Raw genomic sequence first — 72,089 nt, forward strand, 5'->3', positions numbered from 1 at the left:
CCATCTGGGGGTAAAAGTACTTATTTTATAAGCTTTGCTATTTCTTAGGAAAAAAATATGTTAATAGATGTTCTGTCACCAAAGTGCCTTAGAATATTGGTGCAAATGTTATTTGTCAACATTTATCATTATTTTAATAGACTGTATTAGTCGGGATTCTCCAAAGGGACAAAACTAATAGGATAGATGTATATATGAAGGGGAGTTTATTAAGGAGTATTGACTTACACAATTACAAGATGAAGTCCCACAATAGGTCTGCAAACAGGAAGCCAGTCCAAGTCCCAATACCTCAAAAGTAGGGAAGCCAATAATGTAGCCTTCAGTCTGCGACTGAAGGCCCCAGAGCCCCTGGCAAATCACTGGTGTAAGTCCAAGTGTCCAAAAGCTGAAGAACTTGGAGTCTGATGTTCCAGGGCAGGAAGCCTCCAGCATGGGAGAAAGATGGAGGCCAGAAGACTCAGCAGGTCTGTTCTTTCCATGCCTGCTTTCACACTGGCAGCTGATAAGATGGTGCCCACCCAGGCTGAGGGTGGGTCTGCCTCTCCCAGTCCACTGACACAAATGTTAATCTCCTTTGGCAACACCCTCACAAACACATCCAGTAACAATACTTTGCATCCTTTAATCCAATCAAGTTGACACTCAATATTAACCATCACAACTTTGTCAGCTTGAACCCATCCACATCTCCTGAAATCATACATAATCTTCAAATAAAGACAATAATAAGGTCATAATTACACCTAATACAGTACAGCTATCCTTTGTACAACTGGAAGTGTACCAATCCCCAACCCAAATGCTATTACATAAAGTTAGCAACACTTAAATGTTGATATGAAGTAAACAAATCTGACATCACATGATAAAGCAAAAAGAAAGGAAATAAAATGAATATATTTTCTTAGTACAAGTGTATATATGTGAAAACATGTTCTCAACAAAATAAAGAGGGAATACTCATGACAATTACAGTCCTCATTTCTGCAACTTGTCACATGGCTGAAGCTGCTATTGATGACTACCTTATTCCACTACCCCCATTCCTTATTCTCTTTGCCTTCAGCAAGAACTTCAGCAGGTCGTGGTTTCTTACCTGGTGGAGTGACCCAAACCTTCATTCCTGAAGTGTCTGGGCCATTTGCAGTCCTGCCAGGATTGGGCTGTTGTAGTTTCCCACTGACATTAATCATAGGTCGTGGCAATACTAAGAGATACTCCAAGGGATCTCCTGTGTTCCTCGCCTACTCTCCCTTACCTCCATTGTGGAGTAGTAGACTGATTTCATCTTGATAGTCCTGGTCAATCACCCTGGCCAATCTGTAACTCCCTTCTTAGCCTGTTGTATTAGTCTGTTGTTATGCTGCTAATAAAGACATACCTGAGACTGGGTAAGTCATAAAGGAAAGAGGTTTAATGAACTCACAATTCCACATGGTTGGGGAGGCTTCACAATCATGGTGGAAAGCAAAGGAGAAGCAAAGGCATGCTTTACCTGGTGGCAGGCAAGAGAACTTGTGCAGGGAAACTCCCATTTATAAAGCCATCAGATCTCATGAGACGTATTCACTACCATGAGAACAGTAGGGGGAAACCCCCCTCATGATTCAATTATCTCCACCTGGCTCTGCCCTTGGCATGTGGGGATTATTACAATTCAAGGTGAGATTTGGGTTAAGACACAGCCAAATCATATCATAGACCATACGGTTATATTTCATTCTTTACATCTATATTTCTTGGTGTGACTAAGCTAGAAGTTGCAAGAGTTTTATCAAAGGATATATCAGTTATTCTTAACATAAATATCAAAATAATTTAGACTGCAAGTTCCCACCCTTGCCCAGTCACACTTGCTTCTAGTGCTGATGACCCACTTTATAACTTTTAAATGGGTTAGAAAATCACTGTAAGGTTGGCTAATTTAGTATCCACTTTGAGATCTTTGTGAAACTACATCTAGAAACATGTTGATGACTTTCATTATGACTTCTAATTATTAGATGAGGATTTTGTTGCTTTGACTTAAGCAGTTTGTTATGGCTGGAGCACAGCATAAGAGCGATTGAACTATGCAGCACAGCAGCAATCATGGTTGAAAAGGTAGAGAGGAGCTTCTTCATGAAAGCTCACTTAAAAGAGCTCACATGGTATCATAGGCACTGGGAACCCTTGAATGGTTGGGAACAGAAAAATTGATATCTTTGAGAAATGTAAATGCAGGGGGAACAAAGTAGATGGACTATAAGAACATTGATCTGAATCAGCGGACTCTGAGTCTGGATTAAGGGACATAGAGTATAATGAGTAGGCTACTGAATAATGGAGATAAATGACACTAAAGAACATTGCAACTAAGAAATGACAGTAGCCACAGGAGGTAGGTAATTCACTGATGGGTTACCAAGGTGTAGACGACCTGCTTAAATGTTTAAGATTTGTCTTAATTGTATTGATTGGGTGATTCCATAATGTTGATTCTGTTAATCAAAATAGAGGCTCTAGAAGGTAAAGCAGATTTTTGTTGGGGGCGGTGGGAGGAGATAGGGAAGATGATGAATGGAGTTTTGGAAACACTGAGGTTAAAGTGCCTATGGAGAAAACCAAAAGCTGGATATATTAATTTAGAGCTGAGAAAACAGTGTAAATATAAAGCACAGTAATACTGTGTTGCCGAAATGTAAGCCATACACTTAAGAAGAGGTTCTTTTTAAACCAAAGTCAAATGTAGGTTGTTTTATTGTAAATATCATCAAAATCCACAACAGCAGAAACATATTAATCAATTTGAAATTTAAAAATCCTTTAGAACTTGAGAAAGAGTATTAGAAATGCATTTATATCACATAGAAAGTCAGTAGCAAATACAAACTAGACAAGCAGGACATAGTTCTTTTCTGGCATGCCTGAATAATAAAAATATTTATCAATTAAAATGTCAATATCTGTCTTCCTGGAACAACTCTAAACCTGAGTCAACAAACATTCTTTTGGGATTGGTTCTGATTGGTGTATGAAGAGAAATACAGCATTTTGTTTTTTATTTTGTTTATCTAATCACAGGGAAGGATAAACAAAGGGCAAAAGTGACAGAAAAAATGAGATGTCCTTGAATTTTTTTAGTGGTTGCTGCTGCATTTCATGTTTCATTTTTGTTAGATCATATACATTAGAAAAGAACGATAAAGTTTAGAGAAGAAATATGTACGTACATAGTATTAGAAATAATTTTCTTGTATTGACTCATTTAATATGGTTGTACTTATATTCAACCAGAAGGCCAACTCTTTTGCTATAAGGTTCTCACACTGCTAACAAGAAATGGCTTGTTTTCTAGTTGCAGGTCATGAACAGCACACAGTGTCCCTTCTAGGCACACTGGATTATTGATCACTGTGCAGACGCAGGCTAATCAGAATTGCACCTGAAATCACTTGTGCAATTAGTGATGCAAGAGTGATCACAGGAATCAAGACCGGGAGCCAAGGGAAAGAAAAACAGGTGCACAAAGAAGCAGTTCAGATGGGAGACCGGGAAAGCTAAGGGGAAAACTGGGAAACAGAGTCTGGAAAACTCACAGTTTGACTGATACCCAGGGGTAAGAGATGGGACTTTGATAGGAGTGGTGCCTATGAATTAGGGAAGGAAGGAAGAGGTGAGATCCTAATGTTGGTAAAAGTATAGAGACAAAGGGAGCCAACTAAGTGGCTAGAAAATAGAAATGGAAAGTAAAAATGAGACTTAATTCTTTAGTCAGGGAAGCAAAGCCACCAGGAAAACTTGAGAAAGAGTAAGAGAAAGAGAGGGAGAAAATATGAGATAATATTTTGATATTTTGATATACTAGAGAACAAAAGATTATTCCCTAGTATAAAAAGAACAAAGTAAGAAATACGATCTATTGGATTCCTATTCACAATGAAAATTAACAAACAGTAATTTGTCTCTTAGGCAATGCTACTGGAAGTTACTTATGTAGTTGCCTTATTGTTCATTTAATTTCAGTTTGAGGGTATTTTACCCTTTTCTTTTCCCTCCTTCTGCGTGGTCACTCTGCTGTTCAAAGAGTAAGCACCATTTGTTTAGGTAAAGCAATTGGTGTTGCAAATCCTTCCGATATACTATCTCAGAGGGCTGCAAAATGACTAACTGTACAAGGAACACAAAATTTTAGGTTGGCCATTCTTGTGTATAGGGGTAACCTAAAGCTAGTAATTATACCCCACAAAAGAAAATAAATTCTTATGACCTCTTTGATCCCACCTGAAATATCTCATAATAAACAATCAAATAAATAATAAGCAAACAAAAGTAAACAGCAGCCTCCCCCAGTTGCAGGGACCTAAAATATTTCCTAATCTGAATTTCCTCTCAGGGCAGGAAACTCTTCCACAGGCTTCCTTGCAGCCTTCTGCGCCAGAGTGTGTTCCACTGACTTTGGTTGTCCATCTCTCTACAAGAAGGTAACATTCTGAAACTTAGTTTAAATACTACTAGGCCTTAGAATCTTTTGTAGGTAGTTGCTGAAACTTGAAGTTGAATAACACTTTGAAGTACTATGTTACGTTGCATTATGAAAACCTTCATTTTGTAGCTGTCTCTTGATCTGCCCAACATGTCAAACAAATATAGAAGAAACAGAATCTGCAATACCTAAGGGAAAAAAAGGAATCATTAGTCTATTTCCTCTTTAGATGTTTTTGAAATTGTAAAATAAAGCAACTTTTCATTTGGGTTCAGAAAGAGTTAGTATCTACTAAGAAAATAATGTAATACTTACCACAGCTTGTCAATGTAAACATGGTATCATCAAAAGCAGATATTAGAGATTAGGCATATTAGAAGTATGCCTAATATTTTCATTTTAAGAAACTAAAATAATTGTAAAGATTTAAAAAATCTACTACAAAAACTACTTGTTAACTGAATAAATGTATGCATCTGGAATCTGTATTGAACTAATACATTATTTCTTAGAGGCAAAATAACTTAAGAAATTATTTTAAATGCAATTTCATAACTCAAATTCTAAAATTTGAATGTGGGTAAAACTTTAATAAATCACAAGTGTGCTATGCTTTCTTTATACACAAGAACACAGACTGCAACATCATGGCAAAAGCAATAACTAGCTTATCCGAAGACTGGTTTTTTTTTTTTTTTTTTTTTTTTTGAGACGGAGTCTCGCTCTGTCGCCCAGGCTGGAGTGCAGTGGCCGGATCTCAGCTCACTGCAAGCTCCGCCTCCCGGGTTTACGCCATTCTCCTGCCTCAGCCTCCCGAGTAGCTGGGACTACAGGCGCCCGCCACGTCGCCCGGCTGGTTTTTTGTATTTTTTTAGTAGAGACGGGGTTTCACCGTGTTAGCCAGGATGGTCTCGATCTCCTGACCTCGTGATCCGCCCGTCTCGGCCTCCCAAAGTGCTGGGATTACAGGCTTGAGCCACCGCGCCCGGCCCCGAAGACTGGTTTTTATTGTAACTAACCATATCTTCGAAATCTCTTGCAGCTATGAAATACGATCTGCCTTATATCATTGTTCATAAGAGTAATACGACATCATTGTAACTTTCAGAGCATACTCACTTTCAGGAACAATTTCAATCCTTGTATGATTACTAACCAGGCATACCCTTAAAGATTTATATTATGAAAGCAGGTGGAGAGCAGAAATGATCTCCACTCACCCTTAGTGGCTGAGGGATAGAGAAAGGCTGTAGTGAGGGATGTAGTTATAACTGAGGCAATTATAACCAATATTTGAATTATGTTATTTTAACACTCCTGTCAGAGGTTTGAAAGCAGTCACCCCTCAGCCCAAATCCAAGATCCACCACTGCTGCAGTCAGACATAATATATGTTTAGCAGCAAGGGTTCAATGATTAGCATCAGTAATTTTTTTTTTTTTTTTTTTTTTTTTTTGAGACAGGGTCTTGTTCTGTTGCCCAGGCTGGAGTGCAGAGACCTGATCTTGGCTCACTGCAACCTCTGTCTCCCAGGTTCAAGTGATTCTCCTGCCTCAGCCTCCCAAGTAGCTGGGATTACAGGCACGCACCACCATGCCTGGCTAATTTTTGTATTTTTAGTAGAGACGGGGTTTCATCATGTTGGTCAGGCTGGTCTTGAACTCCTGACCTTGTGATCCGCCCGCCTTGGCCTCCCAAAGTGCTGGGACTACAGGCGTGAGCCACTGCGCCCAGCCAACATCAGTAATTTATCTGCAAGTTCCAAAGATGTACAAGCTCCCAGTAATGCTGAAAAGTGGAGGCCTGATGGGGTTGCTAGTGCTCTGCCCAATATATTTCTGTGATGTTCACTTTTTTCAATGAATGACTTATTAAAACTGTCTCATCAGGGTGACAGAATAGATCACTCACGAACTCTCATGGATTCTGCCTTATGGAATGATTGGATAATAATCATTAAACATAAACTTTCAAATTTTTCTGTAACTAATCAGTCTCATAATCTGAAAAATTCTGCATTTAAAAAAATTATATATATGTTGGAACAAATTATAATGAGAAATGACATGATTGCTCTAATATGTAACTTAGCTTGGGTCTATTTTGATTCAGAAAATATGCTGATTTCTAAACCAAAAGTTTTAGAACATAGGTTTGAATATAGTTTTATAACATGGTAAAAATTCTTAACCAGCTATTTTAGTTTGGTTGGTGGTCCATTTAAAAAGTTGTCATTCAGGCCGGTCATGGTGGCTCACGCCTGTAATCCCAGCACTTTGGGAGGCCGAGGAGGGCGGATCACGAGGTCAGGAGATCGAGACCACCCTGGCTAACACGGTGAAACCCTGTATCTACTGAAAATACAAAAACAAAAAATTAGCCGAGTGTGGTGGTGGGCCTCTGTAGTCCCAGGTACTCAGGAGGCTGAGGCAGGAGAATGGTGTGAATCTGGGAGGCGGAGCTTGCAGTGAGCCAAGATCACAACACTGCACTCCAGCCTGGGAGACAGAGTGAGACTCCATCTCAAAAAAAAAAAAAAAAGTTGTCATTCAATAAAAAAGCATGTTTGGTATTTGCCTAAGCCTCTCAATTCTAGTGGGTGTTTTGCTAGAATTTTGTAGATGGTAAGGGGCATATTAAGTCACAAACAATACTAATGCTCAGTTTCAATATATTTTAAAACAAAGAAAAACTTTTGATAATCATTGAGCAGATATTACAATACACAAATTAAGAAAACTTTATAGTTATGAAATGTAAATTTGGAACAAGAAGACATTTCTGCAGGAGTCCAGTCTCCTAAGCTTTGTGTTTATCTCATTTTTAAAGTAATTAATCTTGGTAAATTATTACTTTACCTTATGTTTTAAGATACATATGTAACATATATTTTTTACTAAGGTCCCTCTTTCTTTTTCAAATACTAATATGTTTAACAGTTCCTCTTGTAAAACACTTTTTTTGTTCATCATTTGGTTAAAGGACAAAAACTATTACTGCTAAAGTGGTTTGAGTATATTGTAACTCTAAAATATTCAAATAATCTCCTTAATATTTATCTCGAGGCTCTAAACACAAATTTATGACTTACCACAAACATTACTTCCCATTTTGACATGGGCGTAACCATCTACTCCCCATGAACTTCCCCAAGAATTCCGCACAATCCAATATGGAGTGCTTCCTACAATGAAACATAAATGGTAACAAATCCTGAAAACTCAACTTTGTTTTGAATGTTTAAGTTTCTTTATTTTAAGTTGGATTTTTGATAAGGATAGCAGCTCTGAGAAGAATATTAAAAATGTAACGTAATGTAATGTAACTTAAACTACTTTATTTTAACTAAGTAAACCTGAGCAGTACTTAGGGACACACTCCAATCAGTAGAAATATATGTTTGAATTCACTTCCCTTTATACAGGGACTGCATAAAATGAAAACAAACACCAATTTCCAAGGAATGAGAAAAAGAAACAAAGAACTGATACATACATATGATAAAATAATATGCACTTACCTTTTCCCAACAATTATTCTAAATATTCCAGAGAGTTTTATACTGATAAAAATTATCATCATTTTAACAAGATATCCACCCAAAAATTGACAGGTGGAATCTGACAAGACATTTATATTGGGAACAGGTCCCCCAAATCTGGCCATAAACTGGCCCCAAAACTGGCCATAAACAAAATCTCTGCAGCACTGTGACATGTTCGTGATGGCCATGATGCCCACGCTGGAAGGTTGTGGGTTTACCGGAATGAGGGCAAGGAAAACCTGGCCGAACCCAGGGCAGGAAACTGCTTAAAGGCATTCTTAAACCACAATAATAGCATGAGCAATCTGTTCCTTAAGGACATGCTCCTGCTGCAGATAACTAGCCGGACCCATCCCTTTATTTCAGCCCATGCCTTTATTTCCCATAAGGAATACTTTTAGTTAACCTATAATCTACAGAAACAATCCTTATCATTGGCTTGCAGTCAATAAATATGTGGGTAAAGCTCTGTTCAGGGCTCTCAGCTCTGAAGGCTCTGAGACCCCTGATTTCCCACTCCACACCCTATATTTTGTGTGTGTGTCTTTAATTCCTCTAGTGCCACTGGGTTAGGGTCTCCACGACCAAGCTGGGCTTGGCACATTTACACCTATAAGATTGTTGAGAAGTTGTGAAGGTCTTATGAGGACTTAGCCATAGCAGAACCAAATTTCAATGTTCTACAGGATGGTGATCATGTTGCAGTCAGCATCCAAGCTGGAAAGCAATCAACTGAGTCTTTTCAGCACTTACCTGTTTTATCAAACCCAGTTACGAGAACTGCATGATTTGCTTCTCCACTAGAGCAGTGATGCTGTATAATGCCTCCCAGATAATCTTGCCAGCTCACTGCATCTACTATGACTACCAAAGGGCCAAAGGTAAGAAGTGCTTTTGCCATTTCATCTTCTTGGTTACTACCAAAAGAGGAAATATTTGGTTAGAAAATTTAGTTTTTAAGGTAAAAATAACAATGATCTATACAATCTGTGTATGATTCTGAGTAGGTTTGGTTGCCGTTACAAAGGACCTAAACAATGGAAGCTAAGTTGGAGAGATTGGTAGTCTATGGTTGGGATAGGGTTACAGGATATCAAGAACCCAAGCTCTTTCTCTATCATTGTGTTGCTATTCAAAGGTCTCCATTTTCAGGGTCCATTCATGGTCCAAGATGGCTGCCGGGACTCCAGCCATTTAACCCATATTTAAGACAGTAGAAAGGAGAAGTGGTACATCTCTGTTGAAAACACTTCCCAGAAATAACATGCAACACTTCCACATATATCTTCACGGATTTCATTGGCCAGAACTCAGTCATATGACTAAGTCTAGCTTAAAAGAAGATGGGGAATGAGTTCTGTAGCTGGCTGGAAAGTCAGTGAAGATATAGGGCTTCTTTTATTAAGGAAAGTGGAAAGACTGGATATTTGGAGATATCTTGCCATCTCTGCCACACCGTGAGAATCAAGAGACTAACTTAAGTTAGTCACTTTCAAATATAGAAATTATAGGGAAGGGCTACCCAAAAGTGGCTAATATAATTATACAATAGTAGAAATGTTAAACAAATATTTTAAAAAGACAAGAAATGTTAGGATGTCAGAAGAACTAGGTGTTAGACTGTGAAGACTGCAAAATACACAATTATTGCTTTCACACATGGACATAAAGTCTCATATTATACAACATTTGTCCTTCATCGATCTTACAAGTGAGTGATCAAATAATTATTGACATTTTTCAAAGGACAGCTTTCTGGGTGAAGGATACTGAAACAAGATCGTAATAGTTCAAGCCAGTAAGATAGCATTTTGTAGTTTAGTGCTACAGCAAGCCAGGGGTGGATTAGTGGCTTGAAAGAGTAAATAATCTTTCATGATGACCAGCTGGAGACCAGTTTCTAGAGAGGGAATATTTTGTCCACAGAGGAACAAAAAGTTGACTGCATAATAATGGAATTTACTGAAATAGAAACTATATACTCATTTTATACATTTATTCATGTTACCTATTAACATGAATATCTGCTTTTTGAGATAAGCAGACATTTCTAATTTTTGCTACTGTAAAACAGTTCATATTAACTAAGATGATCCTGAGACAGGCAAAATTGTGAAGTTTTTAAAAGGGTCATGATAGGTTATAGGTTTTTAATTATCCCACACCTGGGTTCAAATTCCAACTATACACTGCAGCCCTTCAACCTACCGTGCAGAATCAATATAAGGATAAAATTATGGGATATAATTTTGCAAGACATGAATTATGTAGCATGCCCAGCATATAAGTTATACTCCAAGTTTACAATAAGGATTATTTATTTCCCTCATTTCTAACTTATCTAATAACTGATTTTGTTCCCCATAGGATTTAGTGTATAAAGTATATCTTATTGTATAAAAATTCTTTGAGTATTTCCTGATTTAAACATGATATATATATAATAATCTCTCTATCAACCGGAACACAGCTGTCTCTACCAATTTGAGATAACAAAGGATTACTGGAAGTTCATCTCATCAAAGATCAAGTTTCAGGGACATCAGGAGAAAAGCAGAAAGATAAAGAAGAAGGAATATTTTTAGAATGCAAAGGGTAACTGACATTACAGAATCAAAGAAACAGTTTAGTAATAATCCCTGATTTGGGTTAGAGCTGAAGAAAAGATATCAAAGATTAGAAGTAAGATATAGAATGACAAGCCTCTGTCATAAGCAGAGGAAAATGTTCCATTTGGCCCCAGAATTGAGTGGCATTGCTACCATTTGTCTTTCAGAAAGATGTCAGTTTTTAGAGAGTTCAAATATGCTCCAGATAGCATTTTAATTTTCATTATTAACCCAATATAGAACTACTATCAACATGTACATTGTTGATAATGGCTATATTATCAAACATTGATTCCATGAGTTTACTATTCATTTCAGATTAATTTCCAAAACCTACAGTCTTCAAAGAATTTTCCTAAATTTTATTGTCATCAAGATGCGGCAATGAAGGCAAGTTTGACCTGTTACCGATACTTCATGATGTAGGTTTCCATCTCATCTTCCCTAGAATTCAGTGCGTTATACTGTGTCTGAATTTTTCTGACTGTTGTTATATGTAGTAGGTTCCTATAGGTTTTGTTTATTTACATAGTCATTCTCATATTCTAGTTTGAGTTCTGAAATTTCTGGGGTCTGATAAAAATTCATGCAGAACCCTGGGGGATCATTTTGCTTTAAAATTAGATTATATTTTTATGTTTCAGAGGATTTTTTTCCCTTCTTAGATGTGTTCAGGTTCTGTACAATATTTTAAAGAGTGTTTGGCTGAAAACCTAAGACCTCATGACCTTACCAATAGTGTTGGGAGTAAAAGCACAAGCTTTGGAGTTGAACAGATACGAGTTTTAATCCGACTCCACAGTTTACGAGCTGTATGGCCCTCCGGGAGTCTCAGGAATCCACCTTATATGGAAATAATATTATTGAAGTACAAAGGACCACGTCTTGTGCCCAGTTAGAGCAAATGCTTTGGAAGACCTTCCTACATCCTCAGGCTGTCACCAATGCAATGCATATTCACCCAACTTGCAACAATGAGATCCTGCAGCCCTTTCGCTGAGCTGTTTTCCTCCTAGAGTCCGGAAAGCAAGTCTAGTCCCCATCTCTATCCCTAGCTGCACCCTCAACTAATGAACCAGGGAAGACAACAATCATCAACTTGGGTGGGATGGCACTGAGTGTACATTTTACCCTGGCCACCAGAGTTCTCCAGCAGGACTAAGCACGAGGTTAGCCACAGCACTAACTGGCTTAATCAAGAAACCCTGCTGCCCTGGTTCTCTCATTTCCCCACCCCACTACCAGTCTTTCCTGGGATCACTTCCTAGGTGTTCCAACTGAACTCTTGCTGTTTCCTTCTAAATCTGTTCCTGTCTTAGACTTTCAAGTTTCATTAATGGTAATTCTATTTTTCAGTCATTCAGATCAAAAGGCCGGGAATCCTCCTAGACTCCCTTCTCTCTTATCTCCTCTCCAATAAAAAACTGTGTAGGGCTTTACCCTCTGTTTGGGGTATGAATCTATACATACCCCTCATCTCTCATCTCCAAGGCCATTCTTCTAATACCCTGCTCTAAGGCTACTGCTTGGGGACTGATATGGTTTGGCTGTGTCCCCACCCAAGTCTCAAATTGAACTGTATCTCCCAGAATTCCCATGTGTTGTGGGAGGAAGCCAGGGTGAGGTAATTCAATCATGGGGGCCAGTCTTTCCAGTGCTATTCTTGTGATAGTGAATAAGTCTCATGAGATCTGATGGTTTTATCAGGAGGGTCCGCTTTTGCTTCTTCCTCAGTTTCTCTTGCCACTGCCATGAAAGAAGTGTAAGAAGTGCCTTTCAGCTCCCACCGTGATTCTAAGACCTCCCCAGCCATGTGGAACTGTAAGTCCAATTAAATCTCTTTTTTTTCCCAGTCTCGGGTACGTCTTTATCAGCAGCATGAAAATGGACTAATACAGTAAATTGGTATTAGTAGAGTGGGGCATTGCTGGAAAGATACCCGAAAATGTGGAAGTGACTTTCGAACTGGGTAATAGGCAGAGGGCTGGAACAATTTCGAGGGCTCAGAAGAAGATAGGAAAGTGTGGGAAAGTTTGGAACTTCCTAGAGACTTGCTGAATGGCTTTGCCCAAAATGCCAATAGTGATATGAACAATAATTAGGTCCAAGCTGAGGTGGCTTCAGATGGAGATAAGAAACTTGTGGGAAATGGAGCAAAGGTGACTTTTGTTATGTTTTAGCAAATAGACTGGCAGCATTTTGCCACTGCCATAGAGATTTGTGGAACTTTGAACTTGGGAGAGATGATTTAGGGTATCTGGTGGAAGAAGTTTCTAAGCAGCAAAGCATTCAAAAGGTGACTTGGGTGCTGTTAAAAGCATTCCATTTTAAAAGGGAAACATAAAAAGAGCATAAAAGTTCAGAAAATTTGCAACCTGATGATGCAGTAGAAAAGAAAAACCCATTTTTTGAGGAGAAATTCCAGCCAGCTGCAGAAATTTGCATAAGTAGCAAGGAGCCTGATGTTAATCCCCAAGATCATGGGGAAAATGTCTTCAGGTTATGTCAGACACCTTCATGGCAGCCCCTCCCATCACAGGCCTGGAGGCCCAGGAGGAAAACGTGGTTTCATGGGCTAGGCCCAGGGTCCTCATGCTGTGTGCAGCCTAGGGACTTAGTGCCCTGTGTCCCAGATGCTCCAGCCATGGCTCAAAGGGGCCAACATAGAGCTCAGGATGTGGCCTTGGCAGCTTCCATTTGGGGTTGAGCCTGTGGGTGCACAGAAACCAGGAACTGAGATTTGGGAACCTCCACCTAGATTTCAGAAGATATACAGAAATGCCTGGATGCACAGGCAAAAGTTTGCTGCAGGAGCAGGGCCCTCATGAAAACCTCTGCTTGGGCAGTGCAGAAGAAAAACGTGGGGTGTCTGACCGCGAAAGAGTCCCACGGGAGCTGTGAGAAGAGGGCCACTGTCCTCCAGTCCCCAGAATGGTAGATCCACTGACAGCTTGCACCATGCACCTGGAAAAGCCGCAGACACTCAATGCCAGACCATGAAAGCAGCCAGGAGGGAGGCTATACCCTGCAACGCACAGAGGCAGAGCTGCCCAAGACCATGGGAACCCACATCTTGCATCAGCATGACCTGGATGTGAGATCTGGAATCAAAGGAGATCATTTTGGAACTTCAAAATTTGACTGCCTGCTGGATTTTGGCATTGCATGGGCCCTGTAACCCCTTTGTTTTGGCCAATTTCTCCCATTTGGAATGGCTATATTTACCCAATACCTGTATCCCTATTGTATCTAGGAAGTAATTAGCTTGCTTTTGATTTTACAGGCTCATAGGCAGAAGGTACTTCTCTTTTCTCAGATGACACTTTGGATTGTGGACTTTTGGGTTAATGCTGAAATGAGTTAAGACTTTGGGGGACTGTTGGGAAGGCATGGTTGGTTTTGAAGTGTGAGGACATGAGATTTGGAGGGGTCAGGGATGGAATGATATGGTTTGACTGTGCCCCCACCCAAGTCTCAACTTGAATTGTATCTCCCAGAATTCCCATATGTTGTGGAGGGACCCAGAGGGAGGTAATTGAATTCGTGGGGGCTGGTCTTTCCCATGCTATTCTCGTGACAGTGAATAAGTCTCACAAGATCTTATGGGTTTATCAGGGGATTCTGCTTTTGCTTCTTCCTCATTTCCTCTTGCTGCTACCACGTAAGAAGTGCCTTTTGCCTCCCGCCATGATTCTGAGGGCTCCTCAGCCATGTGGAACTGTAAGTCCAATTAAACCTCTTTTTCTTCCCAGTCTTGGGTATGTCTTTATCAGCAGTATGAAAACAGACTAATACAGGGACAGTATGACCTCATCTCCTACTAGTCTTGTCTTTTTTCTCCACACTGCAGCCACAGTGGCTTCATCATTGTTCTAACATGCGAGACATGTTTCTGCTTCATGATCTTTGCATTTACAGCCTCTCTGCTTGGAACAATTTTCCCCCAGATATCTGCGTGGTTAAGTCCACACACTTCTCCACGTCTTCATTTGAACATAACCTTTTCAGTGAGTGAGACCCTGCTAGGCAACCCTTTCTCAAATTGTACACTCCCCCTACCACCAGATCTTTCCTCTTCCTCCCACTGTTTTCTTTTGTTCTCTTTGGAAATTATTACAGTTAACATGCCATATGCATTTTCATTTCTCGTTGATTGTCTGTCTCAGTTACTAATGAGGACAAGGTTTTTGTCTGTTTTGTTCTTTACCAAATTCCCAGAACTTAAAAAAAAAGTCAGTAAATATCTGAATGAATACATAAATCAAAGAAAGATCTTCCTGCAGTCAAATGCTATCAGCTTAGCATTGTATTGTTAGAGTTTAATCTTCAATATAAACAAGAGACTTTGATCGGGACCTCTTCCTTCCTAATCAAAGGCCCAATGCCAATAACTCCTGCATTCTCTCTTTCCCTTAATTCAGACTAATGCCTATTATTCTTTTGCTCCTTCTTAATTTTTTTTTTTTCAATTTCCTACCATGACAAGGGATTCCCTTAATCCCTTTTAATGATATTTTGTAAATCTAGTTTTTTCTTGTATACATCCTTCCCTTATACTCTCAAGGAAGTCACAGTTTATAGGGCATACTTTCTCATTTTAGAAAGCACATTACCTTTACCCCCAAAGGAGATGTTGACCAAGGTACTCAGTGACCCTGAACATTTCATTATAAGTCCTACGTAGCCTGCCAGCTATGGAATTAAGGCTGCCTGGTACATGGTTCCTAGGGTCACCCTGAGGACTCTTGTTGCAGACCAGAGTTGTGTTGACAACCTGCCAGTTCTCTGGCACACTTATGCTCATTTAAACGGGTACATTTTGTTCAAGGATGCAATTTCACCCGTGATTTCTTTCAGATCCCCTGGGTAGATACCATCTGGATCAAGGGATTCTTTTATATTCAGGACCACTAAGTCATAGGGCATTCTGTTACCTTATCCAAATTTAATTTAGTTCCTCTGTTTTCTCTGTTTCAAAAGACTGCAAAGTTCCCATCATATATTTTCTTAATGAAGCCAGGAGTTGGTTGGGTCTCCCTTTGTCCTTTTCACCCATGAACTCTATCAAATGGTCATGATGAGTCTCCAGCCAGCTCTGTGTTTTTCATGTGTTTTTAAAGCATTTTTAATGATTGTTTCTCCCCAAACTATCCAAAGTTATCTTGCCCTTCAATCTCAACACAAGTCCTTTCCCTCAGCCTGTCTTTATCTATCCCTACATTCCCATCATGCTTATAGTGTATGCTACATAATTTATCTTCAGTAATATATGCTTCCCTCTTGTTTCTAATCTGAAGTTTTGTGTTATATTTTTCAAATGGCTGATGTCTTGAAAAATGCAAAGAACATAAATGGTATTTAAAATATGTTTCCTGATACGTAGCCTGTATGATATTAGCCGCACAAAGCAATTCTGGATGGACTCACCATTAAGATTGAAATATGCTAATGGTATTGTAACACCTAAATTTGATAAGATGAAGGTGATAAATATAAATATAAATTATGTACCAATAATTTATAAGTATAATAAAATATAAAACATAACAAATAAATATACATATAAATTATACCTTAAACAGAATTTAAATTTTTCATTTCTATTGCAATGACACTTGGAAAATTAAGTAGATTATAATTAAGAAACAACATTTACAACATTTCATTGTAATTGTTACTCTTTCTAGTAAAAAGTAGGTTTTACAACGATTAAGAGTATGCAGTGATGCCTTCAATCAAATTATTAACTAAATATTCAATAGATCATAAATTTAAAATATATAAAGAAAAACATAATACAATAAGATCTTTACCTGAAGTCATATGCAGAATAACCTTTGATTGAAAATCCAGAATGTGAACCAGAAAAGTAATGGCACAGACCATTTTGTGCTTTAAAAGGATATTCAGAATCTTTCACCAGTTTTACTTGCATCTAAAAGAAAACAATCACTGAAAATGTTTACTGTCAATTGTTTTGTAAATCAAATAGAACTTACTTCACTGTGTCAAAACAGGTTCAATTTCACACACCTCCATCATGTGCATATACTTTGCATTCTTTCACTTTTCTTTCTTGAGACAGAGTCTTGTTCTGTTGCTCAGGCTGGAGTGCAGTGGCTCAATCTTATCTCACTGCAACCTCCACCTCCTGGGCTCCGTCTCCCCAGTAGCTGTGACTACATGTATGAGGCACCACACCAGGCTAATTTTTTATATTTTTTGTAAAGACAGGGTCTCACTCTGTTGCCCAGGCTGGTCTTAAACTCCTGGACTCAACAAATCCACCTGCCTTGGCCTCCCGAAATACTGGGATTATAGGCGTGAGGCATTGTGCCCAGCCTATACTTTGGGTTTTTAATATTATAAATTAAATCTATCCAGAACAAGCACCTTGTTCTGGATAGCCTAGACATTTGGAGTCAATATCTTTCCTTCTCCCTTACTTCTCTGTATCTTACAGCATCCTTTTGTAGATCCTCCATGGATCTAATAACAGTCTTGTCATCTTTCTCCTGACAGTGCTATAGGACAGCTCACTTTCCTCCCAGTGCTTCTGGTTCTGCCAAGTCCTTCAGACTCCATTCGGTGGTTTATACACAGGCAATGGGTAAGCCAAGCATTCTTTCTATCACTTCACTTTTATGCCATTCATATAGCATGTGTCAAATACTTCATAGTTATCTGTACAAAATCCTCCCTTTTTGAATGCTAGGCTAATGAAAGGGAGGAGACTCATAATTCATTGCTGTCTACAGTGTGTACAGAGCAGCTCCTGGAATATGTGATTAAAAATGCAACCAATGGATAATGGAAGAGAATTCAGGTTTGGGGAACTCTGATGGCGTTTTACAGAACCCAATAGCACCCTTATTGGCAAATTTCATGCAGTTGATATTGGATCTGGGACACTGTCAGGGCAAGTCCTAAGAACACTGAGGGACACTGGGGTATACTGAGCAAACCCTACTGTGAGAGGCCGGGGAATGAAGGTACTGACTTGGCAACATGATCTCACCTCTCAGGCTTCATTTCTTCATCTATAAAAAGAGATACAGGCTGGGCACGGTGGCTCATGCCTGTAATCCCAGTACTTTGAGAGGCTGAGGCGGGTGGATCACAAGGTCAGGAGTTCGAGATCAGCCTGGCCAATATGATGAAACCACATCTCTACTAAAAAAACAAAACAAAACAAAACAAAACAAAACAAAACAAAACACCAAAAAAATTAGCTGAGTGTGGTAATGGGCACCTGTAGTCCTAGCTACTCAGGAGGCTGAGGCAGCAGAATTGCTTGAACCCGGGAAGCGGAGATTGCAATGAGCCAAGATTGCGCCAGTGTACTCCAGCCTGGGTGACAGAGTGAGATGCTGTCTCAAAAAAAAAAAAAAAAAAAAAGAGGTAAAAGATTAGTTAGTCTCTAATTCCCTTTTAACCTTAACATTCAGAAATTCCATGAAAATAAAAAATTCATATATTCTCAACTTTCTGGGGAATTATGAGATATTCAGATCTGCTAAAAAGCATGTATATACTAAGAAATGTCAAGAAATAAATATAAATATTTCTCTGAAGACAGATTTCAGATTTTTCCCCTTTTGATTTCTTGACAATTGCTTTGCCTAGAAATGATTCTTTTTAAATATTCTGATTAATTACTTCAAACTTTGATCATATACATTTCTGAGCATGGAAACGTTATTTAATATATGCGAACAAACTGTCTGAATTTTGAACACACAGTAAACAAGCAAAAAAGGAAATAAAGAGTTTAAAAGGCTGAGAGACTAGTTACCTTGTTTAACCAGTTCAAAGCATTGAGAGTAGAGCCTCCATTGCAGCCATAATTAGTATACGAACAGTCAATGACCTGCTGGACACTTAGGTCTTCCAGGGGCTTCCCTTTTATTGCATATGCAGATTCCACTGCCCCCACCACGCTGAAGGCCCAGCATCCTCCACACTGTTTAAAAATAGAAAAAGGAATAGTATTTATAGGGTTTAAATCAACTTACCAACATCTCTAAATATAACAAGTTATCAAATCAAGTAAGGTTTCCAGAATCTGGAAATCTACACAGTATATAGGCCTATCCTCTAGATTTTTAAATTGAAAAAAAGAGAAAACCAAAAGTCTCTTCTGAGCATCATTTAATTATTAGTTTATGTTGTCAGCATGATTACTATTCTAAATTTGGCAATGCAAGGTAAGGGTGAATTTTTAGAGACTGAGGAAATACTTGGGCTAACTGATGATCTTCTAAAAGACTATTCAGTTCACTGAATATGTGACTTCTCTTTGTAGGTGGCTTTTCTGCTGGAGAGCGTGTGCTGACTCCCACTCCATCCTTCCATCCCCCTTGCTTTTTTCAGGACACTCTGCTTCCATGGGCATATACCACTTCCATCCTAAGGGTGAGGAGGGGAAAGATGTATGTTGTGCTCATTATAGTTGATGGAGATAAGAGAATTAATAAATATTAATGAATTACTTTTTAGGCTATAAAGATACCCTATTAAGTATGCTTATAGTGGATGCACATGAAATGTCCTAAGGATATAAACCCATATTAGTCATTACTCCAGTATTGGCTGCCGATCATGCTGATAGTGGATCTATTAACTTGCTTTCACTTAACAAACTAGAACAAACGAATAAAAGAACTAATCCTGAAAGAAAGAGAGGAGACAGAGGGAATGAAATCAGGGATCATAGGATCCCGTAAAAGGAAGAAGGATCCACAGAAAAGGCAGAGGAGAGTAGATTTGAGATTGGATGAAACTGACATAACCAGAGGGCCATGTGTGGCAGAGTTAGATCAAAAAAAAAAAAAAAAAAAAAAAAAAAAAAAAAAAAAAAAAAAGGAATGACAATTGGATATCTTTGCAGAGTTACATTTTGAGCAACTTTATGGCTGTAAGTGCTCTTTTAAAGGTTATATCTCCCGTGCCTATGGCATAGTAAAAACACTCACTATACAGCAGGGTCTCCAAACTTCAACAAAGGTGAACACAGGGTGGCTCACGCCTGTAATCCCAGCACTTTGGGAGGCCAAGGCAGGCAGATCAGGAGGTCAGGAGTTCAAGACAAGCCTGACTAACATGGTGAAACCCCGTTTCTACTAAAAATACAAAAATTAGCTGGGCATGGTGGGGCGCACCTGTAATCCCAGCTACTCAGGAGGCTGAGGCAGGACAATCGCTTGAACCTGGGAGGTGGAGGTTGCAGTGAGCCGATATCACACCACTGCACTCCAGCCTGGGTGACAGAGCGAGACTCTATCTCAAAAAAACAAAAAAAGAAAAAGAAAAAAGGTGAATACAAGCTGCTGACACCACCCCTATAGCCAGTTTTAGTCAAGCCACAAGGGCAGTTCCTGCTTAAAAAAAAAAAAAAGAGTCTCTCGAATATTCCTTTAATTAAAGATCCCTAATTAAAAGTTCCCTCTTTAATACACTGTGGACCATTTTTGAAAGGATTCTATTTATGTCTAATTCACATGTTATTACAAATCCAGTAATAAAGCAAATGATTCGGTGGTAAAACTTAATGTACAAAAATGAAGATAGAATCTGAGAAGCAAAAATCATTCTAACTAGACATTGACTGAGAAACTGCTGGGAGAGAAACACTTTCCATACAAGGGAAGGCTGAATGATCTGTTGAGGTTTCCACCGCAGACAAATTGAGACTATCCACCTCTCGTTATGGGTTTGACTTTCCCTAGTTGGCAGGTATTCCCTATGCCAACAGTGAGGGGTGCAGACAGGTAGGGGATGTCAGCAAAGCATGCACGCACCCCTCAAACATCTGCCAGTTTGGTGGGTTCACTACGCATTATAGGTCATTCCCACCCACATCTGCCCTTACCACTTTCCTTCCTATTTCAAAGGCACCTCCTTCCACCACTTCAGAATAACTCACAAGCTGCAGCCCTTCCAACTCCCATGTCCTCAGCAAACTTTGAGTCTTTTTTCAAGGTAAATTGCTATATTCATTGCAGTACTTACGTATTTCTTAATCAGTAAGCATGTTTAAACTGTGCTACTGTGTCTATTAGCTTTCTGTCTTTTAAAAAATATGTCATTGATTAAGTTCCTGGGGTGCGTGACCTAACCTCATTTCTCCCATAATCCCTGTCATGTTACTGCTCAATTCTGCATAGGTGGTGATTTTCTGGAATGTATGTGTCACGTTATGGCTGAACTGACTACTGACTATACTTTTAAGACCCCCGGATTCAAAGGCATATGATTCTGTGAAGATGGGGGCAGGTTTTCTGATAGAGCTTGCAAGATGAGGCTTGAGAATCCAGGAGATTCAGCCACACTGTTGGTAAATTTATCCATTTTCATTTTACTTTTTCACTTTTCTTTTCTTGAACCATTTAAGCCTTTAATGCTCATGTTTACCTTCTCCAGTCTTCCATCTGCTATTGTACAGAAAGCTTGGTATCTGTGATACAGCTACTGGGAAGTATCCCTGAGTTACTGTGTTGGTGGCAATGGCAATTAGTAAGAGGACACAGCTTCAGGAATAAAAGTCAGGGCTTTAACATTTGCCTCTCATTCCTCTAGAGATTCTCCTTTCATTGTCATTTTGGATGACTGAGATGTGATTTTCCTGGAGAAATGATGCATTCCATTACAAGTTTGACTAAATTTCACCTCAAAGCTGCCTTTCAATGCTTAGATGATTAGAAAAGAAGAGGGATTTAAACTTACCGTCTGCTGGTTTCTCACTTGTGTCACAACATGCTTGTCCCTCCAGTCAAATCTTAATGGCCAAGACACATTGGGGATGGACCTATGTACTTCTGCTGAGTATCTGGGAAACTTGGAAGGTTTGCTTCTTAAATAAATGGCTGAGTAGAAACATAAAATGAAAAAACAACCAATATTATATCACAATGTATCATATTATATGTAATATATATTTGTTATATATAAAGACAATCAATATTACATTATATTACAGAGAGACAACCAATATTATATTAAAAGACAACCAATATTATATTATATTATATCCTTGGAATTATTTGGGAGGAACTTTTAAAGAAGAAACAGTAGCCTTCTAGTAGACCTGCTATTTTAGATTTTTCCTTTGTGCTGTTCTATAATATAAAATGCATTCATTAAAAACTACAAAAGAGAATTTCTACAATAAGGCTAGAGATGACACATAAAATGACTTGTCTGATAAAACCAGGTCAATAATAAAAATAAGTATAATTGACATCATTTTTTTCTATCATAACCCATGGAACCATAGGTTCCCTGAACAGAAATAGCACTAGAAAACTGCAGAAGTGATTAGACAATTACCCTTAAGAGCCACATGGAAATGTGCATAATTATAATATTCATTTCTTAAGCAGTAATTAGAAGACAGTGGCCATGAATTTATTTTTTTATGTGAGCACATGGTACATGCCTGACACTTAGTAGGTAAATAGTTAATAAATGTTAACTATTACTCAATTTATTAGATTTACAATTAAATATTTATCAAAAGTTAAGCAAGCAAATTAAAATCAGGGAATCACTCAAATAGCACCATCGCACCATACCTTTAAACTCTTCAGGAAACAAATAGGAAAACTGATTTATTCCATAGAAGGCGGTGGAGTTTTCACTGGGAGATAAAGAATTCAAGTATCGATGTCTATTAAGGCTTTCCTAGAAGAAAAACAAAAACTATTTCTTATCTACTATGTCAGTTTTCCAAAGTAAACTGTGTATAATTAACTTGGAGATATTTTTCCATTATAAAGTTAAAGGTTGATTTCCTTCAGACTACAATGTAAAGTTGTATAAGATATCCATAGGAAATTCATAAACATTTTCTATTAGAATTATCTAATTTCAGGCATTTTTTGAGGCTGAGAAAAGTGTATTTTATTCATTTATAATTCCCCATCACCAGGCTTGTTGCAAGCATTCCATATACAGCTATTAAAGTATTGACATAGTGGGAAAAAAGAAACAGACTGCAAATAAACACTAGATACTAGAAGCAAATTGTCACCTATAGACATCCACTCATGTGGTTAAACAATTATGAATATGGAATATGTCCTCTTCACCTTTGTGTTTCCCAGAACTAAGTAATGAAGCATGAAAAACAGACTGAGTAAATAAATTAATAAATCAATCTGATTCTATTAAAGCTTTATAGATATCTCTATCTCATGTAGGGTACAAAGGCTCTGTGACAGATGCAATTCTGGAAATATATGAAGAAGACAGCCTGGTTTCTCTATCTGGAGGGGAAATGTGACCATTATTTACTGATTTCTGAACTTTGAATTTTGTGATAATTTATCTTAAGCTTATCTTTTATATAAACATGCTTCAGTTTCGTAATACTAACCAATTACGTAGAATACATAAAATTTCAGGGGGCTATCAATTTGGTACCTTTTCAACCCTAGTGCTTCTACATATTTGTCTGTGTACTTATGTGTTTATTGTATGTCTGTCTCAAAAACCTATAAGCAAAATGATGACTCCTTATATGTGTTATTCCTTATGGTGATACCCTCACATAGCACATGCCTGGCACTCAATAAATCCTTGATAAGTGTTTGTTGGTGAATAAGTAGATAAGTGACATTTTCATGCCCTTATCATGCCCTTAATAACTTTAAGCTGTTTATTTTTAAGCAAATTATTTCTGGAAGTTGTCATAATCTTATTTTTTTTTTCCTTTTGTGCATACCTAGGAAGATTGCTAATCAACAAATTAATAAAGTTTTTGAGGTACTTAAAAAAAAAAAAAAAAAATCTTGATGAAGCAAGGCTTTCAATATAACCTGGATATATAAATGTAAAAATAGAACTAGAATACAAGGTAATTCTGTATATGGCAAATGACAAATATAATCCAGAAATTATTAACTGCTAAGGAATGCAGAGGATTCATTCAATCAGTAAGTACCGCCTGGCCATCTTTGTGAGCTGGAGTAGTCAGGAAGGCACTGAGAATGTAGAATGTTAAGAACGCACAGGAGAGAATGTGGCAGCCATGAGAATGCCTCTCAGCCTTCTTTCTATAGGGAGTTTAGTTGCTGCTAGTTGAATCTCCATGATCACACCAAGGGAAGCCACAGTTCTTATGGGCTGCACCTAGCTCATGACTGAATGCTAAGGCTTGCTATTTGGGGGACTAATGGGACTCCCCTGAAAGCTGGTTTTTGATTAATGACTCCCTGATGACCTTGCCAAACCAAACTTTCCTTGGACTGTGAGATAGCATGGAACTCTTCCCCAATCTTCCTTCCTTTTTTCCTTCACTCAGGGTCAGAATTACATTGCAATCAGATAGCTCTACCTGGTCCTCTCCCTATTCGTTTACAGGAATTACTCCTGTGATTGATTAAAAAAAAAAAAAAAAAAGAAAAGAAAAGAAAAAAAGGCTGGGCGTGGTGGCTCACGCCTGTAATCCCAGCACTCTGGGAGGCCGAGGTGGGTGGATTACCTGAGGTCAGGAGTTCGAGACCAGCCTCGCCAACATGGTGAAAGCCTGTCTCTACTAAAAATACAAAAATTAGCCGGGTGTGGTGGTTCATGCCTGTAATCCCAGCGACTCAGGGGGCTGAGGCAGGAAAATCATTTGAAGCCAGGAGGCAGAGGTTGCAGTGAGCTGAGATCACACCACCGCACTCCAGCCTGGATGACAGAGCAAGTCTCCAACTCAAAAAAAAAAAAAAAAAAAAAAAAAAAAAGAATGAGAAGACATGAATAACCAATTTACCAATATTAGGAATGAAAGAAGAGCCATGATTACAGATGCTTCAGGCATTAGAAGAACAATATTCTGACAACTTTATGACAATAACTTGGCAAACTGTACAATATGGACAAACTTTTTGAAAGGCACAGATTGCCAAAGATGAAGGGAGAAACAAAATTGGAGCAGCCTTTTACCAGCTAAAGGCATTAAATTTGTAAGTGAAAACACTCACAAAGAAAACTTCAGGCCCAGACGGCTTTTTGGTGAACTTTATACAATGAAGAAAGAAGTAATACCAATATTATCCTTTGAGAAAGTCAAGAAGAAGGGAACAAGCTGCAACTTAAATAAGAACAGTGTTACCCCGATTCTAACAGAAAAATATATCTAAATAAAATAGAACTACATACCAGTATCCCTCATAAATATGCTGTAGATGCAAAATCCTTAATAGCAAACCAAATCTAGCAATATATGTAAAGGACAATACATTGTGACCAAGTGAAGTTTATTCAGAAATGCTAGGTTGGTTTAAAATTTCAAAATCAATCATCAGTATGGTACATCATATTAGCAGAACCAAGAAGGAATATACCACACACACACACATGCATGTACATGAGGTACAGGCTGGTACACCCTTTGAAGATTCTTAAAATTACACAAATTGTTTAATTAAGAAAATCTAATTCTAGGAATGTATTTTAGACTCTTGAGTGTAGGCAATGCTATACGTGTTCATTCTACACATGTGTCTGCGAGGTGAGGCAGTAGTTGAGCCATATACTCTATTTAGTTGGAGAGCTGATGCAAGTTTATCTTACTAGATCATTTGTGACATCTATGAGTAAAACAATATATTGCCACTCAAGTTGGCAAATGCCAGATGAAACAAACTTATATATCGTTGTCAGGGAATTCCCCTGTACTTCTCTTAATTTTTGTGTTGCCTTATGAGTGTCATTTCACCATCCAAAGTTTAGGTGTTCTGGTTGTGAAGTAGTTATAATAACACTAATTTAATAATGAAATAAACTAATATATTATTTATGTATTTTATATATTTATGTCCCTAATTTTTCAATAATGATTCCAATAACAGTTACTTGGTTTTGGTCTTGTGCCATGTGTTTGAAAAGCCAAATATCTCCACATATATTTTCTATTTGTTATCACTTGATATACTGTTCTTTGATTTATGTCAGCAGCACCAGTATCTGCAGGACTTCTGAAAATGTTGCTGTCTTCCACTTGTTCAACCAGGAGACAACTTCTAAAATAATTCCATTTGCCATTCCGGTGTAATGACTCCTGTCTTTTGACAGGTCTCCATAGCCCATGTCAGGGCTACTTAATCTTTATACAAGTTGTAGACTTCTTGCCAAGAGCAAAATACTCTAAACCACTAAATGCTCTGCTTCCTCTTCTCCCTACCACTAATCCCTACCCACTTGTTTTGATTTTGCAAAACCATTAATAACATTAAAAGTCCTTTCCTGGCGACTTCTGAGCACAGCATAATAATAATAATAATAATAATTGTTGTTATTATTTTGAGATGGAGTCTGGCTCTGTAGCACAGGCTGGAGTGCAGTGGCGCGATCTCGGCTCACTGCAAGCTCCGCCTCCCGGGTTAACGCCATTCTCCTGCCTCAGTAGTCTTCAGTAGCTGGAACTACAGGCGCCTTCCACCACGCCGGGCTAATTTTTTTGTATTTTTTTTTTTTTTAGTAGAGATGGGGTTTCACCGTGTTACGCAGGATGGCCTCAATCTCCTGACCTCGTGATCTGCCTGCCTCGGCCTCCCAAAGTGCTGGGATTACAGGCATAAGCCACCACGTCCGGCCTCTTTTTAATTTTGCAACAATTTGAAATGTCTTACCTTTGCTGTGCAATTTTTGGCTATATACTCAACCTCTCTGAGCTTCATTTCAATCAACAAATGGAGTAATACTGATCTGGCAGAATGTAAGGATTAAATAAAATAATAATTGGAAAACACATATGACAGAGACTGGCAAAATAAATGCTCAGTTAAAATACTCTCATCCTTTATCTTCCTTTTCCTTTAAACAGAGTATTTGGATTATAGAAATGGCACTCAAAGACCATACTTTCAGATTCACTTGGAGCAAGTATTTCTCATGTCATTAGAAATGAGGATCAATATTATCTACTGAAAGCAATCTGTTGCTTTCATGGTAAAATAATACTATCAGTATATCCAAGAATATTTGTTCTCATCTATTTATTCTCTTATTTGCTATACACTTATCAAGTTCACTAACCTGGGTTTCACATCATTTAAAATTTAAAAAGCCCTATATTTCATTTCTTGAATTATCAATTCTTTTAAGTGACTTTTCGGTCTCTCTTGATTCTGGCTATTAAAGATTTCATAGAAGCATCACAAACTGAGAGTTTGTATGAGGCCCTTGCTGCTCATTACATCCAACATCCTCCGGTATGTAAGGATCAGTGAGCAGATATTCTCAACAGAGGATATGATAGTGAGCACATTTAGAGTAGCCATCTCTAAAGTCATATAGAATATTAAAGACCTGAACCTTCACTTCATTTATGAGAGGAAAGACGTAAAGTTTTGATGAATACGTAGGAAACATCTCATTGATGCTTTTGAAAAGTGCAGATGTTTAAAAATTAGATCTTACACAAGAAAAATTAGAGCTGGTAAGTCAGAACAGTCTTTGAACAGATTTGGTGAAAAATAACTACCTTCACCTTTTTGTTGTTATTGTTGTTGTTAAATGTGTTTAATTGAATGAGTTACAAAGGGAGATACCAGATTCCTGAACAGAAGGTAACTCAGAACCTAAGAGCTTGAGGAAATTATCCTGATTATAAAACCAGGAAAAACGTGTCCCTTGGGCATTGGTAGATCTTGTGCTACTAAATCTCTATTTATTACAGGTAGAACCTCTCAACTTTATACCTAGGACCCTGTCCCTGTAAGACTCTGTCCCTAAAGCTATCCTTATTATGACTTCTAGCAGCCATCCTTCTAAGAGGTAGAATCTCCTAAAGCTGCTTTTGTGTGTGTGTGCACGTGCACTGGAGGTGATCACATATTTGAACTGTGATTTAAATGTAATATGTTTCTAAGCACTGTCTTCCATATTCTAATTTCCTGCCTGTTAGCCTAGCTAGGATGCTTCATAACTACGCTAAAGGAGGTTGATAAGAACTGCAGAGTAGTCAGTCATGAAGCATCCCAGCAAGGCCAAACAACAAACAGAGGATGGGTTCAGTCTGATCATAAAACAGAATAACTATCAGTCTGATCATAAAACAGAATGACTATTGACAAGAGACTTGAACCAGTCTCATGAGGAGGTTAGGCTGCAGTTTTAAAATTCCTCAGAAACCAACATTTTTCTTACAGGATCAGAAAGTCCTTCCAGCAATCTCAGGCATCTTGGCCCTCTTACCTTTCCAGCTGTGGGTAACCACAGTCTTAGACAATGCTCGGGTTAGGGTAAGTTAAGAGGAAAATGGTCATGTTCAAAATGATCTAAGAGCAGAAACCCATGGAGGGTGGCTTGAGGGGTTCTCAGATATTTCCTTAATCTACTTCCCTGAGGGGAAAAATCTGTGAAATCTTTCTCATAGACTGCCACTAAGTAAGAATAAATGGAATCATGTATTTTCTTCTTGCATGTACTCAACTGTTTCTAAAGGACTAAGCGAATCCTTTACAAGCAAACTGTTTTCATTTCTCTACAAAGAAAGTTCTCAGCCACTGAATGCACTAAATACAAAGGGTTGCAGGGATTGTTAAATTGAATGCAAGTATTCATTCCAAGTGTTTTATATGAATTAACTTAGCCTTGTATAAAGGTAATTGCTAACATTACCCGCTCTTCACATATGAAAAAATCTGAGAAACAGATACATGATTTGCCTAAGGTCACACAACTAGTATTTGGTGGAGGGGTATAGTTATTTGGCCTGCAAGAAATCCACTGAAGGGACATAAACTTTAAGGGACTTCATGTCTGTTTTATCAGCTGAAAAGGCAGTGAACATCTATTATTTTTTCCCCATTGATATCTAGGTTTCCTTCCACTAATCATGATGATTTATTTGCCCTTATCAACATATGCAATGATGTGTGTATTCCCTTACAGTGAATCCCATGTATCCATGGGATGAGTTTTATATTGAAATTATCAGAGATGCCTAAGGTACTTCGGAAGATCACTTTATCTTCGGCACTTTAAACTCATTGTTTGTCTTGCATTCCATTACTCAGACTTTTAACAACTTTCATTTGCAGATTTTGAAGTTTCATAGGATAAATCATAAATTGTACACATAGATTTAAAATGTTCTCTTTGGGAGTGCTTTAGTTTCTGGAAATTGCAGTAAATCTGAGGATGAGCAAAAAAGGTAAAATATTTGTATACAATATTAAAGCATTGCTGAGAATTTCTTGGAAGACTTAGGAGTTGTAAACTTTAGATGGGTGATTCTTAACTGAGGATAATTTTGTCCCTCATGTGTCATACTGGGGATTGTTACACTGGTGGGATGCCACTGGCTTCTGGTGCATAGAGCCCATGCATGCTGCTACTCACCCTACAATGAAGACGAAGGCCCCCCACACCAAATCACTATCCATTCTCAAATGTCAATAGTGCCACTGTTGAGAAGCCCCGGATTAGAACAATAAAAGCTTTTTAAAGGATACATTTTTATAAATCACTTTTGAAAAGTTTCTTAGACAAAGTATTTTCTATACAGTGTACTGAACTCTGTATAAACATAATGCAGATGTATATTTACTATGTGTGATAAGAACTGTGTCGTCAGTATTTGTGTGAGCATGTACACAAAAAGATTGAATTAAAAATACACTCTTTTGTGAACTACTTGGGAGAATCTATTTCTCTAGTGTATAAGTGTTTATATTCTTCTTTCTATTTACAGGAAAATGGATAATACTATGTTTAAACATAACGATAGTCATTTTTTGTGTACATTTCTTAGAGCATAGCACATGTCTTATTCTCCACTGTATCCCTCAGAAAACCCAGACCAGTTCTTTAGACACAATAGAAATTAAATAAAGTATTGGATGAATGTAGGGGAAGATGAATGAATGAATGAATGAATGAATGAATGAATTATAATCTATGATTTTAAGTTTATATTTCCATTTAGGCAATGTATACTTTAAGTGAAAATTATCAGAAAAAGTCTGCAGAACAACATTATCTCACATCAAATTTATGTTTTTATCTTTATATAAGGTAGAACATGGGTCTCAAACCCCTTGGCCATGGACCAGTACTGGTCTGTGGCCTGTTAAGGACCAGGCTGCACAGCAGGTGGTGAGGGGCCTGTGAGCGAGCATTACCACCTGAGCTCCACCTTATGTTAGATCAGCAGCAGCATTAGATTATCATAGGAGCACAAACCCTACTGAGAACGGCACATGTGAGGGATCTAGTTTGCTCCATCCTTATGTGAATCTATGCTTGATGATCTGGGGTGGAACAGCTTCATCCTGAAACCATCTGCATCCTTCTCACCCCACCCCCACACTCCAGTCCGTGGAAAAATTGTCTTCCATGAAACCAATCCCTGGTGCCAAAAAGGGATTTCGGGACCACTGAGGTAGAAAATAGGTTTTAAAGTTTTCTTGGATAAAGCCTATTTGGAGGACCTAATTCCAGATTTCAAGGGGCTGATTATGGCAAGCACATGTAAGTGGCTCATTAGTTAGGATCACTGGTTATAAAGATGCTATGGCCATCTATTTATACATAAATAAACATTCCTAAATGTATAATCTCATAATAATATAACCTGTGTCATTATGGCAACTGGTCTTAAGGTGAAGCTTCTGAAATTTTATGTAAAATCACAAGCGCTTTGGCATAGATACTATTCTATGTATACTATTTGGCATAGATACTATTCTATAGTATCAAACTTTTATTGGATCCAATATTGGGTCTTTGCCTCCCAAAGGATAAGAATGCCAAATGATCTGTGGTAAAATAATGAGTATCAGTAAATATGAGGGCAAACCTAGGTTTTGGCAAAAAGGAAAGTAGTAGGCTGAATCCAATAGTTAAGAGCTTCCTGAGCACTAGAAGTTTCTAAAGTAGTGAAAGCGCAGACACAAGGGGTGTCATCCAAAGTCAGGTATCTTGTGAGGCATCCCATAATAAACCATAGAGAAGTCTAGGTTTCACTGAACAGAATACAATATTCTGTGCGAAAGTCATGGACTAACTTAACTTTCATGTAAGGTGCATTCCCAGGAAACTTACAAAACTATCTAAGGCTAAGATTAAAACAAATTAAAAACCTTCACCATTCTCTAAACCCATGATCATGAAAGACGTTACTAATTAATCAAGGACTTTCTTGAACCAGATCTTCAGCTGCAAACCCCTGTGTCATCAATTCACCAATGAATTCACTTGATTTCAACAAGAAGTTTCATGGTTACCAAGGAGGCAGGGCCCTTTCCACCTTTCCCTGTGTCCAGCTCTCTATCCCAAGTCCAAACAGCAATCCCCAGCTAACTAATCTAACTAATGTCTGATGATCTGAGATGAAAGAGTTTCATCCCAAAACCATCCATCCCCCTACTTCCCTTCTCCACCCCCACCATCCATGGAAATACTGTCTTCTGTGAAATCGGTCCCTAGTGCCAAAAAGATTGGGGACTGCTAAGGTAGAAAATCGGTTTTAAAGCATTCTTAGATAAAGTCCAACTAAGCACCAAGAGGTGTTCGGTTTCCAGCAACTGTGCTTTGAAGCCTCACTGTTCTCCTTTCTGTGTATCCATCTCATGAAGAAAATTCCTACAGGCAGCAATCGCTTTGAAAACTTTTTTGGTATTTCTTAACCCAAGGTTTTTAAAATGTACTAAGAGTCTTCATAATTCCATCCTCCTCCACTTCCAACTTTCCATCTTTCAACCTGGATCTTTGTATTTCTCCTGAGAAAAGTTACATTTTCTAGACGTTCATCTGGGTATATAGCCTCTTTACAGGACCAGTATGAGTCACTACATAAATTATATACATATATATTTACAAATTATCTAAAATCTAAATAACCATTAAAATATATTTATAAGTCCAGCCCTTTGAGCTTTGTCCTGAAATACTAATTTTTAGGAGCCTGACAGTGTGTTTATTTATTTAGCCAATGAATACGTTATCAATAAAGGTGAGACTGACTTTTTCCCTAATGGGTTTGATTTACCAGGAAAACGAACCTAAGTTCACAATAGGGGTAGAATACAGGCCAGAATTCTGTTCTTGAAAGAGTAAGAGGACTTCCGGTTTTGAAAACCAGAACTGAACTCAAGAATAATAAAGTGGAGATAACAGTACACATCTCGGTTTGGACAAAACGTAAGAGTGGACAGAATCAGGGAAGGCCGGCCTTCCTAAACATTGGGGCTTTCCAGGAGAGAGGGAGGAAAAGAGCTTAGCTATGAAATCCTGTGAGAAATTCCAACAAACACCAGGAAAAAAGATACACTTCCTTGAGCAATATTACTGAACTCAGACTTACGTTTGATTCAGAATGAATGTTCTTTTCTAATAAATTAAATCATGATAATGGCATCTTTCACGAATTTAAAAATGTGTTAAATAGTATCAGATATCTAGAACATAGTGAGGCAAGCACGAAAGCGGCATCTCTTGCAGCCTCCTTGCTTTCAGGAAAATCATTATTTGTGCTCAGCTAACTGGTCCCTTCCAGAGTTTTCATGCTAGACTCAAATCTAAGCATTTATTATAAAAGGTTTTTCATAATAATAAGAAAAGGAAATTAAATGTTTCTCTTTTCTCCAACTCAGTCTCCAACAAGGCAGGAAGAACTCTTAAGGTGGTGCGTTAGTTTAAGGAGAATCATTAACCATCAGGATTCTTTAACCAGGCTAAAGGCAGGCTCTTTGTCTCTAACCTCCGATCACTAGCGCCCTCCTCGGGAAGAAAAAAACGACAGGTTCCTTCCACCAACAGGCTGCTCCCTGTTTCTGGTTCTCATAAATGAGAAATAGAGGAGCTTTGGAAGCCAGTGGCAATGATCGAGGGGATTGCCAAAAGGGGGTGCTTCTTCCCACCAAGAACACTTTGGACGTATCTATCCATTCATTTGGGTGCGTCCCAAAAATTCATAGCGACAAATCTTTTCTGGAAAATCAAATCGTTTGGTGAGCAAAGGCATGGGGGAGCGACACCATGGCACAAGGGGAGGGGAGAGAGAAGCTGGCTTTTGCACCCGCAGCTCAGTGCCCCAGACGCATCGCAGAGCCACGGGTGCCCACTAGCAGGGTAGCCTCTCGGGGGCCCTCTTCCGCAGCCCAGACCCGGGACAGGAAGTGGGGGAGCAGGGACAGACCCGGGGAGGCGCGCGCTCGGTACCCGGAAGGCGGCGGCCTCATGCTCGCGGTTCCGCGGCCAGGTCGGGGTGAAGGGGGCGTGGGACTCCGCATCGCCGCCGCCCCGGCACAGAAGCCACAGCAGCCACAGCAGCGTCCGGAGCTCCATTAAGGCGCCCGGCTCCTCCGAGGCCTGCGCGGCCTGTTTTCTCTTTCGGTTCCTCGGCTCCTCCCATCCTGGGCTCGAGGGGCGGAAGGAACCCGGTGCAGTGCATGGTGCTGAGATTGACCCTTTTTTAGGTCCCCGGTGCACCGTGACTGAAAATCTGGTTAGCTGGAGGCTATGAACCTCCTCATTGAGGCTAGTTTTTTGTTTTTGTTTTTGGAAGAATCAGGCACTTGACCATGTGCTTTCGAGGTTTTACCTCCATCTATTAGAAAAAAAAGAAGCCCTAGAGTCATTCTTTGTGTGTGTGTGTGTTGAGATCAGGGCTCACTGCAGCCTCGACCTCCCAGGTTCAAGTGATCCTCCTGCCTCAGCCTCCAGAGTAGCTGGGACTACAGGCACATGCCACCATGCCAGGCTATTTTTGTGTTTTTAGTAGAGATAGGATCTTGCCGTATTGCCCGGGCTGGTCTCGAACTCCCGGCCTCTAGTGATCCGCCCTCCTTGGCCTCCCAAAGTGCTGGGATCACAAGTGTGAGCCACCTGGCCTGCCCTGTGAGCCACCGGAACGTGCCTTGTTCCTTCTTGCCACAATCCCTAAGTTCAAGACCGGGTTCTGAAGTGACGAGGGCCAATACATAGTCATCCATTCAGCAGATGTTTATAAATACGTAACAAAATTGTACAGTTGTGAAAAGCCTACACAATTTTTGGATCTATTATTATGGTAGTTTCAAAACTCTTGGAGTCTGTTTCTCCATTTACAAAGGAAGATAGAGCCAGGTACATAATTTGCAGGGCCCCGTGTAAACTGAAAATGAAGTTCACTTGTTTATAAATTGTTAAGGATTTCAAGAGGGTAGCAGCAGAGCATTAACCCAAGCCATGATCCTTCTAAGCACCCACTTCTGAACAGGTCACACACTCATGAACCTGACTGTACTGAGCCTTTCTGTTATAATCTATTCTGAACAAGGCGTCCATGTCTCTGAAATTCATATCATTACCCTTGTGGATTTTTAGAACTAACATCAGATTTATGTCTTTAGTTTTTACCTAGGTGCAGTGAGTTACAATATTCTCTGATGCAAAATCGGTAATAAAAATAAAAATAAAATAAAAATAATGTTCTGGGTATTAAGAGGAAAGACATGAGAGTTTTTTATGTACATCCATGATAAGAAATATTGCTCTTGGAAAGTGTGGTGATAAAGATTTTATTTAAACCATAAGCTCACAGAACAATGTTCATGTTAACCTCAGCAGTTCTTTTGCACTGAGCCCTTTCTTGTAACTCATACAAACACATGCTTTTCTTTTTCAACTGAGGTTTGCTTTCAGATCATAGTCCCCGTTTATTGACAACCTACTGAGTCAGGAAATTTAAATATAGGCAGTCATCCTTACTGTAGGATAATTGCTATTGTAAAAAACCACTTGAACTAAACTCACTTCATGAGCTCGCATCAAGTATTTGTTGAGTACCTGCTAAGTGTCAGGCATTGTTCTAGGTAATGAGGATTTATCAAGTAAGTGCATAAGTGACTAAAGAGATGAAAATCCCCATCCTTATGAGGCTGGTATTTCAATGGATTTACATCAACAAATATTTATTGAGTACTTCCTAAGTGTCAGGCATTGTTCTAGCTCATCAGGGCACATCAAGTGCATAAGTGACTAAAGAGATGAAAAGCCCCACCCTCCTGGAGCTGGTATTTCAGTGAGGGGAGAGCCGCAATAAAATTGCTACAGGTGGAGGATCCCTTATCCACAATACCTGGGACTGGAAGTGTTTCAGATTTCAGACTTTTTTCCTCCAGATTTTGGAATATTTGCATATACATAATGAGATCTCTTGGCGATGAGACCCAAGTCTAAATACGAAATTCATTTGTGTTTCATATACACTGATGCACATATCCTGAAGGTAATTTTACTATTTTAGATAATTTTATGCATAAAACAAAGTTTTGAATGCGTTTTGACTATGAACCACAAGAAGTCAGGTGTGAAATTTTCTAGGTGTGGCGTCATGTCAATACTCAATAAGTTATAGATTTTGGAGCATTTTGGGTGTTTGGATTAGAGATGCTCAACCTGTACATGTGTTAAAGGACAATAAATCCAGATAAGGAGAGTCATGAGTTTGAGGGGTGGTATTGCTATTTTAAATAAGCTGTTTAATACTGTCCTCACTGATGAGGAGACTTTTGAGCAAAGATTTGAAGGAGAAGAAAGTGACCCACATGGATATTCAGATATCCAGGGAAAGAGAAGCTAAGATAGAATTGTCAACACTAAGGCCTTGAGATGGAAGTTTGCTTGGCATGTTCCAGAAACGTAAAAGAAGTCAGCATGGATCGAGTAAAGGAAAAAAAAGAGGATGGGAGGAGAGTAGAATATGAGATAAATAAGAAGCACGCAGATTGTAAAGAATTTTAGGTCAGTTAAAAGGGAGATCAGAATCATCTATTACATAGTAAAACAAAGTTTTTGAAAAGTGTCTTGAAAAGTGAAGGTGGCAAGTATCTGCTAATTCTTAGAATAAACACTACAAATTACATGTATATGTGGAGATGTACTTTTTTCATCAAATTTGCAGAATAGCACATGGAACTTCCTTCAACTCTGTATTAGATATCTGTTACCACATAAAATATAACCCTCAAACTTAGCATCGTAAACATATGAATTTTTCTTATGCAGTTTCTGTGGACCTGGCAGGAGCAGCTTATCTGGGTGGTTCTAGCTCAAAGTGTCTCAGGAGGTCGCAGACAAGCTGTTGCATATGGCTGCAATTCTCTGAAGGTTTCCCAGGGTTAAAGGATTCAATTTCAAGCTCATGTGACTGTTAGAGGGAGTCCCCGGTTCCTCTTAGGCCTTTGGACAAAATTCTCAGGATCTTATCAGAAGGCTGGGCTTTTCCAGGCTGCTCTTTGTTCCTGCAGAACAAGTGACTGGAGAAATTAAGACAGTGGACCAGGGAATGACTGAGGTGGGAGTAGCAGTGTCTTTTTATAACCTTATCTTGAAACATATCATCTCTTCTGCCATTGGTTACACAGAGCCAGTTTGGTAAGATGTGAGAGGTGGAGCTGGCATGGGGTGGGGTCGTCAGGTGCCATCTTGGAGGCCCACTACCACAACCTCATGTTGGACATTATAAGCTCAGTAACAAACACAGTCATTTATTTATGTGTGAAAATACTCCAGGACTAACCATTTTCACAAATGCCTCTCAACCTTTATGATACATATATCAATATTTACTGTTGTTTTTATCCCGTTATGCACGTTCTGGGTTTTCTTCTACTTTTAATCATGCTACTTCATGTTTCAGTGACTTTGCTATAGAGTTATTTTGTTTCTTTGTTTCTGTTTTTACCTTTTTTTTTTTTTTTTTTGAGAAAGAGTATGTCTCGCTCAGGCTGGAGTGCAGTGGCGCCATCTCGGCTCATTGCAGCCTCAGCCTCACGGGTAGCTGGGATTACAGGCAGGTGCCACCACGCCTGGCTAATTTTTTGTATTTTTAGTAGAGACGAGGTTTCACCATGTTGGCAAGGCTGGTCTCAAACAACAGACCTCAGGTGATCTGCCTGCCTTAGCCTCCCAAAGTGCTAGGATTACAGGTGTGAGCCACCGCACCCAGCCTTGTTTTTATTTTTACTTGATACATAACACATTCATGTGTTTGTTATGATTTACCACGGTACTAAGCATTTTGCAAATATTAACCTTAATTCCTCCTTGCAGAAGGTAGTATTATCATCATTTCTATTTTATAGACGAGAAAACTGAGGCAGAAAAAAGTTAAGTATTAAGTGCATGAGATATTGGAAACCTCATATAATCAGCTACAGATGATTAAGTAATTTGAAACATAAACTGAGAAAAATGCTAGGGTTAATCTGGGGAAAATATTGGAATGAATACCAATTGTATAAGAGATTAGGTATTTCGTGAGTTTTTCACGATATGAAGAATTTTGCATCCCCGCAACCTCGTGATTGCAGGATTTCAGATATTTAATACACTGATAAGAAGGAACCATGTCTATTACCGCTAATCCTTACAACAGCCCAGCAAGGTAGACATTATTGTTCTCACTTTACACATGAGGGAACTGACATGTGTAGCGATTAGGGTCTTATTCAAGATCCTAAGTAGTAAGTGGCCATGGTGAAATGTAAATTGAGCTGTCAGACTTCAGGGCTCATGCTTGGGTTTTCTTCTACACCAGCCTGCTATAGGGAACTCCAAGGCCTATCTTGCTATTTATCATTACTATTTCTATTTTATATTGGCTTTTCTTTATTAACACACCTTTGGGAGTACACTGTGAGCTTTTTATGTTCTAGTTTAATTTACAGGCAAGCGTGACATTCGGTAATAGACATGAGTCATTGTAGTCCCTCTGAGTTGAATTGTTCAGGTTTTTTTTTCCCCCCTTTTTAATTTTTTTCCTATATCATGGGAAGGGACATTATTTCTCCAGGAAGCTATTTGGATTGTGTGTGAGTTGAAAAGGTTGATTATCTTTAATCTTAGATTTTATACCTGAATATTTTACTAATGCCAAGAAATCCTTTTTTTATTGTGGTTGTTAATTAAGTTCATAGTCATTGCTTTGTTCTTAACGTCTTATAATGGTGACATTCCATAGGGATAATGTAAATCTTGAATAAGAAAATGAATTACATAAATTTCTAGGTAAGAGATGTTCAAACTTCCTTTCTGGCTGAAACTGAAGAAATGCTGTCTGAACAGACACCGCTAAGGGGCAGGATTTGTCAGGTAGTAGAAATTGCTCCTTCCCGTTTCTCAGCTGGAGGGGAAAGGCTGTAAGAGGGGTTCACAAAAATGCCGTAAAACAAAGGACATGGTAACTCCACCAGCCAACTTCTAACGACAAAGTAAATAGCATAAATGAAAAGCCATAACGTATACCTCTTTCTCCAAACAGTTAATGGAACAAAAAGCCCCAAGAAACACCTGAACTCAAGAGCAGTTTCTATGGAAACCTCAATCCATTTCTATTCTGCTGACATTTGAATAAATGTGAGCCGACACATGCTTTAGCTCAGTCCCGTTACACACTGTGGAGACAGCGCTAAGGGGTTTATCTTAGAACCATTATTAACTACTCAGAGCACAATCGCATCACTTCTCCCCTCATAGACTTAGACTATTCCACAGTCTTAAGTACTTCTGAAAAATCTGGGATCAGTAGGCAAAAACAACACTTTTGACGTGACTACTATTTTGTAGGCTCCAAAACTCCCTTTCCTACTCACGTAAAAATTTTAAAGAGCCAAAATTTGTCATTTTCATGATCTAAGAAAGCAACTCCGCTATCTTTAATGTGTCATTAACACTAATGCATGTCATTAATGCTAATGCTCCATTCTGCTTTAACAGCCTTCCGTTTCCCTCAAGTTAGATGGAGCCTACAAAAATTACACACCTTTTGACTTCTGTTGCCTGAGCAAAAATCACATTATCCCAAAGGAGGGATGCAAGAGAAAGCAAGACTCCCAGGGAAGACATACACATAGACAAAACTGGCTTTAGATGGAATTCACATAAAAGAAGGTGACCCATCTTAATTGTAAATCCTTCCTTCCAACTAACAATTACAGAAAACCCTGTAGCTCAGGCAGCATATGCGAAAGAGCCACAGAAGCAGTTAGCTCTAGACAAATTTTATTTCGGGTGTAGTGGTGCAAACCTCTAGTCCCAGCTACTCGGGTGGCTGAGGTGGAAGGAACTCTTGAGCCCAGGAGATCAAGGCTACAGAAAGCCAAGACTGCACCCCTGCACTCCAGCCTGGGCAACAGAGTGAGACCTTGTCAAAAAAAAAAAAAACAAAAAAAAACAAAAAAAAACAAATAAAGTATGTTTCATTGCTTTGAAGAACTATTTGGTTTAAATGATTTTTATTTGATCATCATTTTAAATATCATAGTGGGCCACCTCATAGTCTCTAAGGTAATCTTTGGGCTAAGACCCCAGGTAACGTCAAATGACATAATATAGTAGATACAACACATTATTGAATTCCAATTAACATGGGTTCTTCTGCTTGTTTGTTTACTGGCTTTTGTGACCTTCGGAATGTTAGTTATCCTTCTTGAGCTTCTATTTCATTACCTGTAAATTGGAAATGATAATTTTTAGCTCTGTTGGTGTTCTGAAGGTCAGAGACAATGAATACAGAATGTTTGCATCATAGGCGTTCATTCATAATGGCAGCTATAATTGGCGATAAAGTTTCCCTTTGTGGTAAGATTTAGGATCAACATTATTAGACTTTACTCTTTTCATTGATAGGTCCTTGGACAAAAATAATTTTATATTTGAGGATCATAGCCCTTCCCTGTCTGTTCTGCTTCTTAAAGATTTTCTTTGCTAACATTGCATTAATAATTATATCATATTAGAGATAGCTATCATTAATACTGGAGAAATATGGTACTTTTCTAATGACTTTACTTGTTTAGGTTTTATAAATACGGTAATTCATCCCTAGCCATAATTTCTTTTTAGATATTCTCGCTGATCCAGGAAACTCAGAGAATTTTTGTTTAAGGTTATGTTTCTAAGGTTAGAGATGTTTTGGGAAATAAGGTTTGGGGGTTTGGAATAGAAAAGAGAGGTAATGTGCGTGGCAGAGAGGGACGTATGATTTCTGCCATGGAATTTGTGGAGAGAGAATAGTAACTGGGGTGGAATTGCTAGCTTCCTGTATCTGCACAGTGCTTTAAGAAGAGGCTCTAATGGCACGTGCTCTGGCATTCGGTTATAATGGGCAGAGATAAAACCATTAACTTCAAGTCTTACCGAGGTGGTTAAGAAATAGGAAAGTAAGTTAAACAAAGCCTAACCAAGCACAAGTCCTCCTCCCATGGGGGCTTTCTGAAGCTTAATCCACACAGCCAGGGAGTGACTGGTATAATTCAACAAAGCGGCGCAAGGAAAGAACGTGGCTCAGAACCTAAGACTTTTAGGATTACGAAATAAATGGAATGTGGAGGCTAGCAGAGCATGTCCAAATCCTATAGCCCACCTCTTTAATTTGCAGATGAGAAGTTTCCTAATAAGATGAACATGCTCCTAAAATCACAGAGCTGGCCCTTGGAGCACCAGGGGTTTACACAGTATCCCGCCTCCTACTGTCCACCGCCTTCTGATATTTTTGGGTGCCTTGTTGAGTGGATAAGCCCCTCTCACTTTTAAAACTTGACTTACTCCATTTATTTTCCTTTATGGAATTTAAAACACAGTCGTTGTTCATCTATCCCAGGAATTCATACATAAAGTTATAAACCCGTAAACGTTTTCCTGAATTACAAACTTCAAATAGATCTATTCACACTCACAAGTGATAAAGTTAGAACTGCTTAGAAAACTGGTACTCATTTGTTATGGCAACATGTTTTATCTCTTTATTCATGCCATGATTAAGAGTGAATATACGGCTGGGTGCAGTGGCTCATGCCTGTAATCCTAGCACTTTGGGAGGCTGCGGTGGGTAGATCACTCGAGGTCAGGAGTTTGAGATCAGCCTGACCAACATGGTGAATATTAATCATTAAATGAAAGAGTATTGTACATAATTAAAAAATAAGTGAACATTGTGTGAGCTCCTAATTCTATATCAGATGTTCTGTTAATGCAATTTTCACATGTTACCTCACCACATTTCAAGCTTTCTATGTGCACTTCCTTGTGAATGTGTCCTGGAAACAGGAACGTGTTCCTGTTAGAGAATGAGCTCTCATAAATATGAAATGATTGAGTGGAAAGCTAGTGATGAAAGAGTTTAGGCTATGGAGTCACACAACTTGAGTCTGATGATGGCCTTACCATTTTATTTATTGTGACGTCTTGGCTCATTCCCCAAAAGTAGTTTAATTTCTTCATCTGACTAATAATAGATTAAAAAAACTTATCTTAGAAAAATCAAACGAGATGAGATATGTAAAATGCTTGTGGTTCCTAGCACATGCTAGTGCGCATTAAAATTAACTACCATTGGTATTCATATTTGTAATAGTATTTCTACATCAAAATCTTACATCACTATGAGTGAGTTAATACTTGGTACTTTTGTAAATAGATGATTCAAATTGATTTGAGTATTGACTGTTTGTGAAATTTAAGCTCAAATATAGGATTTCGTTCATCATTCATTAAAACAAAATTTAAAAATGCATTTACCAGTTTTAGTCATCATTTGTGTGTTATTTCAAGTGTGACCACATGAGGGCAGCATGGTACCTTTTAAGACGAAGAGCATCGCCTAAGTGGAGGAAAAAAAAATCTAATATTAAAGCTGTAAAAATCATGGGTACAAAATTAAAACTAGAAGGCTCCATAATTATCTTCTTATCCAAACTTTAATTTTACAATTGAAAGAACTGAGGTCTAAGGAGGACAATTAGCAAGTCCAATCACACAACTGATGTCTTTTGAAGGTAGAGCAAAGAACCATTCAACAGCATTAACAGTAGCAATAATAATTGCATTATTGGAGCACCTAGTTACTTTAAGAGACTTTTTATTAAGCACTAATGTTTTGTGTGACAATACTTTAGAGGCAATCGAATATTTCTGATAATGAATTAGCAAGAGGAATGTTCCTTTCTGAAGAAAGAGAAAAATAAAAAAGAATCTTATTTCTAAAAGGACTTAAGTATGTTCTTGAAAGCAGAAGAGTTCACTGCATGATTTTTCAAGGTTGTTATTAATATTTTGCTCACAACCGTGTGTTTGTGAGCTGCCTTGAAAGTGCAGCACTGTCTCCAAGAAGCCGCAGCAAACAAGAGAAGGGTTCTTACTGGTTTTGGCTAGAAATCATCTAGCTTCCTTTAACCTACTTTTTCTCATCATTCCCACCCCAATTCCATAGTCAAACAAATCCATTCACATATAAAGCCAGAATCGTGCAAACAAATCCATACTCTCCCCCGTCAGCACCACAGTGGGAGTGCTTTGGAGGGAGGGATGCTTTAACTTTGCAACTGCAGTCTTTCTCATACATATCCCTTCTCAAACTTCAAATAAACAGATTATCTGGATAAATAGAATATACTTACTCTAAATACCACTCTCTCCATTTCTCTCTACCTCCTTAATAGCTTTTCATTCTTTGCAGATCTTTCCTTTCTACTGTCATCATTATCACTCATCTGTATTATTTCATCAGCCTCAGAAGTAAGACACTGTGATGGGTCGTTTATGTGTCAACTTGACCGGGTCATCGGATGCTTAGAGAGTTGATTACACAGTATTCTAGGTGTTTCTGTGAGGGTGGTTTTGAATGGGACATTTGAATTCAAGATGATATCCCTGATGATATGGGCAGCCTCATCTGTTGACTCTGACAAAAGGCTAACCTTCCCTGAGTGAGAGCGAAGTCCTCCCCTCTGACTGCCTTCTAACTGGGACACAGGCTTTCTTCCTGCTTTCGCTCTCCAACTGATTCGTTCTTTCTGGGTCTCTAGTCAGATGGCCTTTGGACTAGAGCTTTACCGTAGACTCTCCTGGTTCTCAGGCCTTCTGTCTGAGATTGGAACTAACCCATCAGCTCACCTGGGCCTCCAGCTTGCCGACCTGCCCTCCAGATCTTCATCATTCCATGAGGAAATTCCTTTTAATCTCCCTCTATATATACATGTGTATATCTTATGGGTCCTGTTTCTCTGGAGAACCCTAATACAGACTGTTATACTGTTTTCAATGTATTTTCATTTGAAATTAGAGAGCCATTTGTACAATAATTTATGAATTAGGATTATATACTAATTCAACAAATAATCTATTCAACATGGAACCCCTGCATCATGCTAGGCACTAACCTTTAGTCCTCAATGGTCATCATTGTGTTTGGTGTTTAGTAGGCATTTAATAAATATGTGTTGAATGGGTGAATACATAAATTCCATCAGTTATCTTGTGAAAGAATTTTTGTTTCTACTGGACTGCCAGCGTTTTTTCTTCCATCTATATTAAGGTGATTAGTTTCTTGCAAAAAACGCTTATCATTTTGTTGCTAGGAAACCACTTTGTCCATCCACAAAGGTATGCACATTATAGTTTTAGGACAAAGGACAAAGCAAGTTCCATGTATGATTAACATAAAATAAAGAAGCTTAATATATGTAGTTTTCAGTCAATATGTTAGATCTTGAGATTTTTCATTAAATAAATCTATTAAAATCTATATTGGTACTATGACTAAAGATTTCCATTTTTTACGGCGTATAAAAATAAGAACCAAAGGGTGGTTTACTTCTGGTATGCATAGTTACTGAACGGTTGGGGAGTGATTTTTTAGAAATGCGATATTTGCTGTTTCTTCATGGGCACACAGCTTCTCTGGAAGTCACCATCATCTACGTCAAAACTCCCTCAGAGACTCGGCCCCTTCCCGCTCCTCTGAACCCGCAAGTATCACACTCACCCTTGCTCAGTGGGGGTCAGGCAAGAGCCTTTTTCCCCATGTCTCTCGAACACCACAGGCTCGTTCACACATGACAGCCTCTTTCCTCTTTTCTGCACAGCCTAGAAATCTCTTTTCACAGTATCCCACATTGCTGGCTGCTTCTCTTATTTTTCCTTTAGATTTCACTCAGGTGTCTTCCTTGATCTCCCTATTTCAAGTGGAGCACATCCAGCGAGTCATTTTCTATCCTGTTTCCCCGTTTATATTCTCCATAAAACTTTATCCAGAAATATATTTTCTTTTCCTTTTTGAGACAGGGTCTAACTCTGTCACCCAGGATGGAGAGCAGCGGTGTGATTAAGGCTCACTGCAGCCTCCACCTCCCTAGGTGCAGGTTATCCTCCCACCTCAGCCTCCTGGGTTGCTAGGACTATAGGCATGTGCCACCACCCTCAGCTAATTTTTGTATTTCTTGTAGAGCTTGGGTTTTGCCACGTTGCCCAGGCTGGTGTCCAGCTCTTGGGCTCAAGTAATCCACCCATCTTAGCCTCCCAAAGTGCTGGGATTACAAGTGTGAGCCACTGCACCCAACCTTTCTTTTTAATTTGGTTTGCTCTTTCTGTCAATATCACTGGCAGACAATATCTATAAACTCTATTGTCCATGATGACCGAAGCTGTCTGTACTGCTGACCTTTACGTTTTGAGTACTCGGTTCCTAATACATAGTAGATGGTCACTAAGTGTTCTCTGAAATGACTGGCCTTTGATTCCATGAACAATTTATAGGAAAATGCAGTCATGAGAATAAGACTTCTTTAAGATGCTAATCTGAAAATGATTCGAGACTAAATTAAAAAGCACAACTTTAACTAATGTTCTTTAAATCAGATACTGCCATTATTTAAATTTATTGGCCAAAATTTTATGGAATTTCCGTACTTTCAAATTAGAAGAATTGTATGTATATGGTACTGGGATTCTTTATGAATAAGATATATGTATGTGCTTAATTTAAAAAGATAATTTCGAGAAGTTCGAGACCAGCCTGGCCAACATGGCGAAACCCTGTCTCTACTAAATATATGAAAACTAGCTGAACATGGTGGTGAATGCCTATAATTCCAGCTACTCTGGAGGCTGATGCTGGGGAATCACTTGAACCCGGGAGTTGTAGTGAGCCTAGATCGTGCCATTGTGCTCCAGTCTGTGTGACAAGAACACAACTCTGTTTCAGGAAAAAAAAAAAAAGATAATTTCGTAATGTCTCAAATACTTAATATCAGTTGACTAGGACTATAAAAAAACCCTTAAAGTTCATATTTGCCATCATTTGAGTGAGGTTACCAAGGTATCAAATATAGGGATGTATGTCATGTGAAAAGTAACTGCAAATCTTAATGACAGAGGCCACGATAAAAGCATAAACTATCTTTTTCTACTATATGTCATGGCTTATCTGGTATTTAGGAAGCCCAACAGCTTATACTCAACCTTTGTTTTAAATAAAAATGTAGTATATAAAATCAGATCGTGTATTTTTTAGTATATTGATTAAGTAGTCTAGATTCATCACATTTTGCTGACTCATGACTTTCCTATTTTGAGAATAAATACTATCCTCCATAAGAGGTTGGGTCATTTAAAGTCAGGAAACACTCTGTAGTCGTGGTTGTCAGGTTCTCAGTGCCAGATGCTTATGGTGAGGGCTTGGCTATTGTGAGCACCTGACTCAGGCTGAGTGACTAAAAATAAAGGGTTCGGTAAGAGTGAATATGTGAGGGAGAGCCGGAGCTAAACCCAGAAGAAAAGCTGCTGTTTGGTAAATCATTGCCAGAATACTAAACCAAATGAAGGCCAAGAGGCTGTGCTATGTAACCGAGCCGTGGAAGCATCCCTATCAGTGCCTGAAAGAAGTAACTGAACAATCATGGGGCTTCCCTGGCCTGCATCAGATGAGCCTGAGTCATCCTTATTAACCAGTGTAAACTGCCCCTGACATCGTGATTTTCTAGCAGAGTGTTTATAAGTTATTACGAGCTACTAGGTTTTATTCTCCCTCTCTTTACTTACATACCTGGGGTAGATTGTATTATGAGTCCCTAATTTTCTCTTCTCTCCCCTATCTTCCATAGCTTCCCTGTGGGTGGAGTCTATTTCCTCACCCCATTGATTTTGGGCTTGGTCAATTGATAGCTCCTTTTTTTTTTTTTTTTTTTTTGAGACGGAGTCTCGCTCTGTCGTCCAGGCTGGAGTTCAGTGGCCGGATCTCAGCTCACTGCAAGCTCCGCCTCCTGGGTTTAAGCCATTCTCCGGCCTCAGCCTCCGGAGTAGCTGGGACTACAGGCGCCCGCCACCTCGCCCGGCTAGTTTTTTGTATTTTTTAGTAGAGACGGGGTTTCACCGTATTAGCCAGGATGGTCTCGATCTCCTGACCTCGTGATCCGCCCGTCTCGGCCTCCCAAAGTGCTGGGATTACAGGCTTGAGCCACCGCGCCCGGCCGATAACTCCTTTGGCTAACGAAATAGTGACCAGAAATGATTATGTGCTTGTACCAAACTGATGCCTTGAGAGACACACAAAATTACCCCCAATGCTCCTGGGATATCTGCCCTTTGCCACAAGAGAAACAAGTCTCAGGGAATTATTGTTTTCTCAGCCTGGGTGCTGAAATGTAAACACCTTTTGAGGCCTGTGATCCATGCTAGGGCTGAAAGCCTAGGCAAGCCCAATTGAGATGAGCCCAGTGGCAGATCCTCCACTAACATAGGAGGGTGGAGAAAGAGTTATTTTTATCACCCATGGGCATTACCTGATGTAATCCCTGGAAAAATCGGGTTACAGAAGAAACCTGATTAATTCAGAAGAAACCTAATTAATTCACCAACTGATAAAGTACCATAAATAACATAGTGAATTTATTGAAGAAAAGATAAAATGATTAATAGAAAGAGTGTTTATAGGAGTTAATATTGAATATTATTGACAAAAATGATATAATGACTATGCATTTATTTAAATAACCTGCTAGAGCTCTATAGGATGACTGTAGGAAATTACTGGTGACAATATCTAAAAACAACCAGGTTGGATAGGGGCAACTCTGGTCTTTGAGCCACTGTATTTTTTTTTTTAATGCCATAAAGCAATTCCGTGGCAAGATTCTACTTTAGGAAAGGATAGATAAATATAATTTACCAGGACACTGGTACCTCAACATTTGTGATCACAGAATTGGATTTTCCCAGTGAGCTCTTTAGAATAGTACATATCCCATGTACAAAGTTATGTGTGAAACTGTTGATTCTTCTAATGTGGAAAACCTCTCCTTATTCCTTTGTATTATAATAGAATCCTATGATATTTTTCTGTACTACATTCTTGTTTATTAGACTCTGTCTCTTCCAAACAGGTAAAGAAAGAATTAGAGCAATACTCTTATCTTTGAAAGCATGCGTGCTGGCTGAGTGCAGTGGCTCATGCCTGGAATCCCAGCACCTTGGGAGGTTGAAGCGGGCTGATCACCTGAGGTCAGGAGTTCGAGACCAGCCTGACCAACATGGCATAACCCTGTCTCTGCTAAAAATACAAAAATTAGCTGGGCGTGGTGGCAGGTGCCTGTAATCCCAGCTACTCAAGAGACTGAGGCAGAAGAATCGCTAGAACCCAGGAGGCAGAGGTTGCAGTGAGTAGAGATCATGCCACTACATTCCAGCCTGGGCAACATCGCAAGACTCTCTCTAAAAAAAAAAAAAAAAAAATCATGTGTGCTACAAATAAAGGCTATGTTGGCTGCCTTTGTCTATGTTTCCAAATTGCTGGCATTTTCTTCATGTGGATTGATGCTGTTATTTAGGTTTCCTATTTAATTTTCAATACCGTGAAGGCAGAGACTGTTGCTCTCTTTAAAGTTATCCATGGGACACACTAGAAAGGTTTGTGGAAAGTGAGTATTAAGTCATTGTTGCTGATTGCCTCTCTTCTACACTTCACTTTGCTATTACAGACCTGGCCAAAGACTCTTTGTTTAAATGAATCCTGTCTGTCTTTCCAGCTAGGCTAATAATCACCCTTTTGGAAGAGGTGAATTTTGGTCTCTAAAACAAGCAATAAGTATGCATCACACATTGAAGAAAAGCTGTAGTTAGTACATGCATTAAAAAAAAATCTAAACTAAAGGCCAAATTATTTTACTCCTCTGAAAATTCAGACAATCCAGAGTTTCTGAAACATTTTTATGTGATTGTCTTGACCTATAAGATCATTTCACACATCAGTAACTGATGCTTTCATTTTTTTAAAGTAGCATAATTATCCCAAACCTGGAACATTTTAGTAACACTAAAAATAAACCAGTTAAATAAACATAGTCACATTTTCAAAGATAGTTTGGGACACAAATACTTTTAAAATCTACCCCACCTGTAACTCTGAAGTATTGATTCTGAGGTTTTTTAAAGTTATACACTATATAGTTTATACTGTAATATGAATTAAAGGGGCTAGGAGAATAATGGCACTAGTTTTATTATAAGCTGATTTTTATGATATTAATGTAATTTCTTAAAAAAAAACTTCAACTCAATGCATAAGTTCCTAGATGTTAAATGTAAATTTTTTTTCAACTATCAAAGTACAGACCATGTATTTGTAAAATCTAAAAAGGAATAAACTTTTGTGTATTATGGTGGGATTTTTAGTTTCTGTAGTGATTGGGATTATTTTTAAGTGTCACTTTTATTCTCTGTATAGTAGATTTTCATAATATATATCTACTAGAGACACCTCTCAAGACAATGCTAACACAATTGTCAGCTTTAAAAATATTGAAAACTTTAAAAAATCATTTCTCTATTTTAATGAGGACAATACTGTCATATTGTAGTAAGATTTTTGTTCATATTAAATTGAAGCAACATCTGCACAGCAAAATAAATAATCAGAAGAGTAAACAAACAACCAATAAAGTGAGATAAAATATTTGTAAACTATGCATCTGACACAGAACTAATATCCAGAATCTACAGGAAACTCAAACAAATCAGCAAGAAAAAAAAAAAAATCCATCAAAAAGTGGTCAAAGGACATGAATAAACAGTTCTCAGAAGAAGATGCATAAATAGCCAACAAACATATAAAAAAAATGCTCAACCTCACTAATTATCAGGGAAATGCAAATTAAAACCAACGTGACACCACGTTACTCCTGCAAGAATGACCATTATTAGAAAGTCGAAGAACAGTTGATGTTGGTATGGATGTGATGAGAAGTGAATATTTTACAGTGCTGGTGGGAAAGTAAACTAGTACAACCACTAAGAAAAACAGTATGGAGATTCCTTTTCTTTTTTTTTTCTTTTCTTTGAGACAGTGTCTCGCCCTGTCACCAGACTGGAGTGCAGTGACGTGATCTCGGCTCACTGCAACCTCCGCCTCCTGGGTTCAGGTGATTCTCCTGCCTCAGCCTCCCAAGTAGCTGGGACTACAGGCCCACACCACCATGCCCAGCTAATTTTTGTATTTTTAGTAGAGATGGAGTTTCATCTTGTTGGCCAGGATGGTCTCAATCTCTTGACCTCGTGATCCACTGGGGATTTCTTAAAAAACTAAAAGTAAACTACCATTCGATCCAGCAATCTCACTACTAAGTACCTACCCAAAGGAAAATAAGTCATTATATGAAAAACACACATGCACACACATGGTTATAGCAGCACAATTTGCAATTGCAAAGATATGGAACCAACCTAAATGTCCATCAACCAATGAGTGGATAAAGAAAATGTTGTATATATACACTGTGGAATGCTAATCAGCCATAAAAAGGAATGAAATAATGCCTTTTGTAGCGACTTGGATGGACTGGAGGCCATTATTCTAAGAGAAGTAACTCAGGATTGGAAAACCAAATATTGTATGTTCTCACTTACAAGTGGGAGCTAAGCTATGTGGATGCAAAACAGAAGAAGGTTTCAGTGGACTTTGGGGACTCGGTGGGAAGGCTGGGAGCGGGGTGAGGGATAAAAGACTACACATTGGGTACAGTGTACATTGCTTAGGTGACAGGTGCACCAAAATCTCGAAACTTATCCATGCAACCTGTACTGCAAACACCATTGAAATTAAAATAAAATTTTAAAAAGTTGAAGCAACAAATAATGTAATAAAATTCCTATTCAAAATGACAAAGTAAACAATAATGGCTTCTTTTTTCTGTCAATTACATTTGAGGTAGTGATTGTCCTGAACCATCTCAGGGAATTAAATCTTTAATAGATCACTCTCTTAGCCCAATAGTTATTAGAAATGTCCAAAGGAAAATTATCAATATAGGGAATTGATAGAAAAAACACACCTTATTATTAAAACAATTCCATAGAGGACAGGGAACCCCGCATCGCTAAGAGGGTAGAATTACATGCCTCACAGGCTATCGGGGTGAGATACCTGATAGAGAATGTGTATCTAGCCTTGCACAAGCCAAGCAAAGTGTTGATCTGCAGGGAGAGGTGGCTGGCCCTAAATGAGCGGAGCACTGCAGTCAACTGCTGATTCAGCCACAGATGCTAATCAGAACATCCAGAGAAGAAACCAGGGTATGTACTCCCCAAGAAATATCAGAGGTAGAGCCAGGATTGGCATGGACCTCAAGGACACAGGACAGACCCGAAGGTCTATTCCCTGTGCCTCCTCACAATCCCATACATGTCCTTGCACTCACACATCAAACACTGTCTAGAAGGAACATGATGGAGAGCTGGAGAGCAGAAATAATAGACCGAAGTCTTTTCACTGCCTTGTGTGGGAGCTGTGAAGACTAGGATAGTTACAAAGTTGTAGCTGGAGTAAATTTGTGACCACATCACAGAGGAAAAAGCAGAATCTGTGTACACCTAATGTTTGTGCTTCTTGCCATTTATTCAATTCGATTGTTTCTCAGGCTTTTATTTCCCATTTGCAACTCAGCACTGATGAAAATTTCTCCCTTTACTCTAAAGTTGTCAGCCTGAATTCAAGTCTGAAAACTAGCAAGGTCACCTACCCTCCATTGTAAAGACAACCGTGAACCATTGCAACCAGACACCTGCAGAGTCAGCCCCATGAAAAGGGGAACCCCTCCAAGACTATACGAGGAGGTGCCCCAGGAGGGGAAGAAAAAGTCGCCAGTCTTCTAGGAATTACAGTGTTAGTGCAGAGTATTGAGTCCCTCATCCTCATCTAAGGAAGAGGCGCTCCCTTCCCAACGCTCAGGTTTACTGGCAGCAGTGAAGATTCATGAGGAGGGAGCGAAAAATGGAGGGATTGTCTGCAAAAAATGGAAAAAAGCGAAGCCTCGTATTCTGATTTGCATTCGGATGCCTGGTTAGGCCACACTCCTGCTTTTCTCCTTATGCCTTCCTGAACAGGGGAAAAGGCGGGATGGAGAGAGGGAAGAGGAATAAGGCAGGGGGCACCCACAACTCTGGCATGGCAAGAAAGTGTGTTTCTCATGAGTCAAGAGGAACCCTCCAGAGGGAGTTTCCACTGCATGAGGGGAGCCTAGTAGTGGGCTCAGGGTGGACTATGAGAGTCTGGGGCTGGAGACTGGAATAGACTCAGGTTTCTCATCTCAGAGAACTGTGCTCCAGGAGCCCATGGAAGGCCTTCCACGGACCACACACACGTGCTCAAGGACAGGGTCAGCACGGAGGTCTGCCTCGCACAAGGCTGGACAGCCAGTCAGTGAGAGCTGGAGGGGCCACAGCGACCCAGCCCGGGAGCCCCGCGGCTGAGTCCTGTCAAACAATGATGTCTCCCTGCTCCCCACAATCCAGCCTCCTGGTCACAATCATCCAGGACTCAAAGTTGTCAATGGCATGGAGGAGATAGGGAAAGAGCAAAACATGTCCCTTTTCTTCGCTCACTTCACAAGCATAGCCGGAGATGGCAGAGGGAAAGCTTTGAATCAGACATGAGACTGGAATTTTAATGTGCACAGGACTGAATTCTAATTTGTTAATTCTAAACAGAAAGATATTCAGAAAGTTCTAAAATCTGCCCAAGATGACATTCAAGGATGGGAAAGGGAATTCAAGTGACATGGGCTGAGAGTCGTGACTGAAAAAATATAAAGCCATTTCATTTTCATAGCCCCAAAAAAGTGCTTTCACAATGAATGTGGAATAATGAAGTTAGATCAAAGTAATGGAGATGATTTTGTAAGGAAAGCAGAAAGAATGCTAACAGTTATTGCACAGACATTAATAGGTAAGTAGTTTGCAAAGGGTCTATGTCTACTACCTCATTTAATTCCTACAATGAACAGTGTATTACTCTCCTCAATTTAACTGAAGTTGAGAGAAATTAAAACTTGCTCAGGGACACAAAGCTAATGAATGATAAATCTGGTATTAAATATAGGTAAATATAGTGTCAAAGGCAGTACTTATTCCACTTGTACTCTACTGCCACCCACTGTGGTGGACTGTGAGACATTTTTCATAGTAAAACTTCTGTTGTGTCTGCTTTAATTGTGTCTAATCTAGTATGAAAAGACACGTTATGGTATAGTATACTTTAGTTGAACCTGTCAACGGTATATGATGATTCTTTGTCAGTTCAAATACTAATTCCCTATTTAAAAACAAAATGGTACAGTTTTGCCTTTACTGTGAATTTCCTTTGTTTGGGTGGTGTACTTTGGTGCCATGGAGATGATATTCGCAGACAGATGTTAATGCGTCATTATAAACACGGCCTGTTCTTGCTGTCTCCTGAAAATGAAGAGTTCTGTTAGTATTTCATGGCACATCGCCACCTGGATTTGACTCAAACCTTCTCTTCTGACACGTTTTCACTCTGAATGACTGGTTTCCTTTTTGTTTGCTTCTGGTTCAGATTTCGGAGGTCATATTTCAATGTCCATTTTGAAAAGTGAATGGTGGGAGAAGGAGGAGGCAGAATGTAGGCTGGGCAGAGAAGACAGCCTTTTAAAAATGTTTTTATGCTGGAGATTTTAATAGAACAATTCTGACAGCAAGCATTGAGTGAGTGATTTATTCAGATATTCCCATCTGAAGAATTCCATCATCCTAAAAACACAGATCAATTTTTCTGATATTTATCTACTCGCTTAGCTTCACCAAGTTTGATAATTGCCCAATTTTGAGAGTGAATATTTGACTCTGTGCTCAATATCTGATTAAGTCTTACCAGTGCATTCATGTTGGACCTAAGTCTCAAATGCCTCTTCTACATTCCGTATTTTATTACCTTTCACTTTGGAACCAACCAAGGACATTTTCTCTTACACTACAGATATTCAGTAGTTTTCTATCTTAAGAACTCATATGCTCTTTAGTCATAACATTTATATTCATTTGGACCTTATTTTTTTATTTGACCTGGGATTCACTCCAAGCAGTAAATAGCTGGCCTCCTAGCAGTAGTCTCTCATCAGCACCCAGAAAGACCTCTCTGAGTTGAAGAGGAAAAAAATGAATAAAACAAAAGAGGGGGTCAATATAGACTTTATTAACAATGTATTAGAAATTGAGAGGTTGAATTAACTCACATCTGTACTTCAGACCAATAAAAGGGGGGGAAAGAAACGTAAATAAAGTCTGTGATTATACCCAGAAGATTTAAGATAAAACTTTAGAAGGCATACTTCTAGTATTCCATACAAGTCTTACATTTTGATTCTGTTTTCACAATTAGACCCTAACTGGAGGCCGGATGAGTGGATTTATTGAGGCAGGAGACCAGCTTAATATATACATAAATATAATAGTAATATATAAAATATACTGAATATAATAAATCATATATAATACAATGTATATATATTATATATATATATATATTTATGAGACAGGGTTTCACTCTCCCAGATGGGTTTGCAAGTGGTACGATCTCGGCTCACTGCAACCTCTACCTCCCAGGCTCAAACGATTCTTCTGTCTCATCCTCCCGAGTGGCTGGAATTACAGGCATGAGCCACTACCACACGGTTAATTTTTGTTTGTATTTTTAGTAGAGACGAGGTTTCACTATGTTGGCCAGGCTGATCTCAAACTCCTGACTGCAAATGATCCACCTGCCTATGCCTCTCGAAGTGTCAGGATTACAGGCGTGAGCCACCGAACCCGGCTGAGATAAGCTTAATCTTATCCGTCCTTGTTGTTTTTGTGGCTGTCCTTCTTCTTATAAGCATCAGTACTTCTATTTTTATTTTCCATTCTATCTTTACGATGGTATAGGAACAAATGCTTTATAAAACCCAATGAACAAGAAAATCGTCCAAATAATGACGCAGGTGCTGATTTATTGACAAAGAAGGTGATGTTCCAAAATGAAGTCATTGGTCAGAAGACCATGCAAAATGAGGTTGCTCAAAATACTGAATGCCACATACTGTATGAATGTCTGAATTTGACAGATGCGAGGTGACTTAGAGTTGTTAATAAATAATATATACAAATATAGTTTGTATGAAAGTTGAACTTCAGAAAATTTTAGTCTAAATTTTACATTTGCATTTTACCACAGTAAGTCTAGATTTGGTTCTATGTATAGAAGAAAAAAAGTTACAAATATCCCACCTAGATTAACTTGAATGCCTCTGCTTTCAACTTTAAGGGAAACTTGTGGTGCTATTCCTGACCTAACGTCTGCAGAAGGCTGCAGGCTGTGGCCATCGTGGGCTGCTGTGTATTGAAAGAGGCTGGAGATCATGAATTGGTTAAGGCAGAGTTGGTTGGATGAAACTGCTTAAAACCACATATTTAAATTCACATCACCAGTCAAGTGACAATGTGAAAGGGGTGATAGTATTATCTTTAGCACTTGTTTACTCATTTTGAGGTGAAAGGACAGGAGCAACCTTTTAAAAAAGATGGTAGCTATCAGGTTTTCTGAGTATTCCTATGAGCCCTCCCTTCCAAGCAATATGTCCTTCCTACTGAGCGGTTATTTGAAAAGCTCAGCGAGAAAAACTCTTTGAACTGTATTTTTTCTTTTCAGCTGAATGAGAACATCTGAAAGTCCATCTCCCATTTTCTTTCATTGACACTAACTCAGTTTGACAGTCCGTACCCAATAGAACTATATATCACAATGTGAACTAGAGTTGGCCAGACATTTCAGTGCTTACCAGCCCTGAACTCACAAGGCCATTTTTAACTTCTAGTTTGTTTGTAGACTGCTGTTCAAGGTAAGTTCCTATGTAAAGCGACTGCCTCTGTTCTTCATGAAATTTACTTTTATTTCTTAGGCAATCTAATTTTTTCTTTTTTTATTACATTGCAAAACACTTTAGGAGTCCAAGAAAGTAATTTTGCCTTATTTTCCATTCACTGCTTGTCCATATGTAAGTTTATGACAAACCAGATGTCAATCACAGCAACGAGAATCAGATACTTGATGAATACATATAAATAATGCACATAAAACTAGGTGCAGTTTTGTCCATGAAGTACATGTACACCTGAGGCTTCAAAGAGTTCTGCTTTATATTCATTTAAATGAATATCATTTTTGCATAATTTTTATTGATACTTTTGAAATTGTTCTAAACTTGAATCCATTACTATTAGATACTATTTAAACCATGATAATATAAAAGTTAGAATTTCGATTATGTATGTGTTACTTCATCTATTGCTAGAGGAAATAATTTCATGGCTTCATAACTTGGTGGAAGAAATTACATTTGAAACATGAATCTTCTATTCCTGTTTTGTCTTGTTCCTAATTGTATTATGACATTCTAGGTGTTCCCAATTTGAACGAATAGCTGATGAGGCCATCTTTGTCTCTTTATTTTTCAGGGCCTAACCGTTGGGTGTTTATTGAGTGCTTTGATTGACTAAAGCATGGGGGCTTTGTTGTAACATGAGCTTTCAGTCTAAGCAATTGTTTCTAAGCAAAGTCCTTAAATGTATTCTTTAAAATACTTTATTTTATCTTAATGGACAAGACACTGGGGATAAATGGCTCCTGCTTTTGAGCATTTTGTCTTCTAGTGAGGAATAAGCATGTATACACTCCAGCAAAGTCTGTGCAGCATTGTGTTGTCAAGAGGTAAGAGAATGGGGGAGGGTGCAGGGAGGGAGAGACTGTCCCAGGACTCCTCTAATCGAAGAGAGTGTACCATATTCGAAGGACAGTTAAGAATTTGACACACAGAAATGAGGTTGAGGAAGGAAGTGGGTGGCACACCACAAACATCCCAATGGCTTGGAATGAAATTCAAACTCCTTTCTTTAGCATCCAAGGACCAGATCAGTGATTTTTCTCTTTGGCTGAAGGTCAGAATCCAACTCATGAACTCCAGAATCTGATGCCTAAACTTCATCCCCAGAGATTCTGATTTATTTCAAACCAAGGTAACCCTTCACATAGAACCAGAGCTGACACTTACTGATCAGAGTGATCTGGCCCTGGCCTCCCTTTCAGGCCTTATTTCCTATCACATTCTTCTGTGTTCATTTAAGCTCCTGCCATCTGCCGACCCCTCTCCCTCCAGTCCAGCGGCTTCTGTTCCTCTAAAGCACAGCTTTACTAAGAAAGACTTGTTGCACCTGGACCAGTATTTCTGAGATAATAATAATAGCTGATATTTGCTGAGGACACACAATGACCCAGGACCCAGGCAGCACATTCACTGTAATATGTATTAACTCATTTAATCTTCCCCACAAATCGATGAGTTGTCTTTATTTTCTGGTGGAGGAGCCTGACGTACAGAGCTGTGACGTCATGCACAAGTGGCTGCGGAGCTGGGATTGGAACTGATGTAGCTGGTGCTCAGAGCCCTAAAGCCCAACACTCAAGCTATCACGTTCATTTTTTTCTTTTCATAGAATTTAAGCCTTGATCCAAATGTTACCTTCTCAGAGCATTGCTTGACTAACCTCACTCCCATTTCTCTTAACGCTTTACTCTGCAATTGCAATCAATGTTCACTTATATATTTACTTAATGTTTTTCTTCTAATACAATGTAAACTCCGCAAAGGCTGACTATATCTGCGTGTTCACCATTGTATTTTTAGTACCATAAAAATGGCACATAGAAGGTTTTCAACAAATACGTACTAAAGGAAAGAATGAATTTCTGGTGTAACAAGTATTCAAGGCAGAATAAAATTGCTCCAGGCACTACTCTTTCCTGGTATTTGTCTGGCACGATGATTTCATGATTTGAAATTCCAAAGAGAGGACAGCTAAGGAGTGTTTGATTTCGTATACTCAGCCCACGTTTCAATATTCCCTGAACCTAAGCATTACAGTGGATGCCTGTAGGCAACATCTTTGCTTGTTAAGAAAGCATCCATTGTGCCCTTGCTGGCAGAGCATTAATATTGCCCTGGATTTTCTTCTCCAGTAGGCTTCAGTAGTGAGTGGTGAGAGCGTGAGCCCATCACAGTGGGTCTGTCCCCCTTGCTGATCATTCAGGTTGGGCAAGTGTCACAGTCCTGGCAACTGAGACCTGAGTGAAATTCTGCAGGGAATCCTCTGGTAAAGATCTTTTTGCTCTTAAAAATGTAAACAAGAGAGTGAGCCCCTCCACTCTTATACACCAACACCGGCAGCTATGAAAGGAATCCCTGCAGCTGCAGTTACATCTTGAGACAATGAGGTTATATGGCCTAATAGTGAAGAATACTGGATTTGGAATCAAAATCTGGCTTCAAATGCCAACACCGCCCCTTGCTAGCTACACGGTCTTGTGTTAGTTGGCTAATCTCTCTGTGCCTCCTTTCCCCTTTCTGTAAAATGGATAATAATAGTGCTTATTTCGTAGAATATTTGAGGATACAAGAGTTAATATATATTTAAAGTTCCTTCATTTGTAAAAATAAAAATAAGGAGTCAACCTCATAGGACTATTGTGAAGAATACATGAATTAAAACATATCTGAGGCACTTAAACTAACGCTGGCACTTAGATAGTGTTAATAATTATTAGCTAAAAACAAAACAAAATAGAGGAAGGACAGAGCCAAGACAATCTCATGAAAGCAGAACTGAACCCTGATTGTACTGAACTTGGGACCATTCCTTTATATCAGATTTTAAAAATTTATACTGTCATAACTTAAGCCATTAAAATCAGAGTTTTCTGTGTGTCCTCCAGTGAAAGTTTTTTTTTTTTTCTGATACAGAGTCTTGCTCTGTTGCTCAGGCTGGAGTGCAGTGGCACAATCATAACTCACTAGAGCCTATAACTCCTGAGCTCAGGATATTCCCTCACCATGGCCTCCCCAGGAGTTGGGATTATAAGGAGCCACCATGCCCAGCCGTGAAAGTCATCTTAATTGACATATTACACATAAATGTGGAAGTAGTGGAACCAGTGTTCATCATATATGAGACCACTGGGGTCACAAGCTTCTTTCTGCGTGATAATTCAGTTTGGAGCTTGCGTGTGAATGGAGAAAAACCTCTTAATCATACCGAACACTCTGCTTTCACAAGAATGGATATTAGTATTTTAATTCAATCCTCAACAGTTGAATGTCCTCAATTTTAATGGCCAATATAGCCAATAACAGTTATAGGGTAGAGCTCTGCAAGGAGACACTGTTAAATGTCCTAGAATCATGCAGGGCTTTAAGACTCTTTATCTCAGGCTAAAACAACAGGGAAAGCTTTATATTTTGTTTCCTTCCAAATCTAGCTCCCATGACTAAAATTTTGAAGTCCAGAACTTGCAGTGTTTAATTATCTAACAACTACTGAATCTCATTTGAGCAAAAACAATTTGATCGATGGGTCCAGCTGTGACCATTGTGTAGCATGAATTTTCTGATCACTTTAAAGTGTTGGCTATGCAGCTGTCATCTGGAACTTTAGAATGCACTAGCATTAAAATGCCACAGCTATTTTACAGACCCGTCTGTATCCAGGAGAGAGATGGCATTCTTCAGGGGATCTTCAATATACAATTTGTTACATATTCTAGAGATGCTGTAATCAGTGTTAATGTTTTCATTTCTCTTAAATTCCTGTATTAGTGTAACTGAGCAATTTAGAATGAGGTTACCTCAGGATAGCTTTTGCCTAGTAAAGGACTATTTGTTGAAGTTCTGTTTTGCTCCTCCCTACACAGTGCTGCTTAACATGACTGAGACTGTGGAATGGGATTCTTGTTTTTTATATTCTCACAATTCATACTAATAATTAGGGAGACTATGGGAGGAAGGGTCAGTACAGAATCTTTCTCACCACAGCTGTCAGTTGGCAGGAGGACAAAGGGCAAGCCAAAGGCAGGAAGACTGCTTCTCTTTGAGTCAGAGAAACATGGAGATGATGCAGTAGCTGGCTCCAGGCTTGTATTTGAGTCATCTCTGATTATACTTAGGGTACAGTAGTTAGAGTTATCCCCATCTTCCACAGAAACCATCTGCACTTCCCTTGCAGAAATACAGGGGTAGGAATAGAGATAGTAATTTCTACAGCAACTTAAGTGAGAAGAAGGATCTGGAGTTTGCAAATGGCCAAGGAATGAAAGACAACTTTTTAATATAAGATGATTTTAAATGATGTCTATATCTTCCTTTTCAGCACTGCAGTGACATGCCTATTCCCAAGTATTCACAAATAAAAGCAATCTAAATGTAAAGAGGGTATCTTGATATCCAATCCTGAACAAATGGATCATTTATTTGCTTTCAAAGTCACCTTTCCCACCTTTGTCAAACCAAAGGAGAGAAAAATTATCATTTAGCTGGAAGTGTCTGTTTGACATTATAGGAGGGTGAAGAAATTTTTTTCAGGCTACTTCTCTATGGTATCTATAAACATTAGTAGTGTGGTCCACTATATAGAAGTGTAACTCTCTCTCTCTCTCTCTCTCTTTTCTTTAATGATATTGCAGCTGTAAACCCAGAAGAAATCTGCAGCTAGTGATGTGGTTTGGCTCTATGTTCCCACCCAAATCTCATCTCAAATTGTAATCCCCACATGTCGGGGGAGGGACCTGGTGGGAGGTCATCGGATCATGTGAGCGGTTTCCCCCATGCTGTTCTTGTGATAGTGAGGGAGTCCTCAGGAGAGTTGATGGTTTTAAGTGTGGCACTTCCTTGCATGTCCGAAGTTGGTTCCTTCCGGTGGGTTCATGGTCTTGCTGACTTCAAGAATGAAGCCGTGGACCTTTGCAGAGAGTGTTATAGTTCTTAAAGATGGCATAGACCCAAAGAGTGAGTGGTAGCAAGGTTTATTGTGAAGAGCAAAAGAACAAAGCTCCCACAGTGTGGAAGTGGACCTGAGTGGTTGCCACTGCTGGCTGGGGTGGCCAGCTTTTATTCCCTTATTTGTCCCCTCCCATGTTCCATTTTTGTCCTCTCAGAGTGCCCTTTTTTCAATCATCCCTGCAATTGGCTATTTTTAGGGTCCTGCTGATTGGTGCATTTTATAGAGCGCTGATTGGTGCATTTTACAATCCTCTTGCTAGCTACAGAGTGCCGATTGGTGCATTTTTACAATCCGAGCTACAGAGTGCTGATTGTTGCATTTTACAATCCTCTTGCTAGAGAGAAAAGTTCTCCAAGTCTCCACTCGACCCAGGAAGTCCAGCTGGCTTCATCTCAATCCTCCCTCTAAACAGGACACCCCGTCTGCTGTTGGGAATTGGGTGCTGACCACTCTAGCTACTTCCTGCTGGATAGCGGTGAAGAAGGGGCCCTGAAGTTGTAGTGTCTTCCAGAGGGGAACCTCTCTAGGCCAGTGAAAGGTCCAGTGGGTCAATCCAGGGGTCCTCAGAAGAAGTTGTGAATTGAGCTCATTTGGGGTTCCATTTGTGAGATCATCTGTAGCTTGATGGCCTTGATCCTAGAGGAAACAAATTTGACAAGGAGGTTAAAAACACAGGGCCTGAAGGCGAGTAATAGCAAGATGGTTCTCATGGGACCTAGAAAGGGGAGAAGCCATGTTGCCGAACTCCAGAAGTTGGTATAAGAATTTGAAAGGTGTTGTCTGATTTCAGAAGCCTTTTCCTATAAACACCAGGCAGAGTCTTGTACTATCCCTGACTGGTTAGTGTAAAAACAACAGTCTTCCCCTAAGAAAGTGCAAAGCCCTCCTTTCTCAACAGTGAGGAGGTCTAGGCCTTGGCGGTTTTAGAGAGTCACTGCTGCCAAAGAGTCTATTTGGAACTGTAAAGATAGATTTTGTTATTCTCACAAACTCTCTGAGAAATCCTTTGATAATGTGTGGTAGTAGGATAGTGAAGTAGACAAACCTGCTATTCCGCTTCCTGTAGCAGTAGCCATTCCTAACCCTATAAGTAAGGGTATTAGTTGTATTCCCCTGTGCTGATGGACTTGAGCTTTGAGGGGCACTGATAGAGTCTGATTTCCTGGGGCAATGTCAATTAGGAAGACTAAGGTGCAGGTTCCTGTTCAGTTGGTGGGGAGGCAGATAAAGGTTGAAGTTGAACATAAGAAGAATATGCCTTGGCTGGGTAGACAGAACTGGTTGTGTATATTAAAAAAGTGTGTGAGTTTGTTTTCATTTTCCCATACTCCTAGAGTACTTGCCAAAGTAGCTCTAGTGAGCAGCTGGAAAGGCGTGTTGGAGCAAACTGAATGGCCCCCTGTGTTCTATTTTCTCATTGGAGAAAAAAACGTTTTGTATCTACTACGAACCATTCAAGAGAGTAATTCAAAGAGGGAATGAGAAGCCATTCATTAGTGGTGGGGGCGCTGCTGCAGAAGGTCCAGGGGTGAATGGTCATGCAGGGTGTCTGTTTGCCATTACAAAACCTGAACTGTTTGTTAAGCAGGGAGAAGGTGATGATTTTTGGAGGCCCTGAGAAGCAGACAAGCCATCTGAATGGAACTGTTTGGGTGACTCCAAAGTTACTATGATCAGTTGGGGCTTGAAGTTGTAGGATGTAATTACACTAATGAGATAGTAGGTGCCCCAGGGGCAGGCCTGATAACAGGTTGTGCTGGATGCATAAAGAGGCTTGGAAACTTAGGACAGTATTCATAGTCACAGTACCATGTATGGGTTTTTCATTGCTTGTGTAATAGGTGAGGTTGGAAATGTAAGAGCATAAAAGCTGGATTGTGTGTCCTGTTTGGGTATTCTTAGTAAGCTTTGCGGAAGCCCAAATCTAGGAATCATTTCATGAGCCTTCTCTGTCTTGCAGGGGAAGACTTCTATCCAATTTGTAAGGTATCAACACAGACCAACAAATATTGAAATCCCCTTGACTTAGACATATGGGTGAAGTCTAACTGCCAGTCCTCTCCAGGATAGTGTCCTATTCTTTGTTCCCTGAGAGGGGCCTTACAGTGGACCAAGGGATTATTCCTTTGACACACTTCATAGGTTTTGACTACTTGTCGGATGGTCTGGAGGAGATTTGGCCCTATAAATAGGGATTTGGCCATTTGATGAGTGCTCTCGATACCCATATGAAAAGGTTGGTGGAAGATTTTAAGTATTTTCCACTGGCTGGTTTCAGGAATAAGTACTTTTCACTCTTCTGTCATTAACCACCCCAAGGGGAGAAAACTATGCCCCCGTGAAAGTCCCCATTGTGTTTTGATCAGTGAATACTGGGGCTTAATCTCTTGGAGAGGGTTGTTTCATACCAAGGGTACTTCCATAGGTATTGCTAATGGGAGGTTCCACCTGGTAGCAATTTTGACCTCAGCATCTGCCCAATGGTTTGCTTCTGCCTTTTCTCCTTCACCTTTCTGATGACTTTGGCAGTGTAAGATTGCCACCTCCTTGGGTTTTTGCACTGCATGCAATAACTCCATGACTTCCTTGTGGTATTTAATGGGGATTCCCCCAGAGGTTAGGAAATCCCTTTCTTTCCATATTGCAGCATGGGCATGTAGGATTAGATAAGCATACTTGCTATCTGTATATGTGTTTATTCTTTTTTTCCTTTCCCAGTTCTAAGGCTTGGGTAAGCACCACTAGGCTGCTAACTGAGTGCTAGTCCCTAGGAGAAGAGGCTTGCTTTCAAGTACTGTTACATTACTAACTATGGCATAACATGCCCTTCATATCCCATTCTCCACAAATGAACTTCCATTCTTTTATAGGTTAACGTCAGGGTTAGCTAAGGGGACTTCTAAGAGATCCTCTCAGGTGGCATAAGTCTGGGCTAAAATTTGTTGGCAGTCATGCCCAATTGGTCTCCCATCCTCTGGGAGAAAAGTGGCAGGGTTGAGGGCTTCAAATACACATGCGTATTTGAAGCACTGGTCCCTCAAGGAATAGTGCCTGGTATCTAAGTAGGTGGTTGTCTGGTAACCATAAATTTCCTTTGGCAACTAGTATGCCATTTACATCATGAGTAGTCCAGAGGTTGAGATCCTTTCCTTGTATTATTTTGATAGCCTCTGATACTAAGATGGCCACTGTTGCAACCACCCATAAACAGTGAATCCAGCCTTTTGCTACTACATCAATTTCCTTATTTAGGTACGCCACTAGTTGTAGAGTTGTCCCATGAGTCTGAGTAAGGACTCCAAAAGCTATTCCCATTCTCTTTGTGATGTATAGAGAGAAGTTTTGTCCTGTGGGAAGGCTTAAGGCTGGAGCTTGTACTAGGGCCTGCTTTAAGGTTTTGAAGGCTGTTTCTGCCTATGGTTCCCATTCTCCTAGATGAGTATTTGCCCTCTGGGTCTCCTTGATTAGAGTGTAGAGTGGTCTGGCCATCTCGCTGTATCTGGGGATCCATAGTTGGCAAAGGCTGGTGATTCCAAGGAACCCCCACAACTGTTTTAATGTCTTAGGATAAGCCATTATAGGTTGTATTCATTCCTTGCTGAGGGCCCTGGTTCCTCTGGCTAAGATTAGTCTTAGATATTTGACTTGTTGTAGGCAAAGCTGGGCCTTGGATTTAGATGTTTTGTACCCTTGATTAGCTAGAATGTTCAAGAGATCTAGAGTAGCCTGCTGGCATGAGGCTTCCGAACTGGTAGTCAAAAGAAAATCATCCACATACTGAAGGACCAGAATGCCTGGACTTGAGAAGTGGCCTAGATCTTGGGCCAGTGCCTGACCAAACAGATGAGGGCTATCCCTAAACTGTTGAGGAAAGACCATCCACATTAGTTGGGTCATGTGGTCTGTGAGATACTCAAAGGCAACGAGAAACTGGGAGTCAGAGTGCAGGGGAAGCAGAAGAAGGCATCCTTGAGGTCCAGAACAGTGAACCATTCTGCTTCCTCTGGTATTTGAGAGAGCAGGGTATAGGGGTTGCGTACAACTGGAATTACTGCCTCATTGATGAGTCTAAGATCTTGCACTAGTCTCCACTGACCATGCGGTTTTTGTACTCCTAGAATTGGGGTGTTGCAGGGACTGTAGCATTTTCTTACTAAGCCTTGACTTTTTAAATGTCTGACAATATGCTGTAATCCTTTATGAGCTTCAGGCCTTAAGCGATGTTGCCTTTGATAAGGAAAAGTGGTGAGGTCTTTTAACCTGATTTGGACTCGGTGGGCATTTTTTGCCCTTCTGAATTGTCCTTCCAATACCCAGATTTCAGGTTGATTCCCCCCTCAAGTAGAGAACAACAAATGGGTGACTTGTTACCATATTCATACAAATAATAGCTCCAGCTTTGGCCAATATGTCCCTCCCTAATAAAGGTGTGGGACTTTCAGGCATAACAAGAAAGGCATGTGAAAAGAGCAAAGTCTCCCAATTACAACTGAGGAGGTGGGAGAAATACCAGATTACAGACTGTTCCAGGATTCCTTGAATGGTAATGGACCTTGAGGACAGCTGTCTGGGGCAGGAGATTAACACTGAGAAAGCTACACCAGTGTCCAGGAGGAAGTCAATTTCCTGGCTCTCAATGGTTAAACTTACCCAGGGGCTCAGACGTGAGCTGGCGCTTGCCCCAGACACCCTCAGTCCTGCTGTTGGATCATCTGGTTGTGGGCTTCTAGTCCAGAAAACCTTTGTCCTCTGGGGCAGTACGTCTTCCAGTGATTGCCTCGGCATAGTGGATGTGGGTGAGGGCTCAGCTTGTTTCTAGTTGGACAATCTTTTTTAAAGTGTCTTTGCAAGCCACACTGATGACAAGTCCTACTGGGTGATTGGGCTGCTCCATTTTTGGTCCTCTCTGAACCAATAAGGTTTGTTTGTCTGAGGGCCATGAGTAAGGCTGCAGCCTTTCTCTGATCTCACTTTTCCTTTTTGGCCTGTTCCTCTTGGTCTGTATTATAGAATACCGAGGTTGCCAGGTTTAATAATGCCTCCAGATTTTGTTCAGGACTTAGGGCTCACTTTTGGAGCTTTCTCCTGATATCTGAGACTGACTGGGTAACAAACTTATCTTTTAGGATCAATTGACCTTAGCGGGAGTTGGGTGACAGGGGTGTATATTTTATTAAGTTCTCCAATAGCCACTTGAGGAAGGTGGAAGGATTTTCTTCCTTTCCCTGAGTTATGATGCACATCATTGAATCATTAATGGGCTTTTTCCTAATTTTCCTTAGTCCTAGAACACAGGTCAACAGATTTTTGTGACCCCAGTCCTCATGATCTGAGTCTAGGTCCCAGTTGGGATCCATACTGGGGATGGCTTTCTGACTGGTAGGGAATTTGTCCCTTTCTTCGGCAGCCATTCTATCATTTACTTGACTAAGATACCAGGTATTTCCAAACTCTCAGGCTGCAGCTAAAGCCACATTATCTTCATTAAAGGCCAGGGTTTGATCTAACAATAGCATGACATTGCTCCAAGTGAGGTCAAATGTTGAGCCTAGACCCTGTAGGACATCTATATTCTATATACCTATCAGGATCATCTGAAAACTTCCCCAAGTCTACCTTGATCTGCTTTAAATCAGAGAGGGAGAAGGGGACATGTAGCCGGGTTGGGCCAAATTCCCCTCCCCCTACAGCTTGAAGGGGATATAACAAATAGCCAGAGGGTTTTGTGGTCCCTTGGAGATTTCTGTGCTTGTTTCCTTCTGGGTGGGGGAGATTCATCATTAACAGGAAGGAGAGCTGCAGGGAGGGTAAGATATGGAGCTAAGTTGAGAGATCCTCCTGTGGAATATAGATTGCAAGTTTTGCATAGTTGTGGATTATCCTTCAATGAAAAGAAAGCTTGGACATAAGGTATTTATCTCCATTTGCTTTGTCTCTTACAGAAAAGGTCAAGCTGCAGGATAGTATTGTAATTTATACTTCCTTCAGGTGGCCATTTTTCCCTCTCAGAGAGAGAATATTCCGGACAGACCATAGTGCAGAAAAAAATAAATTACTTCTTTTTCAGGGTTTGTGGGTCAAATTGGTCCCAATTGCTTAGGATACATTTCAAGGGTGAGCCTGTTGATGCCTGAGTGTTTCCCATCTCAGAAAAAACCGCCCACACTTTTGGTTGGTTTGTTTTCTCCCTGCCCAAGAACCTGCAGTGTTCCCCAGACCCTGCTGTTCAAATAGTTGTGCTCACCAAAGCAGCAGCGGAAACACTAGTTTTCATCCTAGACCACAAAGAGGACCAAGGAAGGTCAGATTTACTGGCCCTTACTGACACATTCTCAAAAACCTGCACTGCACCCTTGCCTTTCCTCTTAGACCACAAAGAGAACAGAGAAAAATCAGATTTAGTGGCCGTTACTGATGCATTCTCGAAAACCTGTTAGTTAGAGTCCTAAATGTTTTCTCCTGTTGGTACTGGGACCTTACTCTTGTTCTATAAAAATGACATGCCTCAAAATGGAGTGGAGGGCCATACCCTGAGGGAGGGAAGGGATCTCCAGGATTGGAAGAGTGAATCTTTTGTACTAACTTCTTATCATATGAATAGGATATAATTTCTGAGGCTCCCCATATTCTAGCTTCAGGAATAGCTTTTGATAGGGCTGCTAGTCTAAGGAGGGATCCTAAAATTCCAGATAGTTCCCCACTCATGGGGCTTTGGGCAAAAATTATGTTTTTCTGATTGGTGAGACGAGTGCCTAAACAAGGGAACAGAGTCCTGAAATTTATACTAGAAATCATTCTTATAGGAGAAACTAGAAGAGCACCAGGGACAGGGAGTGCTTTTTAGAAACAGGATAAACCTTGGAGAAGAGAGGCAGGAGAAAGTTTGGCTGACAGGCACTAGGACCCAGGAGGCAAGGGTCAGGATAGATAGGATTGATGGGCGAGTCTCGCTTGGGCAACGTAACTTTGAAAGTTCTGCTCATGGCTGCAGGGTCAACCAACTTTCTGTCTGGACCCCGGAGCTGAATGGCTTTCCTCTCTCTCAACCCTTGGCTCAGCCCGGAAGTACAGGAAAAGCAGAAGCTGGTTCCAGGCAAACCAACGCTCCCGACTCTGAAGAGTTGGGGCTTGTTAGAGAGCCCTTTCTCAGAAAGCCTGAAACCCGTGTCTTTAGCCTGGTGGCTGCACTATTTGCTTTTAGCTGGCTGACAGGTGTCCAGTGTTTAGCGCCCGAATTCTAAGGAAAAATAGGACAGAATAGCAAGTGAAAGGGGTCTGATGGTACTCACTGTGTGGCAATATCCTGGATGAGCCCCCAAGATGTGTCTGGAGTTGGTTCCTTCGGGTGGGTTTGTGGTCTCGCTGACTTCAATGAAGCTGCAGACTTCTGTGGTGGGTGTTTCAGCTCTTAAATATGGCACTGACCCAAAGAGTGAGTGGTAATAATGTTTATTGTGAAGAGCGAAAGAACAAAGCTTTCACAGCATGGAAGGGGACTCGAGCAGGTTGCCCCTCCTGGCTGGGGTGGGCAGTTTTTATTTCCTTATTTATCCCTTTCCATGTTCCATTTTTGTCCTATCAGAGTGCCCTTTTTTAATCCTCCCTGCAATTAGCTGCTTTTAGGGTCCTGCTGATTGGTGTGTTTTACAGAGTGCTGATTGGTGCATTTTACAATCCTCTTGCTAGAGAGAAAAGTTCTCCAAGTCCCCACTCGACCCAGGAAGTCCAGCTGGCTTCACCTCTCACTCATTCTTTCACTGTCTGTCCTGCTGCCATATAACTTGTACCTTGCTTCCCTCCACCTTCCTCTATGATTGTAAGTTTTCTGGCTATGCACAGTGACTCATGCCTGTAATCCCAGCACATTGGTAGGCAGAGGCAGGTGGATCAATTGAGGTCAGGAGTTCAAGACAAGCCCGGCCAACATGGTGAAAACCCATCTCTACTAAAAATGCAAAAAATTAACCAGACGTCTTGGCACACGTCTGTAGTCCCAGCTACTTGGGGAGGCTGAGGCAGGAGAATCACCTGAACTTGGGAGGCAGAGGTTGCAGTGAGACGAGATTGTGCCACTGCACTCCAGCCTAGGCGACAGAGACATGCGGAATTGTGAGTCAATTAAACATCTTTTCTTCATAAATTACCCAGGTTCAGGTAGTATTTTTATAGCAGTGTGAGAACAGACTAATACAGCCAGTTAGGAACATTTAGCATGGGAACAGTTTGTGACCTTGACCATCATAGGCACTCAGCAAATGCTAGCTGATGTGTTCAGTAATTCTCAGAAAGAGAAGAATTAATTGTAGAGATATGTGGAAAACTGGATATCATATATTTTAGTGAGCATTCAGAATCTTTTTTTTTTTTTTTTTTTTTTTTACAGAGTCTCGTTCTATACCCAGGTTGGAGCATAGTGGCGCAATCTCGGCTCACTGCAACCTCCGCCTCTCATGTTCAAGCAATTCTCCTGCCTCAGCCTCCCAAGTAGCTGGGATTACACGCACTTGCCACCACGCCCCACTAATTTTAGTAGAGATGGAGTTTTACCATGTTGTCCAGGATGGTCTCAATCCCCTGACCTTGTGATCTGCTTGCCTCAGCCTCCCAAAATGCTGGAATTATAGACGTGAACCACAGTGCTTGACCCAGACGTTTTTGTTAGGAAACCATTCCAAATGAAGTAGAAAATCCTCTACAGTTGTCAGGGTTATTTATCCACATAAAATATTTTGACCTTTGTTTTCTTTTAGTGAAACTGAATTTTCCAAGTGTGACTTCCTTTTGATCAATTGTATCTTCATCTCTTATATGTAACATTAGCCACTAATGATTTCAGTTCTTTTGATTTAGAGACATATTTTCTTGTTTTTACTATTTTTCAGGTCTAACAGTCAAAGGTTTAAACTTGTTTATGTTTTCCATTAAAAATTACTAGGAAAGCAATCCTATTGCAATGCAGCTGGTGCTGATCTCATGAGAAGTTCTGGTCAAAGAGAAGAAGGAATGAAATGGCATATCTGTAAAGAAAAGAACCAAATGGACATGTAATTAAGTTTGGCTGATATCTCCAAGTTTGGGATCATAGTGATTATCACAGGAAGGGATAATAAAACGTCTTTCAAAAATTGTTTTTGTTGCTTTTCCTTTTTATTTCAAGATATATGATTAGAGGATGGGAGGAGGTCACAAAGCTTGTAGAAAACTGCATAGTTAGAAGTATTCCTAGATCATTTCCTCTTTTTATAAAAATGCATAATATGGTTAACCGTTACAATGTTAATTCCAATTTTTCTTAGTAAACTAAAAAAAATAACATGGAATGTATTTTTTGAAGCAAACAAGTACTTATCTGCTTCAATCTCACAGTGGGTTGTATTTAAGATATAGAAATTTTTGTTTTTATATTTGTTACCTGGAAGACTGTCGGGTTTTTCTGTCCTTTGCCTGGAAATTTTTTTTACAATTTCTATGATACAAAAAACTTTTCTATATATTTAAGTGGTCAGTTGTATTATATTTACTCACACCTGCTTATAAAATCTTTTAAAATGTCCTGTATACTGTATAAAAATCTGTCTTTCCCCTTCCAGTTGGTCAGGTACAGAAAAAAAAAAGAAATCTAAAATGTAAGGAAGTTTAGGCATCAAAGATAGATTAAGAGGTGTAATATTTACCTAGTAGAAGTTCCACAAGAAAAGACAATGAAAAGAGAAGAAGCTAAATTAAAAGGAATAATACATGATTTTTCCAGACTGATAAATAAACAGTTCCTCAGATGGTAAAAGAAACATGAGTCTTGAACAATAAACAGAAAAACTGCAGAAAAACCAAGATGAAGGTAAAAATATTAGAAGAAGCAGTGATGAACCATAAAGTATAAGCAATGATTCACAAGAATTGTAATTTGTCTGACAACAAATTTTACATTAGCAAAAACTGATTGTAGAAAAAAAATACCTTGAAAATACTGAGGGAAAATGACAATCAACACAAAGTGTCATTTAATAATGAGGCTAAAATAAAGATATTTAACACAACGGTGGATTCTTATCACTCATAGAATTTATCTGAAAGAACCATTAGATGATGACACTTATTAAGAAAAAAATTCATCCCAGAAAAGAGCTACAGTTTTTTTTTTTTTAGATGAACTCTTGCTCTATCGTCAGGCTGGAGTACAATGGCCTGATCTCAGCTCACTGCAACCTCCGCCTCCTGGGTTCAAGGGATCCTCCTGCCTCAGCCTCCCAAGTAGCTGGGACTACAGGCACGTGCCACCACACCCAGCTAATTTGTGTATTTTTAGTAGAGACATGGTTTCACCATGTTGGCCAGGATGGTCTCAATTTCTTGACCTTGTGATCCTCTGGCCTCGGCCTCCCAAAGTGCTGGGATTACAGGTGTGAAACAGAATGCCTGTCCTATAGTTTTTTTTTTAAGAAGATATATTGACATAAATATTTGTGTAAAATATAATAATTTAACAGTGATAAAGACACATATGGAATTTTGAATACAAAGAAAACTAACATACTAGACAAAAATTACCAAGATATGTGAGTCAAAGCATTCTAAAACTCTTTTGTTGTTTAAGAGTAAAACAGAAATATTATGATATACCTTTATTAAGTCAAGTATGCACATTAAAATTTTAAGGGTAACAAAGAAAAGAATAAGATCTTATACACAGTTAGAGTGGAGGTGAGTGACCTGAAAGGAAAATCTAATGATATTATTTAGAAAGCACTAAAAATATAAGCATATGTAAATATTGAAGAAAGTTTAAGATACAAAGAAGATTTAGAAAGTTTAAGAAACCACTAATTGAAGTTCCAGAGGAATAGAACAATAAAAAGAGAAAAATTTGGAAACATACTGAGACTTATCTAGAGTTGATAAGAGATTATAATTTGCAAATTCAAGAAGTCAAATAATTAAAAGCATATCTACGTTGTGTAAGACTATATTATTATTCCCAAATACTTGCTACTCCTTCCTGGAGAGGAAAACATTTGTCCACCCAATGTATATTGTGTGTGGTAACATAACTTGCATTAGTTAATGAAATAAAAGCAGTAACAGCACATGTCTCTTCTAATTAGAGGCTTAGGAGCTAGCATGTTTTGCCATTCTTTCTTTTTCTTCTGCCAGGATTACTGGAAATGCCCTAGATTAAGGCTCATCTGTCAGCCTAGATCCCAAATCAATGGAACATGCAGCAAAGCCATGGGTAACTCATAATCGACGTGTGGCATAGAGGAGACATAAACATTGGTTGCTCTATTTTTTATTAACGCATTTTAAACTAGACAGCAGTTCTCAATAGACAGAGATTTTATCTCTCAGGGGACATCTGTCAATGTCTGGAGACTTTTTTGGTTAGTACAACTGGAGGCTGTGGTACTACTGACATCTAAAGGACAGTGGCCAGGAAATATACTAAACATCCTACAAGATACAAGACAGTCCCATGAAAAAGACTTTTCAGCCCATAAGATCTCATCAGTGCCAAGGTTGGCAACCTCTCATCTAGCCTATCCTAATGATTTTATATACCCAGACACATTATAGTGAAACTGCAGGTCACCAAAGACACAGTGTTCTTAAAAGCAACCATAACACAGTGACTGATTATAATCAAAGAACTAACAATCGAACAATCAGCTAATTTCTCAATAGAAACCAGAAGGCAGTGGAATATTTCAAAATTTTGAGAGAAAATAACCATCAACATTGAATTGCATAATCAACAAACCCATCTTTTAGAGATGAGAGCAAACTAACAGCATTTTCAAATAAACAAAAATTAAGATATTTGTGGCAAGTAGACCTTAAGTAAAGAGTATGTTTCAGCCTCTCCCTACTCTAAAAGTAATCCTACTTGAGAAGTTTGATATGCAAGAAGCAATGATAAAGCAAAGTTGTTAATATAAGGACATATTAAAATAAACATTGAGTATATAAAACAATATCAAATAGAGTTAAAAAAGGAAAATAAAGCTAAAAGCATGATAAACATAATGTAAAGATCAAAATAAATTTTCTGAGCTCCTTGCACCATTTTTGAGTTTGAAAAAATGTCGACTCCATCTCAAAAAAAAAAAAAAAAAAAAAAAAAAAATATCAGTTAACTTTAGAGTTCAAAATGTTGTATATAAATTTTAATTTCTAAAGTCTCAGTCTTAAAATGTGTTAAACCAAAACTGACAGAAATACAATGAGAAATTGATCAATCTACAATCATGGTGGCTACTTTTTACATAGCTCTCTCAAAAGTAAGTCAAGAAGCAAAACATTATTTAAAAAATAAAATATTTAAACAACAAGATTAGCAACCTTAATATAATGAGTATATATGGAATTTTGCATCCAATTAGATGATTTGTCCTTTTTTGGCACATTTTGACCATGTATTAAACATAAAGGTAGTCTCGAAACGTAACTAACAAATCCGTAAAATTTAAATGCTTTCTTTTCTCACAGTGAAATAAAATGAGGGTCAGATGTAGTGGCTCACGACTGTAATCCCAGCACTTTAGGTGGCTGAGGCGGGCGGATC

At 39.3% G+C, this 72,089-nt stretch overlaps 1 protein-coding gene and 1 long non-coding RNA gene across 2 annotated transcripts in view; both read right to left on the reverse strand.

Annotated features, from left to right (window-relative positions):
* Positions 1–2,707: 2,707 nt before the first annotated feature.
* On the reverse strand, positions 2,708–32,978 carry CTSO (cathepsin O). Its single transcript, XM_008000090.3, has 8 exons — positions 32,780–32,978; positions 22,195–22,303; positions 21,347–21,486; positions 18,417–18,584; positions 16,435–16,556; positions 8,766–8,929; positions 7,560–7,652; positions 2,708–4,656 (listed from the first exon to the last, which is right to left on the reverse strand). The coding sequence occupies exons 1-8, from the start codon at positions 32,903–32,905 to the stop codon at positions 4,622–4,624; spliced, it is 957 nt and encodes a 318-aa protein (XP_007998281.3). The 5' UTR covers positions 32,906–32,978; the 3' UTR covers positions 2,708–4,621.
* Positions 32,979–70,273: 37,295 nt separating this feature from the next.
* The window catches only part of LOC140712114 (uncharacterized), a 6,485-nt gene continuing 4,669 nt past the window's right edge, over positions 70,274–72,089 (reverse strand). Inside the window, exon 3 of the long non-coding RNA XR_012093565.1 lies at positions 70,274–72,089. This exon is cut by the window's right edge and continues 681 nt beyond it. This is a non-coding gene — a long non-coding RNA (uncharacterized lncRNA).

Source organism: Chlorocebus sabaeus, chromosome 7 (assembly GCF_047675955.1).
Source record: "Chlorocebus sabaeus isolate Y175 chromosome 7, mChlSab1.0.hap1, whole genome shotgun sequence".
NCBI classification, from domain to species: domain Eukaryota; kingdom Metazoa; phylum Chordata; class Mammalia; order Primates; family Cercopithecidae; genus Chlorocebus; species Chlorocebus sabaeus.

Bases quoted from the DNA above. Each gene is read 5' to 3' on its own strand.
- CTSO (XM_008000090.3), bottom strand. From the start codon at position 32,905: ATGGAGCTCCGGACGCTGCTGTGGCTGCTGTGGCTTCTGTGCCGGGGC. The intron at 8,930-16,434 runs GTAAAGATCTTA...CTCTTTTGGTAG, and splicing joins TATTCTGCATATGACTTCAG to TAACCAAGAAGATGAAATGG. The intron at 7,653-8,765 runs GTAAGTGCTGAA...GTTTCATTGTAG, and splicing joins AACTGGGTTTGATAAAACAG to GAAGCACTCCATATTGGATT.